The sequence below is a fragment of the Cydia splendana genome, unplaced genomic scaffold, assembly GCF_910591565.1.
Source record: "Cydia splendana unplaced genomic scaffold, ilCydSple1.2 scaffold_49_ctg1, whole genome shotgun sequence".
Lineage (NCBI taxonomy): Eukaryota > Metazoa > Arthropoda > Insecta > Lepidoptera > Tortricidae > Cydia > Cydia splendana.
Genome location: NW_026946892.1, coordinates 1,243,943 through 1,316,031, shown reverse-complemented (window position 1 = coordinate 1,316,031; position 72,089 = coordinate 1,243,943). Strand labels below are relative to the sequence as shown.

Genomic DNA, 72,089 nt, shown 5'->3' with positions numbered 1-72,089 from the left:
GGCAACAGTTGTAGACGGAATAAGTATATCATCCATGTATACGATGGAATGTCTAATCTGAGCGTTATTAAGAACCTTGTGTATGAGTCGTTGGAATACTGCAGGTGCATTCGCTAGCCCGAACGGCATACGGTTATACTCGTATTGCCCGTCCGGGGTAACGAATGCAGTCTTCTCCTTAGATTCCTCAGCTATCGGTATTTGATGGTACCCGGATGCCAAGTCAAGGGTTGTAAAAATAGCCTGCCCTGATAATTGATCGAGGAGATCGTCTATCCTTGGCAAGGGATAATGATCCCTTTTTGTTTTGTTATTAAGTGCTCGATAGTCGACGCACAACCGTTTGTCTCCCGATTTTTTTTTGCACTAAAACGATGGGACTGGCGTATGGTGAACTTGATTCGCGAACTATATTGTTTTCTATCATTTCGCGCACCATTCCCCTAACTAATTCTCGCTCATGAAAAGATAGCCTATATGGCCTATACACAACTGGCTCGAAATCCTTTAACTGTATAACCATTTCAGTCTCCGTAGTATAACCCAAGTCGTGCATGCCCCAGGAGAAACAAGTCTTATATTTAACTAGTAAATCTTCTAAGCTCTTCTGGTCCTCTAAAGAAAGGTCCTTATCAGAATTTATAATAAATTTTGGGTTACACACATCTTCTGCTGCAAGATCAACTCTTACCTCTGACGCAAGATGTTTGGCCCGAGTTATTAGTGAACCTTTCTGTAGAGTCACAGGGTTTTCGCCTAATCCGTGTACTAGGACATGACATGTACCCTTAGTTAAATCATATTCCCCTGGCAGTAAGTAATACTCGGTAGTAGGGCCGCCTCGAACTGTACCAGGTATATAGATTGTGCCACTATATAGTCCCGGGGACTTTACACAAATCGATGTAAATGTACCTACTGGTATAATCGAATCACAAGAAGCAATTAGAGGAACCTTCATAACATCATCTTTCTCAACATTTTCAATTAAGACTTCGGTCGCAGTTTTTATAATACGCAAAGTAGGACGCTCGCTAAATGAATGCCCAACTAAAACTGGACTATTTATAAGGTGGTCATCTACTATGTAGAGCTCAACATTCGCCTCTACTACTTCTTGCACCCCCATTGTAACATACACGACACCTATTGGCAAATACGGCACGTTGCCTAACCCACGTAAGTATGGACTATTTACCAGTAGCGGCGCGTGAGAATTTTTGCTAGGTAACCCGTAGCAAAAAAATAACACCTACCTAACCTAACATTAGGTACTTCTTCTGCGCTAGATGTGACCTTGGACGCGATCCGTTGCAGTTAGTGTAGCCCCTAGTAGTATATAATATAACCTTTGCCGTACTTGTCATCACTAATTAATCTCAAAAGATAGCGAGGTAAACGTGTTGACTCATTTAGCAAACAATTTACAACACAACAATTAAAATGGGCTACGTAAAAATACCTATTCTTAAAAAACACGAACTGACCTTAAATACACCTGCACTGCGAACAATACACAACACTTACTTACACACAAAATACTAGCAAAACTAAATTTCACTGGTTAAGTAAGTTTTAAATATCAATTTATGCATAAAAGTAACTAAATCACATATAATTTTCCAATAACAAGTGTTTGTAAAACACCGGGAATGGCGTATGAATGTTGCCATGATATTCTTTTTCATCCACGAATTAAAAAAGCTAGATCTAGAAATTGGACTTCATTTGAAGAAACCTCCGTTAATAAATAACTCAATTTGAAACTATATAAGATTCTTGGGCTCAGTAATAAAAGTTATCTATATTTTCAAGGTTTCCACAAAATATGATATTAATAGCAGCGAAATACGATAACATTTTCCACATTAACATTCAATAATTATTTTATATAGCAACATTAAAGAATTGTGGAAAACATTACACACTCAAATTTTAACCTTATTGCCTTGAATTATGGTTTATATTTTCAAATGAAGCAATTTCCACAAAATTGTGGAAAATTACACACTCCAATATAAACCTTATTGACTTGAATTAAGGTTCCTATTTCAAATGAGGCAAGAAAAAATAGTGGAAACACTACACAGTACACACTCCAATATAAACCTTATTACCTTATATTTAAGGTTTTTATTCAAATAAATAACTCGACGCAGGACCGAGTTATTTTTGATCAGATACGCGGACTCTCCATAGCGGAGTTTATGCGTGTGTGCGTGAATTTTCGTAACTGTGGTGGTGGCTCATCAATGAATAGTGAAGTTTAGACTCGAGAAGCTACACTTCGCGCGCCCGCTATGATTGGTTGAAAAATCTATTACAAAGCTTTAGTACTACCAAGTACTACGTAGTGTTTTCGTTATGGATAATAAGTTTGGTATATGTAGCAAGAAATGTTAGGCAAGCCGGTGGGAATCGGGTTGTATGGAGTCGCCGCCACTGCTATTTACTGGAACCCATTTCAAGTTTAATTTCTCAGCATCGGATTTCCGAATTAATGTTGCCTACTTGCCTCGCTCCCAAGATCTAGTTGCCCCAATATAAAATTATTATTTACTTTTATTGGCAACTTATACTTTTCACTCGTGTTAACAGTTTTACAAATATCACCGTAATCTTTATTAACACTTTCAGGTAACCCTAGCCCAAGATCAGGCTCAGAGTCCATCAAAACCTTCATGACAGCTTTTTCTTTTGTCTCCGAAGGTGGAGCCCTTTTCTTTTTACGACAATCTATTTCGGTATGTCCCATCAAGTTACAGTAAGTGCATTTTATCAACGGTTTAGGACATCTAAAGCTAGGATGTCCTTTTTGATTACAGTTAAAACAAGTTAGTTGGGATGAACTGTGAACAGGTTTTGATGAACTCGACTGATCATTAGTCTTTGTATTTGCTGACGTGTTTTGTGTTGAACTGCGTGTTTCCTTTCTATCATTGTTATAACGCAAAGTTTTGAAGAATTCTAAGACGTATTCGGGTTTTTCGAATTTCGCTGCTTGTGCACCTACCCTAACATTCCTGTCATCTACCCCGTGAACTATGCAGTCGACAGCGTTCTTTCCGAAAATTTTGCAGCGGTTTAGTAAATTTACTTTAGCATAATAATACATTTCTAACGACTCTCCGAAACGAGCCCGTTTCTTCAACATCTCATTTAAAAGCTCTGCATAATTTTCGTTTGACGGAAAGGATTCCTTCAACAGTACCTTCCATTCAACCCAGGTGCGTTTGAGAGACGGTAGACCCTGGTACCAAACCTTTGCCTGTCCTACTAATTTAGGTAACGCATAGTGTACTACCTGCCTATCGGTCCAACCATAGATCTCAGCGCATTCATCTACTTTGTCTAGCCATACACTAATTGTTTGTTCTTTAGATAAGGGATCAAATTCGGGAATAACGTTATTGATGGTAGCAAAGCTTTCACGTTCACTGGGCCTATTTTCATCATTTTAACTAGCTCATCAAGAAAAGAAGATGCCGAATCATACCTTGATCGCTCTTGGGGTGGGTCAAGCCTTGTTGTTGGTGGTTCACGTCGCTCGCTCTCACGTCGCTCGCTGTCACGTCGCTCGCGGTCACGTCGCTCGCTGTCATGTCGTCGTCGTTTCGCGCTCTCGTTCTCAAGCTGGCTCAATAAGGCTGCAACTCTTCTTTTCTGTGACTCCAGCTCCTCTTCTTGTTCCCGTAATCTCCTTAGCGGGCTGCGACTACGAGTACGTGGACGTCTCTGATGATCACTGCGTACCTCCTGATCCAAACGGCTGGGCCTCACAGGATTTCGCTCTGGAGTTTTCAGGCGCCGTTGTCTATGAGGCCTCAAGATGATGCTTTTAGCACGGCTTCTACTCTGGCGCTCATGATTGGTTTCGTCATCGGACTCCATTGCTTATTTGTGAGCGTAGCCTTCTCACTTCTGAAGATGAAACCTTCAATGAGGAGAACTCCAGGAACAATGATAATTAATACACTTGGGTTTTAAAATCACTTCTTTTTTTATTCACTTCAATTCTCAATATTACACTTTTATAATTAAACCGAACGGGTCTAAGGTTAGACACGAAGTGTCCGTTCCGAGCTGGATAACGGCCTTTTATAACCTCTGGTAGCACCCCAACTGGTTCTATCCGAGTTGTATCTACCCTCAATATACCGACCGGTAGTGAACCAGTAATTGTATTGGAAAAAAAGGGTAGGCGGGTTGTTACACTCGGAACAGAAAACAACGGTAACCATGGAGAGCGACCTTGCGGCCATCACCGTTTCGTCGAGAATAGCACCATTCTGGAGGGATATGCCCAAGCTTTGGTTTACGCAGTTGGAGGCAATATTAGCACCGCAGAAACTAGGACAGGAGGCAAAGTTTGACCTGGTAGTTAGCAAGTTGGGCAAGGAAGAGCTGAGTACCGTGGGCGATTTATTGGACAACGCCACGGGGAGGAGTTACGAGACCCTCAAGACCCGGCTCATTTCGGCTTTCCAGGAGAGCGCGGACCGCCAGTTTAACAGGTTGGTCAAAGAAATGGAGCTTGGGGAGCAGAAGCCTTCGCAGTTATACAGGAGAATGGCCGAGGCGGCCAGGAATGCCGATGTTTCGGACGACACGGTGAAGAGGCTGTGGTTACAGAGATTGCCAATAGCGACGAGGGCGATCCTTACGGCAGTCGGGGAGGAAACAAAATTAGAAGATCTGGTGTCCATGGCGGACAAGATAGTAGAGTCCATGGGCTCAGGGGCGGTCGCGACTGTAGCAGCCCCGGCAGCCCAAACAACCGCGTCGTTGAACGCAGTAACAAGCGATTTAATTGGGGAATTTAGAAAGATGGCCTTGGAGCTGAACCAGCTCAGAGGAGAGGTGAGTGAGCTCCGGTCGAGACCGCGGGAACGAGACTTCAGGCAAAGTAGGAGCCGATCACGTTCAAGGTCGACCGTCCTGAGAAGAAAACCGGACTGGCTGTGTAGATATCATTTTAAGTTCAGAGAGAACGCGCGCGGATGCATCCAGCCGTGCGCCTGGGGGAGGCAGCAGCAGTCGGCAGGCGTGGCGCCGCCGACAGCGTACGCTTGGCAGCCACCGCAGGGAAACTAGATGCGGTGCACCCTGAGGCGGCTGGTGGGTGCGTGGAGCCGAGGACGGAAAGCCACCGCTTGTGCGTTGTAGACTTCAATAGTGGCATGAGTTTTTTAGTGGACACTGGTGCAGACGTGTCCATAGTACCGGTTAACCGAATTAGTGCCACAGAGCGTCGCGAGTGTAACAATTATAAACTGTACGCGGCTAACAACACGGAAATAAAAACTTACGGAGCGGTATCATTAGAGCTCAATTTAGGACTGCGTAGAGCTTTTCGGTGGACATTTATAGTGTGCGACGTGACTCGACCAATTCTCGGTGCGGATTTCTTAAAGACTCATAAGTTAATGGTAGATTTAGATTGCAAAATTTTAGTGGATAAAGTGACAAATTTAAGATGTATTGGATCCATCGTACATTGCGAGCACGCGTCCATAAAATGTATTCGGGATGATAACCCATACCGTGACATCCTAATACGTTTCGCGGACATAATAAAACCTGTATCGTTTAAAGAGCCTGCTAAACACAGTGTAAAGCACTATATAGAGACTTCAGGACCTCCGGTATATGCGCGTGCTAGGCCGTTGCCGCGAGATAGGTACGAGCAGGCAAAGCAGGAATTTCGTAATATGCAAGATTTAGGTATTTGCAGGCCGAGTAAGAGTCCCTGGGCCAGCCCGCTACACGTAGTTCCGAAGAAGGACGGACAGATCAGACCGTGCGGAGACTACAGGAGGCTGAATGCTGTCACGAAGCCGGACAGATACCCGATACCCAGGTTGCAAGACTTCACATACGGATTGTCAGGTAAGTCACTATTTTCCACCCTAGATATTAATCGCGCTTATCATACCATCGAAGTCGCGCCGGAAGACATCGAAAAAACAGCGATCATCACACCTTTTGGGTTGTTTGAGTTCCCTAGATTATGTTTCGGTTTGCGTAATGCAGCGCAGACATTTCAGCGTTTCATGAACGCTGAGCTACAAGACATAGAGACCATTACTGATGAGCAAGGCGCGAGTTCATCCTTATTTTGTTATATAGATGACGTAATAGTAGCCTCGGAGAACGAGAGCGTACACAGGGAACATCTTAGCAAATTATTTGAAAGATTTGACAGAGTAGGTTTGACAATTAATTTGAGCAAGTGCCGATTTGGAATGTCGCAAGTAGATTTTCTAGGTTATACGGTGTCAGCAGACGGACTGCGACCACGCGACGATAAAGTTAAGGCTATTATAGACTATCCGAGACCCGAGACCGTTGAACAACTCAGACGTTTCTTAGGGATGGTTAATTTTTATAGAGCACATTTAGGCAAAGCAGCGGATGTGCAGAGTCATTTAAATAAGTTTTTGCATAATTCAAAGAAAAAGGATCAGTCTAAAATTGAGTGGGACACTGCAACAGAGACCGCGTTTGAGCAGTGTAAGGAGAGCCTAAAAAGCGCCGTTGGGTGGATTTCAGCACAAAAAATTTCACCATACAAAAAAATATTTTTTTTAAATGTTTAATTTAACACGATTCTAGCTGGGTAAAGTAATGGGGGGCTGTATATTGAGGATATGTATGGTATTTATACAATCATTTGTGGCTTATAATTGAAGTTATCGCTTTCGGAAAATAAAAACGCAAGACGGTGATGACAACCATGGTATGGTAATGACTCTTTTATAGACGGTAATGACATTGCATGTACGGTAATGACGATTTGGGAACTAATTTACATATGTATTAAAAACGTATTAAAAAAACAAAAACTTTTTTTAATTGTAAAACTTTAGAACTTTAATAAACATTACAAATAACATGTTTTTGAACATAAGACTTGCTACATAAATTATTTTTAGAAAATTATAAAAAATACATTTTATTCATATAAATAAATATATAACAAGTATTTTTATTGTATAATTTTAATTAATTTATGTTCCGAAATAGGCAATTTATGTATTCATTTATTTTTTTGGGTTCTTTCAATGTTAAATCATATTAACAATATTGTACTCTTATTATCAGTTTAAACCCGCATCTTCTTTTATCTACTGCATAACTTGGTATTTATGTCATATTATAAAATTACTGGCTTACCAATGAGCTTAATTTTTATGATATATTACTTTTTTTTGATAGTTTGATTCATTGCACAAGTTTGTATTTTTGTTGTTTTATTAATTAACTTTAGAAATAGCTAAAATGATTTAAATCCATATATATGTTGTTTAATAGCTAAACATTAATATATAATCAGTGTTTTATAAGTTGCAAGACCCCTACTTGTAATGCATGTCATAAGTTACAAAATGTTAGGTATTGGGTCCGGTGACTACCCAATGGTATAATTATTAATTGCTGTAATTATATACATCAATTAATATAATATTATCAAAAAACATAAAGCCATCACGATAGTGAGCCAGTACCGTAGCATATGGTCGCTTAAAACTTAATATATGTTGCTTGTTTAAATACTTTGTTTTAACACGACTAACATGCAATTACAGACTCTAAGTTGCACGATTTACATTATTAGATTATAAAAAAAAAAACATTTGTATGTTCTAAGTTCTAAATGACCTAAATTTTGCCTACTTTAGTCAAAATGTTAATTAAAAACTAAGCATCCTCTAGTGTGAAAGAAATAGTTATATCTTCTTCTACATTTATTCTACATTTAAAAGGTAGACATTATATAGTGTTAGAAGACATAGAGAACGTTTTTCAAACATACAGCTTAATTTCATAATGAATTATAGCAAAATAACTAGAAAAGTTTCTGAGAACCGTCATCACCATACACATGAAATCATCACCGGTCGTCATTTTTTCCCGGTGATGATGGGTATGGTGTTGACGATTTGAGAGTTTCTTGTTTTTATTTCTAGAATACGAATAATAGTAGTTAATGTCTAAGCTACATAATAAACTTCATGTAGTTTGCCATTCATTTCAGTAATTATTTCTAATATATCATTTGTAACTTTTTTAAACCAAAGCATAACGGTGATGATGCTCTGTTGTGACAAACTACGTTTTACAAATTTGTTCGTAATATTTCTCACGATTCAGTGATGTGACTTTATAGTGAAATCATTTTTGGCATTCTATACTAAAGTGAAAAATAGGGCAAGGACCTTTAGCGGTATTTCGTTGTTCATACACCGAGATAAGCTCACATTGACATTACCATGACGGTGTTGACGAATATTCGTGACAAAATTTTAAATATTTTTAAATGTACTTTCTCGGTGAAGGAATTATTGCATATTTTTTCATGTGTTAAACAACAACATAGAAAAGATATAAGTAAAAGAAAAATCGCAATCGTACGATAGGTATGCTATAATTTTCACTGCAAACAAAAAGGTTCAGATTTTTCCGGTCGACGGTGATGATTTTAGACACATAAAACATTTTATATAAAAAAACTATTAAGTTATTGGAGATGGTAATTGAAGGAACCTGAAGATAATAGTTCTTAAAAACATATAAAAAAGTTGCAACTCGCACAACCTACTAGTTTTTTTTATAAAGACCGAACCATAAGTTTTCGCTGGATTTTGAAATCCACCCCGTTACATTGTCATTTCCGGTTTCAGACGTCCCTCTAGCGCTTATGACAGATGCATCAGGAACCTCCGCAGGGAGCGTTTTACAACAGAGAGTAGGTAATATTTGGAGACCTCTAGGTTATTTCTCAAAAGCGTTTTCAGAAGCACAAAAGAAGTATAGTACATATGACAGAGAGTTGACCGCAATTTACATGTCTATAGCATATTTCAGAAATATGGTAGAGGGCAGGAGATTGATAGTGTATACGGACCATAAGCCTCTTACAGTAGCGTTAACAAAAGTAGGTTCAGCAAAAGAGACGCCACGTCGAGCGAGACAGCTAATGTACATCAGCGAATTTACGAGCGAGATAGAACACATTAGCGGTTCGCAGAATATAGTTGCTGACGCGCTTTCACGTGTAGAAACAATAGCTTGCCCTGTAGTCATCGATTTCGAAGAAGTTGCGCAAGCACAGGAAACCGATAAGCAGTTCGCGGACTTGTTTACAGCAAACCGGGCGAAATATAAATTGTTAGGTATGCCAAACTCGGATACGAAGGTATATTGCGAAATATCAGGTGAGAATGCTCGACCGTATTTACCGGAAAAATTCAGGAAGATAGCGTTCGAGGCCATTCATCACATTAGTCATCCAGGTATTAGGACCACGCGCAAGATGGTAGCCCAGAGATATTTTTGGCCAGGCATGAATAAAGATGTAGGCACATGGGCAAGAGCGTGCGTGCAGTGTCAGAGAGCAAAGGTAAATAGGCATACAGTTTCGAAATTGGGACAATTTCAAGACGCAGAAAGGTTTAGGCATTTGCATGTGGACATTGTGGGGCCTTTGCCCACAACAGCTCAAAACCTCAGGTATATAGTTACAATGATAGATCGTCGTACCAGATGGCCCGAGGCCATACCAATCGTTGACATGACGGCGGAGACAGTCGCAAGAGTAGTTTATGAAAATTGGATATGTAGATTCGGTTGTCCAAGTTTAATCACATCTGATCAGGGTAGACAGTTTGAAAGTGACTTGTTTAGGAACTTAATGAACTTTTAGGGGTTCACAAGGTACGTACAACACCCTATCACCCTCAGAGCAACGGGATTTTGGAGAGATGGCACCGCGTAGTCAAAAGTGCTTTAACAGCCAGGCTAGCTGACAACGCATCCTGGGCTGACGAGCTACCTACGGTTTTGCTAGGACTCCGAACAGCGTGCAGATCAGACAACGAGGTAAGTGCAGCTGAAATGCTTTACGGTCATGTGTTAAGATTGCCAGGTGATTTTTATACTCAGTCTGAAAAAAATATTAATGACCCTTTTTCATACGTAGAGAGACTTAGATCCGTAGTAGATAACCTTCGTCCCGTGTCACGAGAGAATAGCGATTCGAGAAAAATATTTGTACACAAAGAATTAGAGTCATGTTCACATGTTTTTGTAAGGAACGATTTAGTAAAGAAGCCGCTTACTCCCAATTATGATGGACCATATTTAGTTTTGAATAGGAGGTCAAAAACTTTTAAAATTCAGTTGCCCAATAGACAAGTAGAAATATCAGTTGACAGGTTGAAACCAGCATTTTTGTTAGACGAGTCACCTGAAAGCAGTAATAATTCTAGTAGGAATGCGGATTTGAACACAAATGAGCCTATACAGCCATTAGTGTCTCAAACGCCAACGCCTTTGACTCGTACCACGCGGAGCGGACGAGTTATAAATAGGCCAGTTAGATTTTTGCTTGATGAATAAAGTTATATCATGTGTAATATGTCACAGTTAAAGTATAAGGAGTATGGCAACTTGTTTCATCATATTGAATGTAGTGCAGGGTTACATTGCGGATAAGGACACTCGTGCGGAGAGGTTGCCCACGAGTGACGCATTTTAAGGTTTTGAGATTTCTTGGAAAACGTGAAATTCGGGTCCACTACTTTGTTTTTAATTTAGCATCTCCTGGATGGAGCCTGGACCCCGGGGGTAGAAAGTTTATTTCGGGGAGGTAAACTTTCTACTTGCCGAAAGTAGTATATGGTTAGCCACTTCACAGGGTGGATGGCTACATTCAAATGTCATTTATACCGGATTTTTGTCAGTTTCAAGTCGGGCTCTGAAACACGAGTCCCGCACCGTAGTTAAGAGTTTATATACTGTGTCATAAAGCTGTTGCGACAGTGTTTTGATTTCTATACACGTATCGAGGCGGTACGTGACAATGTGATAGGATTTAAATATACTGATTTAAGTTTTTTGTAACATATTTAAGTAGATGTTTTAGATAAACGTTTGTTCAATATACAATCAGTACAGCACGTTGTTAGACGTCAGAGTTAGATTTCCTGTCAGTAAAGTTATTGTGGAAAATTGTAAAAATGGGATTAACCCAAGGAAAGCAGGACGACAGTAACACACATAATGCTATTGCGATAGCGAAAGTGGAAAATTTATCTAATCAAGTGGAATCGAAGCTAAATTATGTCGGAATTGGACTAATCGTGTTGGGAATAATTTTGTTGTTGGCGTTATGTTATTTTTTGAGAGTGAAATGTAAACAATGTGCTAGATCAGGGGTGCAGAAAACTGTCGGAAATTTACCACCCACAGCTATAAAGGTGCATACCGTTCAGACTAATCCACCACAACAAGTGTATCAATAAGTGTTGTAGTTAAGTAAGTGTAATACCTAACATGTTGTTATCATTGTTCAAGTTCTCGGAGGTTGACCACCATGTTCATTATAAATAAAACAACAATGTATTATTTCAGTGTGTAATCAGAATGTAATGCAATAGGTACAGATATTATTTCACAGCTCTTGTTTACAATGTGAGCGATAAATTCAATGTAAGCATTCTTTGAACCTTAGCATGATAAGGTATGTGTCACACTCGAAGCGAGTAAGTTTGTTTTGTTAGCTTCGATATTTTTATATGTATTTGGTATTGTTGTATTTTGACAATTCTTTTCCTTTTTTCTTCAAAAAAGGGGGGGAATGATGTAGGGACATGGCGGTGACGCAATTTAGAGTCAGCATTTTCGGTGTACAGTTCGAAGGAGCATTTAGCCCAGTCAGTCGCTCAGCGCAAGGCATACAGTGCGCACATACCTACTTAATTAACTAGTGCGATATCGCGGCGCCGCCTGGTCCTTGTCCCGACCTTGTGTAAAATCTATTTAGTAACCTTCTGAGATAATTAATTGGAGTTAGAATAAATCGGTGTTGTAAAGTAACCTTAGTTTACCTCATCTCCCCATAGGGTATCCCAATACCTAAACAATTAATAATAATAATGGTCAAATAGGCAGGTAAATCTTAGTAGGTACCTAATAAATTAATAATATATAAATCTATATATATAGATTATTGTTTGCTTAACCTATTCACAAGTAAAACTAATCATACTTGACGTGGTACCTCTACAACGAATGTAACATTCCTACTTTATTTGACCTTGGATTATCTACAAGTATTTTAAATTGCATTATATATATATTAACATCATACAAGACAAGTAAAACTGAGTCAATCAGTTATTGCCAATAAGTAACTAATGTCCAAGACGCTTGGCAAGCTTACAATGTTATTGTACCTAAATCATGAAATAGGTATTAATTAGTAAAATATTATATTGTATGCTAATGGAAATACCTGGAAATGTGTAAGCATCAAAAGGAAAATGTAGTAATTAAGGCGTTTAAAGTAAATCTCTGAGTTATAAGCAATTGAATAAAAAACTCAAAACTGCAAATAGGAGAAGGAGAGGGACTGACACCTAAGAAGAAATTGTAAAAGTAAAATAATAGTTTTACAGATTTAAAGGCTTGCTAGTGTTGGAAAATATTTATTATTTAACTGTTGTAAAATGAATACATCCACATCTCGCCGAGTTTCTTACGCCGGTTCTTCTCGGGTCTGAGGTTAACCTTTCCGAACCGGTGGTAGTATACCTAGATTGGAAAAATAAATTAACCTAGCGAGTATAAGATAATACGATAAACTGAACTATTGTTGCAAGATAAATATATAAAGTAAAATAAATAAATCGTTATAAAAAGGGAGAGATGTGACGATTACACAATAAACAGTACGACGCAACTACCCGCTAGCTTCACTCCGTGGAGAAGTGTCATGGCGTGCGGGTGGCTGGCGGAGTGCACGAGCAATAACAGTTGTTTCATTTGATCACCCAGTACACAACGGAGCCTGGACGTCACAGTGGTCATTGTGAGTGTAGCATTGCGAGATGATTGGATGGTGGTCCGGTCGTGCATTCAAGATGATGGTGGTCATTGTGAGTGTAGCATTGCGATATGACCGGATGGTGGGCCGGTCATGAGTTCATGATAATGGTGGTCATTGTGAGCATTATAAACTTAACGTACACACAGTAAATTTGTACCATTGCTGTTGCGATCATTAGATCTAGATTGATTGAAAGACTGTCTTTGGTGACCCTGTTTTTTTTTATCTACCGTGACCGCATAATTGGTCAGGTTAGCCGAGCAATAAGAATCACATGTGATAATACGTGTGATTTTATTCGATGATGAATGAGACCCAAATTGTTGGTCAGGAGTGACCGAGCGATGAGATACTGTGCTGTGTATTTTGTTTCAGAAGCAAATCATACACCCACACACGAGGACGTGTGTACCGCAGGACGGCCGTATCGGAGCGTGACTCCAGATGGACGTATTGCAGCGTTATAGTTCATAGTTTTAGACGCCTGTATAAAGTCGATTAGCAATGTTTGGCTACGTATTACTTGGTTGTAACGAAATTAATAAAGTTGCGTAAAGAGTACTCGTAACGCCCTCTATTGGCGTATTGTTGAACTAAGATGACAGAACGTCATTGGAACGTCAAGTACTGTAACTTGGGTGAAGTTAGGTACGAGTTGGCATTTTTGTCGTTATGTTGGTAGACCGGTCGAGCAGGTTTGCCTACTTGACTTAAAGGCGGGAGCGGGGAGGCTCCTCGAGCAGAATTGATCGAGCCGCGCTAGAGATCGGACGTTAGCCAACCTCGTGCCTAATTCGCCACGTTCCTGAAGGCTTATACCTGAAGGATTATTCTGAAAGCTTATAGATTCTAACGTTCTTTAACCATTGAGCTAAGTGTTTTATTCCAAGTGTTATTTTGATTTCTTACGTGTGATTAGAAGCTTACCTTTGTAAAATAAAGAGAAGAAGTGTTGTTTTGAAAAGATGTGTCCCGCCGAGTTTGTTGCCGGTCCCATATTGGGATACCCTTCTCCAATTGAGAAGGAATTAAATCTTCTCGGGTCAGAGGTGTACGGTTGGAGCCGGCCTAGCTTGATTTGAATAAAGACTTGAACGATTTTATGCGATCCTTTTATTTGAGTGCAATCCAAATACATCCCAATAGCGACTATATATTTTAGTAGGCACTAGTATGGTAAACAAGTCCGAAAGTTTATTTCATGCACTGGTAGCATACTGAGTTGGCTGTGAAGTAATACATTGAGATACTACGCCCACCCGCCATCCTGTACAACCCCCATGCTGCCTCCGTCATATTGATTTATTATATAATTTGAAACTGAGAGGAGAGCGTGCCGAGCTCTCTAACATCCTTGCTCCTCGAAGTTTCATAGATGTAAGAGACGCGCGCGAAGCCACCTCGCAATATATACCTACCCCTATCCCCACCACTCATACATTTTCGGCAACGCGGCGCAAAAGGTCGTATGTACACCAGTCGGTGGTGGGACGCGGCACGGGTCACACGTCTCGGTGCACGCCGTGCATGACTGATAGTGGGTCGTTCGCGTCTTTCCAAGCAAATTTTTAAAGGCGGGTTACATTTTTAGGGTTCCGTACCTATAGGGTAAAAACGGGACGCTATCACTAAGACTCCGCTGTCCGTCTGTCTGTCACCCGCGGTGCAAAACCTAGAAGTCTACTGTACGATCTACATACCGCACATTGCCATCTCAGCGAAATTACTTACAATTGCGTAAAGCAATAAAATACGAGTCAGTACACGTTCAACATTAGAATCTATTACGCGTGTCCTCATTAGCACTATCATTCATAAATCATAATATCGCGCTTTTATAGTTAGTATTTTCGTATCAATATAGTATTTTATGCAACCGTTGTTTAAGAGAGATCAAAAAAGGCGAGTGGCGTGAGTAACAATTTGAGGCGAAGCCGAAAATTGTTAATTAAGACGCCACGAGTATTTTTTGACTCAGTTAAATAACGTTGCATACAATACTTTTTCTACTACCAAGCACTTACTTCGAAATAAAATTGTAAATTTAACAAATATTTTTAATTCAAGAAGTAGCAAAAATGGAGGGTTCGGGCGGGAATAGAATGAATGAACGAATGAAATTAAAAAAAAAATGTCTATGGTTCACTTATTTGTCAGAGATGACATTTAAAATACGGTTGGCAACACTGTATTTCATTCAATATTTTTTAAGTGGTCATTACACGAAGTATCGTAAAATCGCCAAAAAGATACTGCGTGTATGCACAAATTATTTTTTGGGGAATAGACTAAAGTCTTGTCTTGACAACTATAAGGTAGGGTTTTAAAGGTGTGTGCACGATCCTTTAAATGACAAATAAAAGGACGGGAGTAGAAAAAAGTGTTTATTTTCGGCAATATTGTGAGTTATCATTATGTCAAGCCACCAACAGAATATAATTGATGTATGTGACACTAGCAGCCCATACATCAATTTGGTCCTTCGACTCGTTTAGTGTTTTTCGAGTGTCTAAAGTGTAGTATCGAATCGGTTTGACTGGCCTCCCACAAGCGGGTCCCACCAGTCAGATTGAGAAGGCGTCTACACTACACCGGATATACGGCGGGAACACTGTTTGACCAGCATAGCGGAACTAGCAGCTGCATCACAGAACAATAACAGCAGAGCTTTACAGCCCTTCATCAGAACAGCATAAAATCAACAGCATAGCATAGTAGGGTGGAGCGTCGTTGTATGGGAAAAAATAAAAATTTGATTATCAATGTGGAACCGGTACAAAAAGTTGCAGTTTGTCATGTAGATTAGTGATTATATCAAGTTTCAAAATAAACACTATAGCCTAAGCAAATTAGAAAAATCTGCAGAAATAATTCGTGTAGTTTTGAAAATTGGTACAGGTATAACTTGTGATGTCCAGATAAACATACTAAAAGTCCTCGAGGGTAGGGGATGTGCTGAGGGTGTAGGGGGGGGTTGAAGGTACCTTTTTTCACATTTTTGCTCATATCTCGAATATATGTACGAATAGCATTATAATTACTTCGGACAAAAGTTTTATCATAAAATTTAATACAAATTTGGTTATGTTTATTTTTACTTTACGATCAATACTTTAGGAGCTACAGGCTGTTAAAGTTAAATAAGAGATAAAAAATAGACGATTTAAGAAGACGTCGTTTTTTTGTAATTGTTCATCATAAATAAAAAAAATAATTTAGAGTAAGCAAGCTAAGCGACCTGCTGATAAAATATAAAAAAACAGGCCATGAGCATTGTAATATCCTGGAGGCACTAGGTGAGCGGATAGGTATAGGTCAATAATAGGCAGCTTACTATTCGAGAGTTTATTCCGGACTGACTCAGGATTTGACACACGTCAATAGTTATATCTATCACTACCTACATACGTCACACTTCTCCACACTTAATTAATACTAAGTAGTAGCATCATAAACGTCTTTCATATAACCTAAATCCTACTAAAATTACAATAAAGGAAACGAGGTATTAAATCCAGTAGTAGCATGCTGCAGATTACATAACCATAGGTATACGCGTACACAGTGTTAACGGGAGAACCCGTTTGTCTAACAATAACAATCGCTATGAGTTTTAACTATAGATCTTCTGTTCAATAAGTACGATTCATAATGGATTAATTATTCGTAAACGTAATCTTGCCAATACATGCTAGTAATGTTGAGTTCTATGACATCTTATCCTAAACCATACATCCTACAAGGATATCACATACTGTAACAAAGCTTCTATTTACTTAAATTACACTACTTAGTTCAATTCCGTTATATAATGCTATTAAGTAGATGCTTCACACTTAAGCGATAGGAATTATTGATCTATTATTTATTGATATGAATCTATTAGTATTTTACTCTAAATATTAAACTTAATTAACCAACACAAATTCCTACTGTTTATACTTTATATGATGGTTTTTTCAATCTACATTGTCTAAGGGGCCGGGACCGAGCCGGTGCAAGGGGGGTCGTCGGCTGATCAACATGCTCATCACCACTCCCCGTATCCTTACCGGGCGTGGAATAGCATTCTATATCCTCTTCCTCCCCTTCCGCCATACTTCGCGCCGGCGAAGCATCGAACATCGGCGTCGAAGGTCCCGCCGACTCGCTCCTGAGCCCACTGGTACTCGCTCGCGGCGTTGTTGGCTCAGCCCTGGGTTTCGGTGGCAAGCTTGGGGATGCATTCGTGGCCATTGTTTCCCTACTTTCCTCATTACTTTTTGGACAGACTATAGAACTCCTCGCCCTCCGTTTTAATTGGTCGATATGGCGGTGAATAATGTTACCCTGACCATCTGTAACGTTATAATCCGTGTCACCTAGAACCCCGGACACCTTACCCGGTTGCCATTTTTCTCCCTTCAGATATTTACGATACCAAACGTCCTCTCCTATTTCGATCCTCCGTTCCGACCCTCCAGCCAAGCGAGTTTGCCGCTGTTGGTTTTTAGTTACCTTCAAACTTACATCCGGTTTTAACAAATCTAAGCGCGTTCGCAATTGCCTACCTGTCATGAGCATCGCGGGGCTCTCGCCTGTGGAACTGTGCGCCGTATTGCGATAGTAAATTAAATATGTGTTGATAGCGTTTAGAATGTCGTTTTTTTCTATTACCGCTTTTTTTATAACTTGTTTTATTACTTTAACCGAATTTTCTACCGCTCCGTTAGAGGCAGGGTGATAAGGAGCCGTAAAAATCTGTTCTACCCCGTCTAAGGCTAAAAAGTGCGAAAATTCTTTGCTCGAAAACGGCGGCCCGTTATCGCTTATCAATTGTTTAGGTATTCCCCATCTAGCCCATAATTCGGTTAATTTTTGAATGGTTGAAACGGCAGCCGTGCTAGGAACCTGGAATACTTCGACCCATTTTGACATAGCGTCCACTACTATTAAATAAGTTTTCCCGTGAAAAGGGCCCAAGAAATCTACATGCACCCGAGTCCATGCTCGCGTTGGCCACGGCCAGCAGCGCGGCGGGTGTCGCGGCGGGGCGCTCGCCACCGCGGCGCACGGCTCGCACTCACGACCCGCCGCCTCCACCGCCTCGTCGAGGCCCGGCCACCACACATAGCTACGGGCCAACGCCTTGGTCTTAACTATACCCATGTGAGGTTCATGCAGAATTCTTAAAACCTTGTCGCGGCACTTCTCCGGTATTACTACCCGGTGCCCCCACATGACACAACCCAACTCGTCATATAATTCTGACTTTCTGTTAAAGTATGGCTTCAATGTATCAAAGTCACAACTATCCGGCCAACCATCGCGAATAAAAGTTAACACTCTAGCCAAAACTGGATCACGCGTAGTATAGTACCTTATCTTATAATAATCTAACAACAACGCGTCTTGCGCGAAATGCAGATATGTTTGCTCGGGAATAGCATCACCAGAATTATTCCGTGTCTCATTGGCATTAGGTAATCTAGACAACCCGTCCGCACAGTTATCCTTCGTATTCACATATTCAATTTCGTAATCATAAGCTGATAATATTATTGCCCACCGCTGCATCCTGCTAGCTGTCATTGTCGGTATACCCGTATTCGGCCCAAATATTGATACTAGTGGTTTGTGATCTGTGCGCAATGTGAAATGACGTCCGTAAAGATACTGGTGGAATTTCTTTACACAAAAAATAATACCTAAGGCTTCGCGGTGTATCTGCGAATAATTCGCCTCTGCGCTGTTTAAGGTACGAGATGCGTACGCGACCGGGCGTTCGCCATCCGGTCCAATTTGGGTCAAAACCGCCCCCACCCCCCGTGGCGACGCGTCACAAGTCGCTATCAATCGTTTACTCGGATCATAATGCCTTAATACTTGAGCGCCCGACAATAATTGTTTTACCTGCACGAAAGATTCCCCGCACTCCTTGCTCCAGTGCCACTCCGCCTCCTTTTTTAATAGTTTATAAAGTGGTGACAATATTAAACTGAGATTTTTAAGAAACCTTCCGAAAAAATTTACCGTCCCTAAGAACGACCTTAACTCCGATACGTTACGAGGTTGAGACATTTGCAGAATCGCCTTTATCTTTGTTGTATCCGGTTTGATGCCCTCCCTAGTAACTACATACCCTAAGTATGTGACTTCCTTAGCCAAAAAAACACATTTATTTTTCCTTAACTTCAATCCGTTAGTAAGTAAACGCTGAAAAACCGCTTCTAAAGCGTGTAGATGTTCCGATTTAGTTTTGCCACCGATAATTACATCGTCTAAAAATATTTGTACATTAGGTATATTACCCAATAAATTTATCATAATACGCTGAAATATTCCTACACTAGATGATAAGCCGTACACCAGTCTGTTATACTGAAACAGCCCTCGGTGGGTGTTAATAACCGTATAACATTTAGACTCGTCCAGTTCAATTTGGTTGTACGCTTGTGAAAGATCAATTTTACTAAAGTACATATTGCCATTTAAATTTACAAGAACATCTTCTATTTTAGGGAGAGGATACCGATCAACCAACAAATACGGGTTTAAGGTAGTTTTATAGTCTGCACAAATTCTAAGGGAGCCGTCCGGCTTATTAATAGGTACCAGTGGTGACGCCCAGTCCGAGCAGTCGACGGGTTCGATGACGCCGGCGCTCAGCATGGCGTCCAGTTCGGCGTCCACGCGCTCGCGCAGCGCGTACGGCATCGGGCGTGCGCGATGGAACACCGGTGCTGCGCCCTCCCGCACCCTCAAGGTCGCCTTGCCGCCCTTGTACCGGCCCAGTCCATCGCTGAACAACGCCTCATATCTGTCGAGCAATTTCACAATATCTTGTTTACCTTGTCCGTTAGCCTCATTTATTACGTAATTACACGTTAACTTAGGTATATTTATGTTTAGTTCGACCAACCACTGCCTGCCCAACAAAGAAGTCGAGCCACCCTCAATAATGTACAACTCCAATTGTTTACTGCACTCATTGTAGGTCACTAAGGGTCGAATGATACCTAAAGGCCTAATAGATGGGCCAGTGAGATAATTGAACACAGTTTTATCCCTTTCTATATTTACATGGGAAAAATATCGGTCATATGTGGCCTTACTGATGCAAGACATTGCCGCACCTGTATCTACTTCCATATTAATAACTGTATTGTCTATACATATTGGTAAACTCACCGCCGGGTAGTTATTTAAACATAGGTGATGTAATTCTTCCTCGATGTCTCCGCCGTAATCCTCACTCGGTTCGTGATCGGCCACCCCAAAATGCATGGCACTCCGCGCCGGCGTCGCCGCCGCTGCCCCTCCGCGCCGGGCCGGCGCCCGCGCTCCTCCACGGCCCGCGGTTCCCGGTGCCGAGCCCCAGTCCGGGCACACCCGCCGCAAATGGCCTGTACGCTGACACTTGCTGCACACATAGTCCCGGAACTTGCAATTCGCGTAATTATGACTGCGCGCGCCACAGGCGTCGCAGTGCCTCTCCTGCCGGCCATTAAAATATGCATTTCGCCGCTGTTGCGTAACTACCGGCGCCCGCAATTGTCCTCCATTGAATGTAGATGTACCCGATCGCGCCCGACTCGCAAACATAACGGCCTGCGCATCTCCCGTCCCACTCGAACTCGTTACCTTTCCCTGCTCCACTAACGCCGCGTCCCTCTCTGCTGCCTCCAATGATGTTGCAAGTTTGACTGCATTTGCGAAGGTTATGTTGTCGTCCTCCGCAAAAAGCCGTTGCCTAATTAAGTCGCTGATTAAGCCACAAATGAATTGATCCCTTAGATTTCCATTTAACTCTGAGCCAAATTTACAATGCTTGGACAGCTTTTTCAACTCCGCCACATACGTAGATACATTTTCACCGACATTTTGCCGCCTTTGTCGAAACCGGTATCTTTCCGCTAAAGACGACGGTGTTGGCTGCAAATGATGTGACATTAATTCCTTTATTTTAATTAAAGTTAGATCCGATGGTTTTGTAGGACTGGCCAAGTTCTCCAGCAGCTCATATGCCTCATCTCCCATCGCTGCAATTAATACCGGCACTTTCATTTCGTCTTGCACTTTGTTCACCTTGTAGTACATTTCCACGCGATCCATGTACGATGACCATGCGCCATTGCTGACGTTAAATTCATGTAACTTGCCGATAGACATTTAATTTATTTATTTAAATTACTGCACACGCGAAATTATCACTACCTGTCGCCACTGTAATATCCTGGAGGCACTAGGTGAGCGGATAGGTATAGGTCAATAATAGGCAGCTTACTATTCGAGAGTTTATTCCGGACTGACTCAGGATTTGACACACGTCAATAGTTATATCTATCACTACCTACATACGTCACAAGCATGTCGGGCCATGCTCAGTGTAGGGTTCCGTAGTTACCCGTCTGTCAAAATAGACTATTTGCCAAAACTCAAAAACAGGTATACCGATTAGGTTTGCTATTTTTCCTTGAAAGTCTTTACTAAGCTATGTTTTCACGATTTTTTTCATATTTTTTGGACCTATGGTTCAAAAGTTAGGGGAACTAAAGGGTAAAACACAACTTTTTTTTTTCAGATCGATTATTTCCGAAAATATTAAGTTGATCATAAAATGGTTCTTGAAGACCCTTATTCATTTTAAAAGACCTATCCAACGACACCCCACACTATAGGGTGGAAGGGAAAAAAAAATTCATCCCCACTTTAATGTAGGACAGCCACCATAAAACAATATTTTTTCTACTTTTTATGATTAAATTTGACACGAATATATAAATCAGTTACGCTGACAAAGTCGTAAAATATAAACTAGAAAAAATATTTTTTTAGGGTGGCTTTCATCCCCACTTTAATGTAGGGGTACATTAAAGTGGGGATGAATTTTTTTTTCGCGTCAACCCTATAGTGTGGGGTGTCGTTGGATAGGTCTTTTAAAATAAATAGGGCTCTTTAAGGACCATGTTTTGATCAACCTTATATTTTCGGAAATAATCGATCTGAAAGAAAAAAAGTTGTGTTTTCCACTTTAGTTCCCCTAACATTTGAACCATGGCTCAAAAAAATATGAAGAAAATCGTGAAAGTAAAGCTTAGTAAAGACTTTCATGGAAAAATATAGCGAACCTTTTTTTTTTTTTTTCGATGTGGGAATGCCGTTACGCATCGTCCCCCTGGTCCCGAGGTGGGCCCATTGTGGGGGGTATGTGGGACTCTCACCTCCCAGCTCTCTTCAATTATTGGCCGGTTTTTTTATATTTTATCAGCAGGTCACTTAGCTTGCTTATTCTAAACTAAAATTTGTATTTATGATGAACAATTACGAAAAAAGGACGTTTTCTTAAACCGTCTATTTTTTATCTCTTATTGAACTTTAACAGCCTGCACCTCCTAAAGTATTGATCGCAGAGTAAAAATAAACATAACCAAATTTGTAGGAAATTTAATGATAAACCTTTCGTCCGAAGTAATTATAATGCTATTCGTACAGATATTCGAGATATGAGCAAAAATATGAAAAAAGGTACCTTCAACCCCCCCCTACACCCTCAGCACACCCCCTACCCTCGAGGACTTTTAGTATGTTTATCTGGACACCACAAGGTGTGCCTGTACCAATTTTCAAAACTACACGAATTATTTCCGCAGATTGCCCAAATTCGGCTTAATTTGACATGGCTACTACTTTTAGCCCTCTATCCAGCCGCTAAAAAAATTAATAAAGGTAAATTTTCATCAATTATTCAAATATACTATTTCACTAATATATGTACATTTCATTGAAATTATATAATACTTAATAAGCGTATAATAAGTTATTACCAAAATTTTTGTGCCTTTTTCAATATTTATGAAATAATAAAATTTCAAACTTTCATATTAAACAGCAATTTCATGCAAAACAAGGAAAATGGTACAGTGTAAATAATTATACGAGTTATTTTTTTTAGGCGTTCTTTTGCCAAAGTACCGATGTTATTGATTACGAAAAGTTTCACTTTACTGCAAATAATGTGTTACTTATATGTTTAAATAAGCTACAAATTTTGCCCTTCGGCGTCGCTTACGCCCTTGTTGGGTCATGTTCACACGTATGTTAGGCATATATTTACTTTTACTAGTAGTATTTTTATTATCTTATCACGTTCAAAAATAGTTTTCACGGTTCTGTAATAAGTTGAAAACTCCAATTTGTGCACAATATCCGGGTTAAAGGGCCTTTTTCATAAAATCCCTATTTACGTGGTTTTACCGTGTCATAAAAATATACGTTGTAAACAAAAATAAGTATAGGAATCGACTATATCTGTAACAAAAAGATGTTATTTAATGAATAAAACTTGTTATAAAAAATAAGCATAAATTAAATTTATTAAAAATATACATATATTGCTATATATAATCGAATAGTAGAGGGCTAAACGTATACACCAATATTTTTTTTATTTTTTTCCCTTAAATAATAAAAAAATAGACATCCTTTTAGAGGGGTTCCATTGCTATATTCAAGAATTTTGGATTTCGCTCCACCCTAATAGCATAGAAAGCAGTAAGCATATTTTAGCAAAATGGGGTCTATACAGGAATTGTTGGATACCCAATCACGGCTTATGGATGCTATGGAAAAAAATCCTTGAAAACTTAAAAAAAAAGACGGACCGGATCGCAAGACGCCCGAGAGGATCCCAAGAAGGTTACAAATTCTTGACCAGTATTGGGCCGAAGTTCAAGCAAATCATAAGAAACTTTATGAAGACGAAGACATTGAGCATCCTTACTTCCCGGAAAATCAATATGGGGTCACGGATCACGGAGCAATTTTATCAAATCACTACCCATATAACCATTCCAGTCGCAGAATCACAAAGTGGTAACTAAATGTCAGATGTGTCGTAACAGAGTCCACACAATGTGTCTAGAATTGTTTCGAAACAAAGTGTCGTCGCCGTGTCTACACTTTTCCGTAACAAGGTGTCGACACATCTGTGTGCACTTTGCGTGCGGTTTGCGACTAAATCTGACAGCAAATTTGTGACAGCAAATGTCAATATAAAATACCTCTTGAAAACCAAGGTTTGTCAAACTACTATTAGTGTCTCGTGTGCTCGTAATTCTAGTAAGTCATCATGGGCAATGCAAATGATAATAATCGACCGAAACCATATAAACACCCAACACCCGTCAACCTTTTACAGAAAAGTTTTTAAAGATATTCAATAAGCTACTTAGGTCAGCCAACGAATGCTCCAAAAGTTGTAGAGGGAAATGCTCGGAACACAATTTTTGACTCCGTAACTCGGTTTGACAAGTTAGGAGGTGAACATATCAAAAGTCCCCGGCCGTAGCCCTTGAGCGGGGGGGAGAGAGGGGGCTTTGAAGGTCCCATTTTCCCGGTTTTCGATTATATCTCGGAAACTATGCATCTCAGCGACATGGCCACTTATACAAAATGAAAGTTAATTTAATTTGTTACAAGTTTATTCCGTCAATTTTTTCGATATGTTGAATAGTTTTTGAGATATCCGCTCTTGAAAGTTTATTTAGGGCTCTCAATTTTATCTTGATATATCTATATCAGTGAAGGTGCTAGGCCGTGTTTGGTATCGTTTTCGTATAAATCTGCGGTGCTGAATCCATTTAAGATATCACATTGACACCATTCCACAAAATAAAAGTAAATCTTTTTAGGGTTCCGTACCTCAAAAGGAAAAAACGGAACCCTTATAGGATCACTCGTGCGTCTGTATGTATGTCCGTCTGAATACACAAAATAGTTCTTTACCTATAGATGACAGGAAAACCTATTAGAAATGCGCAGTCAAGCGCGAGTCGGACTTAATGTACGGAACCCTTAATACGCGAGTCCGACTCGCACTTGGCCGGTTTTTTTGAAACTCTTCTTGACGCTTAACCGCTGAACCGATTTCGTTGAAATTTGGTATAGAAATAGTTTGCGTCCCGGAACAGGACATAGGATAGATCTTATAACCAAAATCATCTTTTGAAGGTGTGAAAAGTGGCGTGGAAATTTGTACGGGAAATCAATAACCGCTGAACCGATTTATATGAAATTTGGGATGGTCTACATCTTTGATTTAGTTAAAAATGATGAAAAAACATGACTTCAAACCTAAACTTAAACAGTATTCAAGAAGTCAATTCTGAATTCCCCCCTACACCTCATTTCACACCTTTAAAGGGTGATTTTTGAGATAACTTATTATATCCTGTCTCGGGACTCAAAATATATGTGTACCAAATTAAAATTAAAACTGTTCAGCAGTTTAAGCGTGAAGAGGAGTTTAAAAGAAAGTATTTTAATAAGTTTATATGTTTTTACTTCGGAATGGTGTCAATGTGATACCTTAACTAAATTTGGTACTGCGAATTTATACGAAAACGATACCAAAACATGCATGGCCTCGTAGCTTTACTGTTGTAGAAGTCAAAATAAAATTGAGAGCCCTAAATTCTTATTACTTGGCCAAACTTGTGTAGAAGGAAAAGGTAAAATAAAAGTCTTCGGCAGGAATATAAGACACAAATATATTTTTTTTTTTGCGTTACTATTTCATTCATCAAATATAAACATACCTTGATTATACTATTCTAGTGAGATCCTCATAGATAAACAAAAACATTTACTTAAAAAATTACAAGGTCGAAATGTCACGGAACTTGTGAGAGTAATATGTGAAAAATATAAACTTTTATGACAAAAAAAATCTGGACACAATTTAAGAATCACCCAATTGCGTCGAGGAATCATCTGTATTTTTGCTTGTTTCATTACCTCCTCGCTTCTTTTTTGTCCTTTGTATTCTGTAGCAATTTGTTAGATCTGAAAATAAAGATAACTTGCGTCGTCACGGATGTCGATTTATAGGTTTTAGGGAGTGCAGAATTCGAAAACGATGATCATTTTATAATCCAAGATGGCGGCTACGTATTTTGTCATAAAAGTGGAATCCAAAATAGTCATTGACGGCGCAACGCCTGCGTACCTTTGTAAACAGGTGCGCCAGGTCGAACATCACGCCACCATCGCCTCATCCCCACCGCCCCTCCAGTGGACTTGTTTGTACGAGGTTATAAAATGCGGTACGCAGGTAAAAAAGGGACAGTAATGCTGTGGCTTCGGCCTGACGCACTTGTACTAAGCTAAGTTTGTTTTGTGAAATAAAATTAAGTGTAAGTGAAAGTGATCAATAAAATCGATTAATTTGTGAAAGTGATTTCTGGTTTCCTTATCACAATGGCAACCCCTCCTACGACTCCCACTACATCAGAAGTGACGGATCCAGCTCCACAAACGCCTGAGAATAATACGGATGGTAGTTTAGCTCCACAAACGCCTGTGAATAATACGGATGGTAGTTTACTCACCATGTTTTCAGCCGGAATTGAAATGATTCTACAAAAAATATCTGATAAAATGACTGCTACCCCAAATGGGGATACACGGATCAAGTTGTTACCTTTCGATCCAGACACAACAGATGCTGATATAGAAAACTGGTGTTCACTAAGTGAGATAATCATCGAAAAAAGGAAACTAGAAGGAGTGGACCTGATTTTGGCTCTTACGCACTCACTGAAGGGCCGAGCTGCTACGTGCCTTACTAAAATTAAACCGGATAAGCTCTCCTGGACATCCATCAAAGAAATGTTGATATCGGCATTCGCGAAACCAATGATGATGCAAGACTACTTCGACCAAGTGATAAAATTTCGACTAAAAGACAAAGAGAGTCCAGCTGAAGCAGGTGCGCGTCTCTGGCAACTGATGGAGAAAATACCGGATGCTGACCTACCTGAGAAGGTTCTTACTGGATTTGCCATCTCTATTTTATCACAATGTGATGACAAAATTCGCCGGGAGCTCAATTCAGTAGTGATAAATAAAAAAAATCAATTGTTTCGCACTCTACGCGGATTTACTCTGAAGCGGAAATTTGAAGAGCCATCCAGTTTCGATAATGACTCGAAGAGACAGCGCCTATCTACTCCATTTCGCGGGGCATGTCACTTTTGTGGAAGAATAGGTCACCGCGGTAGTGAATGCAGAGATAAGCAGCGCCTCGTGCCTAAAAATCAACCGGTATCGAATAAAACGGAACCTAAATCTACTACAACGTGTTACATCTGCAATGACCCTGGACACGTGGCCACCGCTTGTCCTATGCGTTGGAAGAAGAAAGAAGACGTCGCATCCAGCACCAGCGGCGCCGGCAGCAGACAAGTGAACCTGTGTTCGAGGACGGCGCGAGGTGTGTTACAGATAAGTGGTTTTCAGTTACCTTTTATGTTTGACTCAGGTGCAGAATGTAGCCTTGCGCGAAAAAGTATTAGCCATCTTCTTAAAGGTCAAACGTTTCATGAACCATACGTTTTTAACGGTGTAGGTCCCAATAATTTTATATGTTCGTTACAAATCAAATGCCCGACTGTTGTAGGAGATACTAAATTAGATGTTACTTATTATGTTCTGCCAGACGAATACTTAAGCGAAGATTTGTTGTTAGGTCGTGACATTCTGAAGGGGGGAGTTTCGGTTGAAATTACAGAGGATAGTTTAAAAGTTTCCAAATCGAAAAAAATAAACGCTTGTTCTAAATCCGAATCTTTTGATGCGTTGTCAATTGATACAGACCTTACAGGTGAAGAAAAGGACCAATTAATAAATATACTAACAAAGTATTCCTCAAATTTCATCCAAAAGTTTCCCTCCTCTCGTGTTACGACAGGTGAACTTAAAATTGATTTACTAGACCCCAACAAAACCGTGCATAGACGACCATATAGACTATCCCCGACTGAATCTGAGATTGTAAATAACAAAGTGCAAGAATTGTTAGATGCAGGCATTATTCGCGAGAGTTCTTCACCATACGCTAGCCCAATCTTATTGGTAAAAAAAAAGGACGGTTCAGAACGCTTAGTTGTTGATTATAGGGAACTCAATAGTAATACTCGTTCAGATAGCTACCCTTTACCAATAATTAGTGACCAAATAGACAAGTTGAATGGAGCTCATTATTTTTCGACCATAGATATGGCATCTGGTTTTCATCAGATCAAAGTGCATCAGGATTCTATAGACAAAATTTCATTTGTGACACCCTCGGGGCAGTATTCGTGGTTAGCTATGCCATTTGGGCTCAAAAATGCGCCTCAAGTTTTTCAAAGAGCTATTAATACGGCCCTAAAGCCTCTTAATGATGAAAACATTTTGGTTTATATGGATGATGTCCTTGCTGCTTCGAAAACTGTCCAAGAGGGATTAGCTCGCCTTGATAAATTGCTTGATACTTTATCTAAAGCTGGGTTTTCTTTTAACTTCAAGAAATGTTCATTTATGAAAAAAAAAATAGACTATCTGGGTTTTGTTGTATCAGCAGGAGAAGTCAGGCCAAATCCTCGTAAAATTGAAGCTCTCAAAAATGTTCGCTCCCCGAAAACCGCTACGCAAGTCAGACAGTTTATTGGATTAGCTACGTACTTTCGTCGTTTCATTCCCAACTTCTCAAAAATCATGAAACCTCTATACCCTCTCACGGCCATCAACAAAGGGAAAATAGCGTGGACCGAAGAATATGATAAAATTCACAAAGAAATTGTAAACCATTTAATAAACGAACCCGTTTTAAAAATTTTTGATCCCTTGTTGCCCATTGAGCTTCATACTGACGCTAGTAGTGACGGCTATGGTGCTATTCTCATTCAAAAGGATAATAATGTTCCCCATGTGGTAGCTTATTACAGTCAAAAAACTACTGATGCAGAAAGTCGCTACCACTCTTACGAGTTAGAAACATTGGCGGTCGTCAAATCGGTTGAGCATTTTAGGCATTACCTACATGGTCGTAAGTTCACAGTCTTCACAGATTGCAATGCACTAAAATCCTCGCATACAAAAAAAGATTTAACTCCAAGAGTTCACAGGTGGTGGGCTGTATTGCAATCGTATGATTTTGATATTGTTTATAAGGAGGGAAAAACTATGGCCCACGCAGATTTTCTTTCTCGAAACCCTGTTGAAAACTATGACATAAAATCGTGTCTTACAAAATCAAATCGAGTGAAAACTGTGAACTTATCTGAATTGGAAACTGGCTGGTTGTCTGTAGAGCAATTGCGAGACTCTGAAATATCTGATATTATGTCTAAATTACGAGCAAACGAACTTCCCACTGATGTGACACATACATATGATATCAGGCAGGGTATCCTGTTCCGAAAAATCGAGCGAGGAAAAATTACAAAATGGCTACCGATTCTGCCACGTTCATTGATTTGGTCTGTCATTAATCTGGTCCATAATGAAATAAAGCATCTTGGCTTCGAAAAAACCCTTGATAAGTTATATGATCTCTATTGGTTTCAGAACATGTCTAAATTCGTGAAGAAATTTGTTGAGTCTTGTGTAGTTTGTAAAGCCTCCAAGGGTTCCTCAGGAGCCCAACAAGTTCGTTTGCACCCAATCCCAAAATTAGCTATACCTTGGCACACAATCCATATTGACTTAACTGGTAAGCTTAGCGGGAAAAGCGAGCGTAAGGAGTATTGCTCTGTCATTATAGATGCTTTTACCAAGTATGTTCTTCTCGAACACACTGCAACTTTGAACTCTTCAGACGCTATCAATGCTATCAAAAATTCTGTACATTTATTTGGCGCTCCGAAGCGAATAATTGCCGATAGGGGTAGATCTTATGACAACCTCAATTTTAAAAACTTTTGCAAGGATAACAATATTGAACTTCATCTCATAGCAACCGGTGCTAGCCGAGCTAACGGACAAGTCGAAAGGGTTATGCGAACTCTTAAGAGTCTGCTTACTATAGTAGAATGTGATTCCGAAGTCCGATGGCAGGACCAACTGGGAGAAATCCAATTAGCTTTAAATAGCACCCGTTGCAGAGTCACAGGTTACACGCCCTTAGAATTAATGTTTGGAATCCAAGCTAATTCTTTAGAACTTTCAAAAATATCGGTAAACTTGAATGATAGCTCCAGGATTGATTTAGATTCAGCTAGGTTGAATGCATCGACAAATATACAGAAACAGTCGCAGACTGATACCATTCGCTTTAATAGAGGAAAAGCTCAAGTACGACCCTTTTCGGTAGGAGATTTTGTTTTTGTAAAGTGTGAAGAAAGGCATCAAACTAAATTGGACCGCAAATATAAGGGACCTTTTAAAGTCACTGCTGTTTTAGATAATGATAGGTACGAGTTGATGCATATTAATGGAACGAATAGGGTTTTCAAGTATTCCCACGAAAAATTACGGGAAGTACCTCGTGGGCTGGCGGGTTTAATAGAAGCCGCAGAAAATCTCGGTCATGATGACGTGACGGCGGCCAATGATTGTAACGATATAGAAGTTCATGAAATTTGCCCAATGCAAGATAATTTAGCAGTTAATAGTAGTAGTGACACAATGTCTGCCCATCCCAGCACATTAACAATCGATACTGATGATATTTTACAAAGTCGTAGTTATTCCCGCTCATCCTCAGAGGAGTCTGTACAGTATGAGCCATCTCGAGTAATCACAGATGCTATGGTACATAGGGAAATGTAAAAAAGAAAGAAAAAAAAAGTGTTATGTAAAAAAAAAAAGGAAAAAAAAATGCTTGTAAAAAAAGAGAGGAATTAGTTAAAGGGACTAACTTAGTCCAGGCTAGCAATTTCCGGTCCAGTTAAAAAAAAAAAAAAAAAAAAAAAACTGAAGGGATACTGAAGGATCAATGTTGATCGGACCAGTGGTAGCAACCCTGAAGAGTCAATCGACTGGGCCAGGCTTGCACTGGAGGGCCGAGAAGGCTGGACCAGTTACACATCTCTGCGTGGAAACTCTTATCAGAGAGGTCTTGATTATATCCCAATGAAATGACATTAATAGAGTTACTGTGTCAGGATGGGCGAACATTAACTTACATAAGTTATTCTTTCCCAGATGATTAAAGATGAACGTACGAAGACGTACGCCTGTCAGCATGGCCGTGACGGCGCAACGCCTGCGTACCTTTGTAAACAGGTGCGCCAGGTCGAACATCACGCCACCATCGCCTCATCCCCACCGCCCCTCCAGTGGACTTGTTTGTACGAGGTTATAAAATGCGGTACGCAGGTAAAAAAGGGACAGTAATGCTGTGGCTTCGGCCTGACGCACTTGTACTAAGCTAAGTTTGTTTTGTGAAATAAAATTAAGTGTAAGTGAAAGTGATCAATAAAATCGATTAATTTGTGAAAGTGATTTCTGGTTTCCTTATCACAATGGCAACCCCTCCTACGACTCCCACTACATCATCATTTTCGAAATCTGCGCCCCCTAAAACCTATAAAACGACATCCATGACGACTTTTATGACATAGTGCATGGCCGCCATCTTGGAATCCAAAATAGTCATCATTTTCGAAATCTGCGCCCCCTAAAACCTATAAAACGATATCCATGACGACTTTTATGACATAGTGCATTGCCGCCATTTTTAAATTGAAAATGTTATCATTTTCGAAATCTGCGCCCCCCAAAACCTATCAAACGACACCCATGGCGACTTTTATGACATAGTGCATGGCCGCCATTTTGGATTCCAAAATGGTCATCATTTTCGAAAGCGGGGCACCCTAAAACCTATAAAACGACATACATGACGACTTTTATGACATAGTGCATGGCCGCCATCTTGGAATCCAAAATGGTCATCATTTTCGAAATCTGCGCCCCCTAAAACCTATAAAACGACACCCATGACCATTTTTATGACATAGTGCATGGCCGCCATTTTGGAATCCAAAATGGTTATCATTTTCTAAATCTGCGCCCCCCAAAACCTATAAAACGACACCCATGACGACTTTTATGACATAGTGCATGGCCGCCATTTTGGATTTCAAAATGGTCATCATTTTCTAAATCGGGGCCCCCTAAAACCTATAAAACGACATCCATGACGACTTTTATGACATAGTGCATGGCCGCCATCTTGGAATCCAAAATGGTTATCATTTTCGAAATCTGCGCCCCCTAAAACCTATAAAACGACACCCATGACGACTTTTATGGCATAGTGCATGGCCGCCATTTTGGATTCCAAAATGGTCATCATTTTCAAAATTGGGGCCCCCTAAAACGTATAAAACGACATCCATGACGACTTTTATGACACAGTGCATGGCCGCCATTTCGGATTCCAAAATGGTCATTATTTTCGAAATCGGCACTCCCTAAAACCTATATATCGACACCCATCTCGACTTTTATGACAAAGTGTTTTGCTACCATCTGCATGCAAGACATTTCTATTATTTTTACGTACAAAAATGGCCCCCTGTCAACTTTCAATCGAGATTTAATCGATAATTTATTCGATTAATATTCAGATTAATTCAATTTCAATCTATGTTAGGTCGACTTAACTAATCGCGATTAAAATTTGAGAATTAACTTTTTTTATTCCATTAATTAGTCGAATAAACAGTTAATCCATTAATGCCCATCTCTGACCACGGCATTTTTACACTTTGAGAATATATGAAAACAAATCAACACAAGGAGCCATTTTGCAAATCCAGTAACATACCAGTAACTTTGTTATTACTTTTGACAGCGCGTGTCATGTGTCAACACAGAGTCGACACAAAGTCGAAACATTGCAACTACTTTGTGACTGCAATATTTCTCAGCCTTAAACCATATTTATACACCATAATTAACAAGTTTCGTAGTATGTAAAGCGTTATTTCTGTTATTTAAGTATAGTATACGCATCGAAGTACTAAAAATGCTTCAAATAATATAGTTATGAACACAGGCACTGAGAAGTAAACAATTTCATTTCCGGCTAAACTAAAACAATGTGGTGGCGCGTTGATTATATTACACTTAGTTTATCAAATCACTCGAGCAGTTTAATTCCCCATAATAATTTAAGTCATATTGTAATATAAATGCAAACAATATATAATTACGTCTTGTAATCCGTTTTAGAGATGGCGTATTAATGTCACTTATTTTTATTTAAGTATTTTTCCATCTGACAGTTTCCATTTGACAGGAACAAAATGAACGAATGAACGAATGATTTTGGCATAAAGTAGTCGCAAACCCGAAACAATGTGTGCACACGGCGACCACACTTTATGTCACTTTGTGTCATGTGTCGACCCTTCCCCATTTCTGGTAACTGTGTCGACACGGCGACGACTCTGCGACTGGAATTGTGACCGAAACAGACGGTGTCGACACAAGATGTGTCAACACCGCGTCGTAACGGCGACTGGAAATGGTTGTATGGGTAGGCAGTACGTTAGCACCTTCTTGAAGGCGGAACGTAAGTCAGCAGATATATTATCAGAAGCAACAACATCAAAAAGGGGAATATCGCCCAAACCAAGTCGTCGTGATAGAGCGGATCCCCTCCGGCCGCCGCCGGTAAAGCAACCACAGGTACCAATTATGAATCCGGCGGGAACTGCTCGCACTAATGACGTCGCCCCCATCAATCCAGAAGCAACAGATACAGCATCGCGTGGATCTCTCAGCAAAACAGATGAGATGTTACGTAAGCAAGCCAGCAACTTTAGAGCATTCGTCAGAACTGTGTCTAACACAACCTTAGAGCATCTCAATGAAAAATGGGAATTTGAATCCGCTCTCAAGACTCTTCAAGCACGGTGGACCGCCATAGATACCCTTCACTGGGAAATTGACAGCATTTTAGAATCAAGAAATCTAACATATGAGATGAACTACCACACTTACGAGATGCAGTTTAACAAAATTAAGAAAGAAATAAACACCAAAATGTGGTCGGTCTCACACAGAGAAAAGTCAACACCTAAGATGGAAATTCCTGCCTTCAGTGGCAGCTATCAACATTGGATCTCGTTCAAGGACTTATTTACTGAAGCAATCCATGCTAATCCATCGATTCCGAACGCCCAGAAAATGTAATTTCTGAAAAGTAAAGTAAAAGGGGAAGCAGAAAAACTAATTCAGCATTTACTTATCAGTTCAGACAACTATCAAACATATTGGGATATTTTAAATCATAGATATAACAATAAGAAGATTTTTTTTTATCTCATCTCAACGTTTTGCTAAGCCTCCCCAACACACAACAACTTTCAGCAGCATCAATCAAGAAAATCCACGACACTACTAATGAATGTCTACACGCCATCAAAAACCTAGGAGTAGACATATCAACGTGGGACCCTATCATAGTCCACCTCCTTTCGCAAAAATTGGACGTGGAGACGCACAATGATTACGTAGAGTCAATGAAAACGCCGCGTGAATTACCTACGCTGAGCGACTTTTTAGATTTCTTAGAAAACAAATTCACATATTGGATTCATCTCGTCGCAGATCTGACCAGCCTAAATCATATCAGCAGCATCCATATCAATATAACTCGTTTAAAAAGACATCAAACAATTTAAATGAATATTATAAATGTCCACATTGTCAGAATGACCACAAGTTATTCGCTTGCAAGGAATTTCTCGGATTACAAGCAAACAACAAACGGGAAGTCATTACGAAACACAATTTATGTAAACATTCTTTATTAGATCATAAAGACAAAGAGTGTCATTCGTACAAAAGATGCCGCGTTTGTAATGGAAATCATAACACATTACTTCACGATGCCTACGGAAACCCGAGTCCAAGTACATCGGGTCACAAAGCAAGTACCGCTGAAAGCAAAAAACCTTACATAGGCAACAGCAACCACGTGTCTCAAGAAGAATTTCCAGAAACACTCTTAGGAACAACACTAGTCAAGGTCATGACAAAGGAAAATACCATGGTGGTTTTAAGAGCCCTAATTGATCCGGGAGCTCAGCCAAACCTTATTTCTGAGAGAGCAGCACACATTTTGGGATTACCACGTGAACAATACAAAGGAGTCATCTTTAGCGTCTGCCAACAAGAAAACAATTGCAGAGGCGTCTTGAACATAACATGCGCTTCACTACATAATGACTACACCTTTAATACAGATGTTTACATTATGCAAGTCGCAAATAATTTGCCCAACGAATCATTCAAGAAACCAACATGGGATTTCTTAGAAGAAATTAATCTAGCTGACCCAGTCTTTAACGTCAGTCGTCAGATAGACATAATATTCGGAGCAGTCGTTTATGCAGATATCATGCAAGAAGGTATCATCAGACGCGAAAAAAGCCATCCATTAGCACAAGCCACGCTATTAGGTTGGATTTTTAGCGATAATATACAGCCACGAAGATGCCACGTTGTTTGCAACAACATTGATGACACACACAAATTTTGGTCGGTAGGAGATATATCAGAAACATCAAATATGTCTCAAGAGGATCTCTATTGCCTTCATCATTATCAAAACACAACGAAACGCAACGATGAAGGTCGTTACATCGTGAGCATACCTTTTAAGCCAGATGATGAAGAAAAGTTAGGAGCCTCAAAACTAATGGCTGTGGCCCAATTTCGACAACTCGAAAACAAATTTATCAGACACCCGAAATTAGCAGAAGCATACAAAGAATTTATCAATGAATATTTATCATTAAATCATATGGCTGAGTGTACTAGCAACGTGATACCCAGTTGCTACCTACCTCACCACTGTGTCGAGCGGGAATCTACAACATCAGCATTAAGAGTTGTTTACAATGCGTCAGCAAAAATGTCTACTGGCTACACATTGAATGAATTAATGTATCGAGGCCCGAATTTACAACAAGATCTACTACATAAGCCTTATTTTGAAATGGAGACAATATCAGTACGCATATACAGCAGACATAGCAAAAATGTTCAGACAAGTGTTAATGAACCCTGAGCATCAGCAATTTCAAAAAATAATTTGGCGGTCATCTCCAAATGAGCCGTTGCGAGAATTCAAATTATTAACAATCACTTATGGCACAAAATGTGCCCCATTTCTAGCAATGATGACCTTGCGACAGTTAGCAACAGACGAAGGTCAAAAATACCCGAATAGCAGAGCAGCAACAGCTTCCAATAAGGCCGAACTTTTAGAAGATGTCAGTAAAGCACAAAATAATGAAGAAGAGTTCAACTTCAAGCATTTACAATCAACAACATGACTCGGTCTCAAATGGAACCCAATTGAAGATCACTTTACATTTCAAATAAAAAAAGATTGGTATCTTTTCAGAGCCGTCAAAAAGGCTAACCAAAAGAGCATTGCTCTCAGAAATTTCGAAAATATTTGATCCAGTAGGCTGGTACGCACCTTTAACAACCAAATTCAATCTCTTGTTCAAGCAAATTTGGCTGAGCAATATACAATGGGATGATGAGCTACCCGGCAACATCAGAGAGGAATGGGATAAAACTCGACTTGATCTCCAATATATCAACGATTTCAAGATCCCAAGATGGTACCAGACCTGCGAGTCCGACCATATAGAACTACACGGGTTCTGCGATGCGTCAATGAAAGCATTTGCCTGCGTCGTATATTGTAAAATGAACAACAAAGTAACACTTGTCACAGCTAAATCAAGATTAACCCCTGAGAACAAGAACCCCACCCTGCCGCGATTGGAATTATCAGGAGGGCTATTATTGTCCAAACTCATGAACAAAATACAACAAGCATTGGCAGCTCATCATATCAAGGTTTTTGGGTGGACAGACTCAACCGCGGTCCTTGGATGGCTTCAAGGAGATTGCGGAAGATGGAAGCCATTTGTAGCCAACCGAGTCGATCAGATAAAACAAATTATTCCGTCCAGCAACTGGCGATATGAAAATCCGCTGAAAACCCAGCTGATTGTGCTAGCCGAGGGATTTCCGGAGAGCAATTACAACAACATTTATTATGGTGGAAAGGACCTATTTTCCTCTCGACTTTCAACGAAGAACAAAATATGGATCACCCGGCTTACATCACAGATCAAGAAGTCCGCACAACGAAGCAAATCAACGTCACAATGCGTCACAGCGATGACGACGTAATAAAATACATATTAAGAAAATTCAGCAAGATGACGCGAGCAGTGTGCATACTCGCTTGGATATTACAAGTGTTAACGCGCAAAACAGATCAAGCGCCCTAATCTGACTACAACGGAGTTAGATCGAGCAAGACAAAAACTCATTAAATACGTGCAAGAATGCGAATTTAATGAAGAGATCAACAATTTAAAAACACAGAAACATATACACAAAAGTAGCAAGATTTTAGATCTCAACCCATTTCTAGACGAACATGGACTATTAAGAGTTGGCGGTAGAATTAAGCACGCACATATAAGTTGCAAAGACAAAAAACATCGCTACATAATTCTGTATCGAGGCTGCTTAACCGAGCTTATCATAAATCACGCACATCGGACTACTTTGCACGGAGGCGCACGACTAACCTTGTCAGAAACCCGAAACCACTTCTGGATAATAGGCGGAAACAGAGTAGTAAAAAAGCAGTTACTGCCCTGCGTAATATGCAAAAAGATTAAAGCAAAACGGCTGCATCAACTTATGGGAGATTTACCAGAAGCCAGAATCAACCCCTCGCGACCCTTTGATCACACCGGCGTCGACTTTAACGGTATGTCGACATAAAGCACAACAAAGGTCGTGGAGTGAAAACTACGAAAGGGTATGTAGCTGTTTTCGTCTGCATGGCTACCAAGGCCGTGCATTTCGAATGGGTGTCAGATTTGAGCACATCTGCTTTTATAGCAGCGTCAAAGAGGATGTCTGCCCGTCGTGGAAAGCCTAGCCACAGTGATAATGGCACAAATCTGACAGGAGCAAACAACGTACTCCAACAAGAATTAGGGGAAATACAGCAAATCTTCAACAACGACTTACTCGCTGAAGTAAGTGAGATGTCTATACAATGGCATTTCAACCCTCCCACCTGCCCCAGCGCTGGAGGAGAGTGGGAAGCCCAAGTGAAAGAGCTTAAGTATCATTAACGTCGTGTGATGCGCGAGCAGAAACTCACATATGAAGAGTTTTATACGGTTTTAGCTAATATAGAAGGATGCATGAACACTTGAACAGCAGACCACTCTGCGCAATATCCGAAGATCCAGATGAATTTTTTGTACTGTTCACCATGAAAACTTACAATCGGAAAGTGATAATTTTGTAATTTTTGATGAAATGATTGCTAAGCGAAAAATAATTATAATGTTATCCTGTCTAGCTATGATGAGATACTTAGGAAGATCAGCACTATGAATAATGGATGGAACATTTGCAGTAGCTGAAATTTTCCAACAGCTGTATGTCTTCCATGGTAATATATTTTTTCTTGAGGAGGGCATTTCTTTCAATGCCCTGCAACAGCAGAAAGTTTTTTACCGCAAACGTCATTAATCATCATAGTTTTCACGTCCTTTTAGTTTAGGAACATTCACTATGGAACTTGATGTCGACATTTTGCTAATCACACACGAAATACTTTAACAAACTACTCAGAAACATGGATTGCCCATAACCTAAAACGAAACGAGTAGAATAGCAGTTGCAATAAGACTAATTTATTTTTTAAATGTCACAGACAATGACACATGAACAGTTAGTTAACATATCAAGTATAACAGATGGCGCTAGTAGTTACACTTAGATTATTTTAGATACATATATTTTAACAGCTTCGGTCATTCTGACGTCAAGTGATAAATTGAAAATAGAATTTACCAAAGGAAAGGTTTGTAACTGAAGGTTTTAATTATTTTCAATCCATTTTAATTCACAAGCACTTTAAAAAAAATTGACTTAAGGTAAGGAAGGTACAAACCTTTAAATTATTGTTTGTTATTTATTTTTTATTTTTTTTTGTACGTTTTTATTTTTGTTAAAGGGAAAATGAGTTTACCGACGCTTCGGAAAGGCTATGGTGGAAAAGAAGCGCTAAGAAAAACCTGCAGATTGCCTTCTTTTATAATGCATTTAGTTAAAGTTTCATGAAAGTGCAGTTAATTATGTTTTGATATCTGTGTTGATATTATTATGATTGATTAAATTTGCTAATTTGTTTAAATCTTGGGTTTTTTACTTCTATTTTTTTTATTTTTTTATTTTATTTATTTAGAAACAAACAGTCTCGTATTGCTACATTGGATACAATTGCATTTAGTAATATTGTAGACTTACAGTTTCCTTAATTGGATTATATAAACCTAAACATTAAAATATGAAAGTACATAAGAATTATGAATTATCTATATAAATCAAACATACTTAAACGGTGTATTAATGAACAGTGCCAGAAAACTTAAGTTATGTACATGTAATAACAATTATAATGCCTGTTAAATACATTGTAAAGATAATCGTTTGAAATTAGATAGTGTTTCATGAAAAATATCTACATTTTGAAACTTTTCATCATAAAGCCTGCACGCTCTCCTAATGAAACCGTGTTTTGCATATGAAGTACGACTACGGGGGATATGAAAGAGGGTTTTTTTTCTACAAGCTCGCTCACAACGCCGGGGTACTCTAAAAGAAAGAGAGTGTATTAACGAAGGGGCATCGATGATGTTATTAATAATTTTGTACAGGATCAAGACATCAATACGTTCGCGACGAGAACTTAATAAAGTAGTATTTTGTCTTCTCATGGAGGTTGTATAGTCTATGTATTTATGTCCAGTGCGATACTCAATTGCCTTCTTCTACTTCTATTTAGTAACAGCACACTTTCTATTTACTAAAGGTAAAATTAGAAAAAAAAAATATTAGTTCCTAATTTGATTTACTTTAAATTTAAACTAGTCTTTCTTTGGCATCTGAAGTGGTTTGATGTTCATAATTTGTTTATGGAATTAAAATTTATGGACTTTGTTGATTAAATATAACTCATTAATACATGAGAACCAACCATGAAGTTTAACGCTTCTAAACAAAGATTAGGTAAGCATCATAAGCTTTACATGAGATGAGACTTCTTCTTCTTCTTTCCCTGTTCCCTTTATTTGGGGTCGGGCCTCCTCACTCTTCTGCGCCAAGCTACTCTGTTTTGGGTTGTCTCTTTTGACATCTGGGATCGTTTGAGGTCTTTTTCTACGTTTGATCACCAGGTCACCGGGCGGCGGCCTGGGCCTCTCTTAAGTTCCGGAATTTTTTAAGCGACCTTGACGACATGATCATCACTACGTGCTCACGTGGCCGTACCACCTAAGACGATTTTCAGTGAGTTTTTCGGTGATTGGTGCGACTTTAAAGCTCCCCCGTATATACTCGTTCCGAACTTTATCTATTCGGGTCACACCCCCCGCCCATCTCAACATTTTCATCTCGGCTACATGGCACTTCTGCTCGTGTGACTTTTTGACTGCCCAGCACTCGGAGCCGTACATTAGTGCAGGACGGACTGCCGTCTTATAAACTTTACCCTTAGTTTTTATGGGCATGCGTGGATCACAAAGTACTCCCGTCAACGATCTCCATTTTTGCCAAGCGACGTTCACTCTGTGATTGGCGTCTAAGTCTATATTGGCATCTGTTGACAATACGGAGCCCAAGTATTTAAATCTTTGCACTTCCGTTATAGGCGTCGACCCGATGTAAATAGGTTCAGATGTTGTTTGCCCGCTAAATGGGCACTTTAAATACTCGGTTTTACTTCGGCTAACTCTAAGACCGTATGTTTCCAATGAATGCGTCCACGTGTTCAGCATTTCCTGTAGGTGTTGTGCGGTATCGGCTAGTAGCACTATATCGTCGGCGTACAATATAGCCCAGGGCAGAGGTGACTGAATATCCTTTGTCAAATAGTCCATCACTAGATTGAATAAAAGCGGGCTTAGTGCGGAACCCTGATGCACCCGTACTTTAACTTCGAACGATTGGCTTAACCCAGCCAGGCTTCTGACCTTCGTGGTAACATTGTGGTACATGTCTTGCACTAGATTGACGTAGTGTTCGGGTATATTCTGGGCTCGAAGGGCCTGCCAAACTAGTTTGCGAGGCACACGGTCGAAAGCCTTTTCCAAGTCTATAAAAGCAAGGTACAGTGCTTTCTTATTTAGTCTATAAATAAATAAATATTAGGGGACATCTTACACAGATCAACCTAGCCCCAAACTAAGCAAAGCTTGTACTATGGGTGCTAGGCGACGATATACATACTTATATAGATAAATACATACTTATATACATAGAAAACACCCATGACTCAGGAACAAATATTAGTGTTCATCACACAAATAAATGCCCTTACTGGGATTCGAACCCAGGACCATCGGCTTCGCAGGCAGGGTCACTATCCACTAGGCCAGACCGGTCGTCAATACTCTAATATAATAGTCGTCGGTGGTGGTCTATACTTTTCCATCAGGATACTAACGCCCTGTATTGCATCAGTGGTTGATCTGGATGCTCTGAAGCCAAACTGATTTTCTGATATATTGGATAGAGCAGAGAGTCTCGTATTTAAAATGCGTTCCCAAACTTTCAGTGTGTGTGATGTTAATTTTATTCCCCTGTAGTTTTCACATTGTGCCACATCCCCCTTATTTTTATAGAAGGGAACTAGATAAGACTGGCGCCACGACTCGGGTATGCGTTTCGTCGCTAGGACAATATTGAACAGCTTAGTGAGCCAGGTAATGCCGACCAATTACTTGAGATGAGAATACTAAAAACCCATCATAAAAAGCGCTAGTAATATTTTTAAATCAATTGACTAGACGAATATAATGATCAATTAAAAAATAAGAAAATAAAGCTCAGTTGATTGAGCAACCCAGTTGTTGAACTAAATCTTTATGACCCATCCAAACAAGTGGCCGCTAAAACGAAGTCTGTGCTTTGGAAAGCCAGTTGGTTTGACGGCCCAGTTGTTGAACTAAGCCTTTCAGACCCGTTACAGCAAGTGGCAGGCAAACTATGGTTCCCATTGATCGAACCGCCCAGTTGTTGGACTAATCCCTCTGAACCATCCACACAAGTGGCAAGTCTTTTTTTTCTTTAACCGCCCAGTTGTTGGACTAACCCTCTGAACCATCCGAACAAGTGACAAGTTACTTTTTTAACGGCCCAGTTGTTGGACTAATTCTTCTGAACCATCCGAACAAGTGGCAACTTTTATCATTTTAACGGTCCAGTTGTTGGACTAATCCTTCTGGACCATCCGAACAAGTGGCGACTGTTTATTAGGGTTCCGTCCGTACTTCAAAAGGTACGCAACCCTAATAGGATCACTGCGTCTGTCTGTCGATCCGTCTGTCACAGCCTATTTTCTCGGAAACTACTGGACCAATTAAGTTAAAATTTGGTACATATATATAAATTAGTGACCCAAAGACGGACATGTAACGTAAACAAATGAATTTTAAACATGGGGTCACTTTTGGGGTGTAAATGAGAAAGTTAAAAAATAAAGTTTTTCAAAGCATAAAATAGCAATTAAAAATAGCAATTAGTTCTTTTAAACATTTAGTACTGAAGTATAGTAGGCACTAGTATGGTTAACGAGTCCTAATGTGGATTTCATGCACTGGTAGCAATGGTAGCATACTGGTTTAGCTATGAAGTAATACATTATCGTAATACCCCCACGCGCCCACCGCCTTTGAGACCATCGGTATTCGACATCAGCAAGTGGGATTGTCAAGGTATCATGTATTGCTTACACAGCCACCTGGGAGCGTGGTGTATTTCTGGTGACCTACATTCCATAATCTGGACACGTGGTAATGGTAAGCTCACGTGTCTAACCTTGATTGAAAGGTGAGTGTAATTCATTGTTATTTGGTGAGAATTATTGTAAAATTGTGAATAAAATTGTGATTGAGGCAGTCGAGCATAGCGGTCGTTATGTGACGTCATCTCTGGGATCGTTACGTTTCTTTGTAATTAATTTTTGTAATCCATTTAAATCGAAGCGATCTTGTGTTATTTTGATTTGAAATCCATACTGTTAATTAAAACCGAGTATCGGCTATCACGACGTGATATTATTTCATCGCTCACTTGTGCTTCTACCCTCAAAAATATTTTTTTTTTTAAATACAATGCACCGTTAGAATTGCCAATGCATAAGACTATGTTATCTTTACCTTGTAACGTTTAGTAATTAGTAAAATTGCTACAAATTATTGCCCGTAATGCCGTGATAGATCACAAATCGTGCATACTATGAAAACATGAGCTACGCATATGAAAATTAATGTTACAGTGTGCTGCAACCTGAGCAGGGACAACTTACAGACGCCATCACACCTGTAACACAGAAGCAGCTGTGTAGTATCGTCTGTTCTGGAGATTTGGAAATAAAAGGACAGGTTTCGTTCCAATTGTTTATTAGTGAATTTTATTTTCAGTGTAATGGCGAAGCATAACAGTCTAACGTAACTAATTAGCTGTCACTTTTCGTATTGGCCCATTTTACCGTGTTACTTATTTTTGGAACACATGTTTGTTTGTTCATAGAATGAAATAAAACGCACTCATTGAAGTTTAAATTTTATTCTGAGATTTTTGAAGTCCCGTATACATTGGAAACATGTTTTTTTGTGTCTGCTACATTGCATTTAATAAACCTTTGAGTTTATCCTGCTTACATGATAAACCTGATACCGTGCAAATGATGATTTCAGTAACACCCAGCTATGTTAAACTACATCGTGCATCTCGCGATCTGCCGCAGCAACGGCAACTGCAAGGTGGAAAGCATCAGCCTTCGTGCTTGGGTCGGACTTCACCACCACCGTTTGACTTGGTCGCGTGCATCATGCTTTATTAATCTGGTGAGCAGTTCCCATTTTGTTGGGATTATTTTGAGATGTTTTACTTCTGTATAGAAGTGTTAAGCGAGTTCCTGTTGTTAAAAGCTAAAGTAGAAAGCGACCTTAAGTGATTTTGATCAGTAATGTTCAGTTTCAGTCGATCAGTTGACGCTGATAGCACCAATGGTTCTGAGTAACATGATTTAAAGAGCCGTTTTTATTTTCTTTTTGGAATTCACTCTTAACATTGTATTTGCTTTCGACGGACTGAAAGCTTGTACTTTCGAAGGACTGAAAGTACGCCCGATGGACTGGGCAATACTGTCATGCTTTCGATGGACTGAAGGCAAGCCCGATGGACTGGACACTACTGTTTTGCTTTCGATGGACTGAAGGCAAGCCCGATGGACTGGGCACTACTGTTTTGCTTTCGATGGACTGAAGGCACGCCCGATGGACTGGGCACTACTGTTTTGCTTTCGATGGACTGAAGGCACGCCCGATGGACTGGGCACTACTGTTTTGCTTTTGATGGACTGAAGGCACGCCCGATGGACTGGGCACTAATGTTTTGCTTTAGATGGACTGGGTATTGTTTAGTGACCGCATCAGAAGTGCCGGAGCATGTAAGAGGTGCACGTGGTCTGCTTTTTATGTGCAGAATGCTCTTTGCAAGGAGTAGCACTTACGCGGCTGAGATGGTTACTTCTGACGAGGGTCTGGTATCTGCCGAAGGACTGGCAATGCACCGAAGGACTGGTGTTGTTTTGTTAAAAATGAATTCCCGTTGATGTACTGTGTTCATATGAGTAAAATTGGCATTATTAAGTCAGAGTGCTATTTATTTTAAGATGTCCTACAATGATTATTATCACATTTGACCAAAATATTTTTTTTAATGCCAGATAATTTCCCCGTAAATTGATATTGATGACAATAGTAGTGATACTGTCGAGCAATGAATTAGAGCTGTTGTGATTTGTGTTTTTGATGTTTGAGATTGTTCTGTTTTCACATAAATTGGATGGAGGCGATGATTAATGGAGTGTATCCGCTAGATAGCGGCGATGATTACTGATTATTTTTATTAAGTCGTTGCTCGATGGACTATTTTTGACTAGAGAATTGAGGATTGTTAAAGTAATTTTGAACAATCATTTTTTCTGGTTGGATTGATAACAAAGTTTGATTTTAATAGTAATTTGAGAGAGACCCAAATTGTGGGTCAGAAATGACCGAGCGATGAGATACTGTGCTGAGTATTTTGTTACAGAATCAAATGCATACACCCACACACGAGGACATGTGTAGCGCAGGACGGCCGTGTCGGACCCTGACACCAGAAAGACGTATTGCAGCGTTATAGTTCATTATTTTAGACGCCTGTATAAAATCGATTAGCAATGTTGCGCTACGTATTATTTGGTTGTAACGAAATAAATAAAGTTGCGTAGAGAGTAACGCCGTCTATTGGCGCATTGTTGAAATAAAGTTGCGTAAAGAGTAACGCCATCTATTGGCGTGTTGTTGGACTAAGATGACAGGTAGAAGGCTTTGGAACGTCAAGAGGTTTCTCTTGGGGGGAGCGTAGGCACGAGTTGGCATTTTTGTTGTTATGTTGGTAGACTGGTCGAGCAGGTTTGCCAACTTGACTGAGGCGGGAGCGGAGAGGCTCCGCCGCTGGTGTGTCTTCTTGATCGGACCGCGCTAGAGATCGGACGTACTCGTTAGCCAACCTCGTGCCTAACTCGCTACGTTCCTGAAGGTTTATACCTGAAGGATTATTCTGATAGCTTTAGGGCTTGCAATTCGAATATTCGAATTTGTCGAATATTCGGCCTGTTTTGATATTCGAATATTCGGCCGCTCAGGTTTCGAATATTCGAATATTTTTTATTACTATAAAAAATCTATTTAATCCGCTGCAGTTACAGTTTCTGTGTGTTTTCCGGGTATTTACAGTGAATGAGTAATGGTAGGTACCCAAATACGAAGGAAATAATATTTTTACTGTATTCCTCTCGATAGACTTCGTGAATACAGTGAAACCTAACTCAATTTGAAAGAAAACGAAATCAAAAAGTATGTTATTTTTACGGTGCATAAGTTTTAAGTTAAAGGGTCAGTCTGTTTATTAAGACTAAACCTTGCCCGCACTTATCGCAATTCTCAAATTTGATCATACCAAACCTGCCCAGTGCCCAACTAGGTAATCTAACTATGCACCTTTAGCTGACAAATAATCCAGTAGTCAACTAACTTTTTCCCTTAAATATTCCAATATTATATAATTAAGCCGACCATTAATTAAGGCCTCTGAGTGACTACAAGTTAATTTAAATCAGAAAATAATTACCTACTAAAAAAAATATCTTACATACCTAGGTTTGGTTTAGATGATTAAAGTTATATTATTACACTCAACGGCGCATTTATAATAAAAGTTTTATCTAGAAATATTGAATACGTCTTATTTTGGCGTTTTACTTGTTTTTATAAATGTGGGCATCTCATAGTAGGATGATAAAATCTAGTCAATTAAGTGGATTTCTGCAAAATATCATTAGTTTTAGCAATATGTGAAATAAGCTTTTGAATAAAACGATAATAAACCGATTTCTCGTTCTTTTTCTTATTTTTTATAATATTCGAATAATTATTCGAATATTCGAATATGTCGTCAGAAAAAGTCGAATATTCGAATACCTGAAAGTTTCGAATATTTGCAAGCCCTAGATAGCTTATAGAATCCCGCGTTCTTTAACCATTTAGCTAAGCGTTTTATTTCAAGTGTTATTTTGATTTCTTATGTTTCATTGGAAGCTTACTTTTGTGAAATAAAGAGGGGATGTGTGGTGTGTTGTTTTGAAAAGATGTGTCCCGCTGAGTTTGTTGCCGGTCCCATGTGGGGCTAGATCTTCTCAGGTCAGAGGTGTACGGTTGGAGCCGGCCTAGTTTGAATTGAATAAGGATTTGAACGGTTTCATGTGATCTTTTTATTTTCAATTTTTAATCAGATAGCTTCCTAATAGCGATTAGTTCTTTTCTTTTAATTTGGTACTCAAATATGGTAGGCGCTGGTATGGTTGACGGGTCCGGATGTTTATTTCATGCACTGGTAGCAATGGTGGCATACTGGTTTGGCTGTGAAGTGGTGCATCTGGGTGCTGCCCCCATGCGCCCACCGCCTTTAGGACCATCGGTCTTCGACACATATATATTTTTTTTATAATTTTAAAATGAATAGATTAGAAGTTATTTAAGAAAAAATCCAAAAAATTACCATTCCCCCGTTTATCTCGGAAAGTACCTACAGAGTCTAAAATTTTGAAAAAAATACACAAAATAGTTCTTTACCTATAGATGACAGAAAAACCTATTAGAAATGTGCCGTCAAGCGTGAGTCGGACTTAACTTACGGAACCCTTGGAACGTGAGTCCGACTCGCACTTGGCCGGTTTTTCTTTTAACGGCCCAGTTGTCGGACTAAAATGCAGACAAGTGGCAACGGCTTATACCTGTTGTTGGACTAACCATCTGAACAGACTAGATAATATATCCTTCTGACGAATCTAAAGTTTTTCACGAAGAATCTTATAAAATTTGAAAAATTGTAAAATATTAAAAGTTTAAAAAGAGGAATTTACTACATCACTATGTTCTGATATGCAATTGTGATGTCAATCTTGTGTGGAATTTTAATGTTGTCATTAAGGACTGAATATTACTACTTAGGGCATGCTAAAGGGCCTTTACAAAAATAAAACATTGTGAGGTTGGACTGGTCATAAACTGAGTTCTTCATAAAATACTCTACATATTTTTTTGGAATGACATTATAACAAAATATTGACTGTTTTAAAGAAATTACAATATTGTGGTTTTGTTTATATGCAAGAAAATAATTTCTTAATAATGATACGTATTTACCAGTGTTGGGTGCAGTTAACTACTATTCGTAATTTAACTACTTATTACGACTAAAAGTAGTTAACTACAAGTAGTCATAACTACATGTAACCTAACTACAATAATCAGGTTACATAAAGTAGTCGTTAATCTGATTACTGTAACCGAGTAGTTATAACTACTGACTACTTTAATACATCCATGTAAAAATCATTTTGATCTTTCTTGTCCTTGACATAAAGACACTTTCTTTGTGAAACTGTATTATGACTGTAAAATAATAAAAAAAAAAATTATTTATAACAGTCGTCGATGGTGCTCTATACTTTTCCATCAGGATTCTAACGCCCTGTATTGCATCAGTGGTTGATCTGGATGCTCTTAAGCAAAACTGATTTTCTGATATATTGGATAGAGCAGAGAGTCTCGTATTTAAAATGCGTTCCCAAACTTCTAGTGTGTGTGATGTTAATTTTATTCCCCCGAAGTTTTCACATTGTGCCACATCCCCCTTATTTTTATAGAAGGGAACTAGATAAGACTTAGTCCTGTAGCGCTGGCTATATTTTGAGCCCTAACTTAAAGTAATATTAAAGTCAATTATTTTTTCGCTTACGAATAGTGTTTTAAGATGTTAATCTTACATTTTGTTTTGTGTCACAGATATTATTTGCTTTTTAAGTAAGTAATTTAACAATTTGTGGTAATTATTTTAATTTTGAATTATTTTGAAGAAAATAATATTCTAGAGAAAACATGTAAGGGGTCATCCATTAATTACGTCACACGAATTTCTAGGTTTTTTTACCCCTCCCCCCCTCCTTGTCACACTTGGTCACATTTGGCAAACCCCTCCCCCCTGGTGTGACGTCACATTTCATCAACGAAATCGGCAAATATTTATTTAATATTTTATCAAAATATTTTTGACAAAAGAAATATTAGTAATTTTATAACCCAAAACTGATTAAGAAATAAAATTAAACGAATAAAAACGATTATCGTTTGAAAACCTTGTTATTTAAATGATAATTAGCGTATAAAATAATTTAAATACATTTTCGGTTACTGATGAAGTTAAAGTGACGTCACAAAGTTTATGACCCCCCTTCCCCCTTGTCACAACATGTCACATTTTCTTGATCCCCTCCCTCCCCTAAACGTGTGATGTAATTAATGGATGACCCCTAACTGTATCGCATTTAGGATAGTTTTTTTAATGTGAAAACATAGTTTGTGTCAATTACGTCCATTGCAATAGGATACTATGCCATACTATTCAAAATGACTCAAAAAAAAGTAAAGTAAAAAAAAAATGCTGACATCGCATTTAATCGTGTCAAAATGTACATTACATGTTTTTGTGTCTTATTAAGGCATAGCTTCATAAGATTTTTGATAATTTTGTTCTAATAGGCTATTACCATAACAAAAGAATATTAAAGTTACTAGAGTTCACATCTTATTAATTTAAAAGGCGGGATAAATAAGAAATATGAATTTGTGTCAGTTTCATCCATTGCATAAACAAATAATACAAAAATAATGTTTGCGTTCATACGACGCTAGGGCGGCGGGTAAGGGCCTCTCTCTAAAAACCACACGTTGCGTACGCAGCGCATGTTTACTTCGCCTGTGCGCCAAATGAATATTACTTCTTGAACTTAATTTATATTAATGTTATTAATATTTTTATTTCTATATCTAATATCTAATCAAGTCTAACTTCAATATGTCTTAATTATATGGACTAATAAATTTTAATATAAACATGTATAAATTTTTTTTTCCTTATAAATAACATAAACCAGTCTTTCCATACTTAACGTAAATTATGCACATTATTTTTATTGATTATTATTATGTATTTTTTTTGTTCTTAGCATTTTTTTATAATAGGTATTATTAATTTCACGTATTGAGGTTATTTAATGCCTGTTTATTCTGATGTTTTGAATACATTTACCTTAAATAATAATTACCAACACTTTTGATAGTTCAAGCTTCTTGGATAATAATTTACCTTTGGGTTCAATTGGCGTAAAGGACGTTTTGGCGAAAATGAGTTATATCCACTACCGTAGGCTCAAACGGCTTAACTGACAAAACGCAATTTTTCAGGAGAGCCAACAAACAGTTTTGTTTTGAGAAACGAAATCAGACCTTTTTTGTTTGCTTGAATTAACTGATGCTTGTATGCGGCTTATTCCTAACTTTTTGAGGTCTTTTAAACTGATTTCTTGAACTTATAATACAATGCTTATTTACGAAAATAGCATGTTTGTTTATCTTATTAGAAAAAGGGCGTAATGTACTAAAAATTAAACTGTTTTAGTACCATTTGGCGTAAATCCAACAATTTTGTTGCAATATTGACAACTTGCATTTAGGGAACACTATACTTCTAAGTACTATAATTTACATTTTTTTCCGAAAAATTATAGAGATGTATTCACTGTTAAGTTTTCCCCATTTTTGTTATTTTGGATACTTAAACGTCGAAAAGGTCGTTTTCTTAGCCACAAAAACAATGTTTTTTTTTTCATTTGTTTATATTATTTCATGGGCGAGGGGCCTCTCGCGCATGAGAGGAGGCCTGTGCTCAGCAGTGGGACGTATATAGGCCGAAATGATGATGATGATGATGATATTATTTCAACATAATCACTGCTGTTCCACCATTTATGTATATTGATATACTTACAACAATTTGTAACAAATTAATTTTACTATAGAAAGTATTACGCGTTATTTCTGTTTGTAATGTTAATTGGATTATAAATTTTACTTTTACATACTAACATATTATTAGGTACAATAGTAGTTTTGAAATTTCGTATGTCTATTCAGTAAAACTTAATGAATATGATCGCATATTTATGACATGACATTACATTAGAGTAGAAAAAGGCATACGGCCAGGCTTACGTACTTCTATGGATTTAAAAGCAAAGTTATACCTAGACAGTAACTTTCATAAGGTTAATCCTGTAAATTAGGGTTTAAACAAAAAAGTATTAATATTATAATCAATATTACCAATAACCCAGTCACAAACAAAACTAATAGTATTAGCCATAATTATCATTTGAATATAGTCATGTTTAATCATTTTCCTAAAACTGATGAAAAAGTACCCACTAGTTCAGTTTAAATTATCAAAATTTAGTAACCCTATAAATAAAGCAATGAGCACATGAGCAGGTAATGCAAGTACCTACTTAATGAAAAAATTGACAAGGTCATACCACTTAAACACAAAAAAGGAACAATTATAAACCTGAAATTATACATAGTATGGAGCCGTATCTCTTACATTGAATTATCTAACACTCGTATAAATATCCATTAGTTGTGGGCGTAACGTACATTTAGCACTCAAAAAGCTACTGCAAAGAGGCGTAACGTACAAAAAATTACCACATATTTAATAAAATTTCCGATGCAAAAGGGCGTATCGCACACATAGTTAGAAGTTACGCAGTTGAATTCGCAGATCCGGCCAAATGCGTTGGAAAATTGTGTTCAAGCATTGATTTTTCATAGGGCTTAACGGATATTTTTTTCAAGTTATCGAGATTTTAAATATATTATTCGATAGAGAAAAAAATACTGAGTATAACTGCATTTTCGCAATTTTGTCCCTTACGCCCTTTGAGCCTACGGTAGTCGTTATATACAGTTTTGTTCAGAATTCCAAGCGCTTTCGTTCTGTATTTTGAAAATTTCGATATCTCTTAAAAAGTTGCCTTTACGACCCAATTTTTGCACTATGAGCTTGCAACAACAGCTTATCACAAGGGGCGTAAATGACCAGGTATAAATTAGAAATTCATAGATATTATCGTAAAGGTTACCGCTAAATATAAATATTGTTTTAAATGACTTACATGTCTTTTGTCGTCCGACTACGGCAACGCAAAAGGAGGGTTATGATTTTGACTGGTATGTATGTGGGTATGTATGTATGTTCATCTGTTCGCTCATAACTTCTTAAGTACTCATTATAATTTGATAAACGATATGTCATTCGAATCGTCTTAATCGTCCGCTGGTTATAGGCTATATGACGTCACAAAAAATGAACACTGCGCTCTCTAGAGGTCATAAAGTCACCAAAAAAATAAAAATAAGTAATGATGACGTGTTGTATATCGTTTGAAAGAGCTCAATTAGCACATTTCAAATATATAAATATTGTTAGCTTTTGCTTTCAAAGCATTTACGCTAAAAGTTTTTTCGGCAGTTATCTTTGTTCATGGGCGTAAAGGTCTAGAATGCCTGATAAATAAATAGTTTTATGGGTCCTTTATTACTAAAATGTAATGTTTGCTCTTCAAATTAAAAACCTCAGCTCGGTGTTTTTCAACAACTATCATCGTTTTACTCGCAGTGGAATTTCTTATAGTATTATACATATAATTTCTTATATTCTATAATATCGTTGTTTATCGACTAAGTGCCAGTTGCACCAACCACATTTGACAGACTGATCAACATCAGCCGGCGCGCCCCGGCGCTTTATTATGAAACTTTCCATACATACAAATTTAGCGAACTCTTTAACGATACGAACAGTTTGGTGCAACCGACCCTAAGCCAATCTGTGTAGCGAATGTCCTATAAAATCATTCATTCATTCAATTGTTTCATAATCGTTCTAACAGAAAAGATTTTTAAACGTTTGAATTTATAAATTATTGCAGCTAAAGGTAACGGGGTCTAAATAACACAGAAATTACTACTTAAATAGGAATTTTCAAACCGTATTTTAAAATAAGACCACTTGAAATAGTGAACCAATTATTACCTATTATAACATACTGTATAGAATTATAGTCTTTTGTTAATTAAGTAAAAAGTAAAAAAATACGCTCATTCTAATCATCGCGAGGCGATCTATTACTTCCCTTGTTATGATTAAAAGCTGTTATGTTTTAAAATAATAATAATAATAAATATTAGGGGACATCTTACACAAATCAACCTAGCCCCAAACTAAGCAAAGCTTGTACTATGGCTGCTAGGCGACGATATACATACTTATATAGATAAATACATACTTATATACATAGAAAACACCCATGACTCGGGAACAAATATTTGTGTTCATCACACAAATAAATGCCCTTACCAGGATTCGAACCCAGGACCATCGGCTTCACAGGCAGGATCACTACCCACTAGGCCAGACCGGTCGTCCAATATATGTTATGATTGTTATAAGGCAGTGGAACATTTACTTTACCTTCATTCCCGAATATTAGGTACTTTTTGAGCATGTAATTATTTTGTATTATTTGTGTTTTCTTCTTTATTTAATTTAGGTCTTAAGTTAGGGTTTTACAATGTGAGTATAAAAGTACAATATAAAAACACTTACAAATCATTACAAAAAATATATAAACACATTATCAAAACCTAACCTAGGGTGCCGCCGGCAGCGGGGCAGGGCCCAAGCTGCCGGTAGTCAGGGCCGCAGAGTGAGGAACTGACGTACTATACGCGCCGTGTCCAAAATTACTGCCTTCTGCATCTGACCCTTGATCCAACCACCCAGCGAGAGTCTCTCTAGGTGTTGGTCGAGACTCTTCGCTATGAGGCCATTCACCAACACGACTATAGGAACAATCATCGTAGAATCAACATCCCACACGGCGGTTATCTCATGAGCTAAGTCGAGGTACTTACTGGACATGTCCTTCTCGGCCTTCACGAGATTCTCATCATGGGGGATGGTGACGTCGACGAGCACGGCCCGGCGCTGCGATCGATCTATCAGCACGATTTCAGGCTTATTGGCTACAATAGTTCTGTCAGTGATGATAGATCGATCCCAATAGAGCGTGGTACGGCCATTTTCGAGAACTGGCGCAGCTGAGAACTTCGCGGTCCACAAGGCCGTATGGCCAAGGCAAGCTGCTGGTGAATAATTCTGCCTACGAGATTATGTCTGTGCAAGTACTCGCCGTTAGCAAGATGAAAACAACCGGAAATAATATGCCTGTGTTTTCTTTATTATTGACGATCGGTCTGGCCTAGTGGGTAGTGACCCTGCCTATGAAGCCGATGGTCCCGGGTTCGAATCCCGGTAAGGGCATTTATTTGTGTGATGACACAGATATTTGTTCCTGAGTCATGGCTGTTTTTCTATGTATTTAAGTATTTATATATTATATATTATATATATCGTTGTCCGAGTACCCACAACACAAGCCTTCTTGAGCTTACCGTGGGACTTAGTCAATTTGTGTAAAAAATGTCCCATAATATTTATTTATTTATTTACTATATTATCAAAAAAAATGAATTATAGCTCTAATCGGGATATACCTGGTATAATCAACTACCGTTTGATACATTTTTAAGCTTCGTAACAGTAAATTATGCTGAGAAGAGTTAACATGTGTACCGTGACTGGTAACTAATACACCCCGAATGTGGTATAAAATAGTCTGATAACGTAACTTACGACCCCCTAATAAACAAGATTCACTAAATTATCAATAATTTCATGGGCGTAAAGAGGCGAAAACAGGTTAAAGAGACTAACATTGTGAGTACTTTTCCAATACACATCAAAAACATTGCTCGATAAACAACAAAAATATATTATAAACATTTAAAAAAAAAACAGTTTTTCGTGTCTCCTGAAAAGTAGCATTTTGTCCTTTACGCCAATTGAACCAAAAGGTATCGTATAATCGTAATAATATATATTACTAAAATTAATAAAATCAGTCTTTGTATTGTGTATCAACAAGGTACATATTATTGTTGCACATGTAAGTGCAAATATTTTCATTGCATTCAATTCATGCTATGTTGTGGGGGGCGTGGCTAACGATAATCGCAAGCCAACATTTTTTCTCATGATTATACCAACCCGGTGGAGGCCGTATCACCAAAATAATTAAAACAATTATTCTGCTCCTCAAACGAACATATATTTTTTTCAATAACTTTTTTTAATTTATGAAGTCTTGTACCTATTCAATGTACACCATCATCATTGTAATTGACGTTGCTTGCCACGCTTTATACATCACAAAATTAGCAATACATTGCATCTTAAAATAATCTTAAAAAGTGTACTAAATATCGAATATAAGTTATTTTTAAAAGTCGCTGATGTGACATTCTCATTCAAAAGGTAGGGACCACTTTGTCGTTTACCATAAAGACGAAATTTTATTGTATCTTTATACAAATAGCCTGTCAGAGAGTTCTTATGGCAAGTATAAAGTGCTACATTTTTATTGCGAACGTCACGAATGTTGGTCAGTATGAGGAGCCTACATTTTATTTTTAAATATACTTACAACATACTTACTCCCACACTATGAAAAGATTTAATGTAATTATGCCTCCGAATGAAATAAATACACTGTAATGGCTCCTCTACACGATGGGCCAACGCCGCGTTAGAGGGAGCAAGTGATATTGCTATCTCATTCTACCGCATGGTTGCGTCCCTTGGAGTGGCCGGCGTTGGCCCATCGTGTAAAGGGGCCATAATGTTCATCTAACAAGCACCTTACCCGCGTAGGTAGCCTTCCCCGCGTACGCCGTTCATGCAAAGTTTTATTTAGCCAAATAGTAAAAAACCGTTGTTGAAAATTGTTATGTAGGTATATCGGAGGGTAGACTTAGATATGTCATGTGTCATGCGTCAGTCGCGAATATATGTCCTACAAGCCTCAAGCGTTGTTTTATTTCTCAGACAAATTAATGGCGACGAATGGATTAAAAGTTACAAATAACTAATGTAATACGCGTAAATAACTTAGTGACAGTGTAGTTATCAAGGAAAGTGTAAGACAATGTCGATTGGAAAGATTAAAGAATTCGACGTGGTTAACGGTAACTGGCTATCGTATTGTGACCGGGTGAAAATGTACCTTACGGCGAATGACATAAAGACCGAACTTCATCTACCAACGTTAATTTCACTAGTGGGTGATCGAACGTACGAACTTATGGTGAACCTTACTAGTCCTAGGAGCGTTTCTAATTATAGTTTTGATGAAGTGGTGAAAATCGTGGGGAATCATTTACAGCCTACACCGTCCATAATGGCGGAACGGTATCGGTTCCGGCAGCGGCGCCAGCAGGCGGGCGAGAACGTGGCACAATACGTGGCGGAGCTCAAGCGATTGTCCAGATACTGTGATTTTGGGGCGGTACTCGAGGACAACATGCGCGACCAGCTTGTGTGTGGAATCACAAGTGAGGTTATCCGGCAAAGGCTCTTCGCGGAGCAGAAACTCACTTACGCAACGGCGGTGACACTCGCAACCGCTTTAGAAACCGCGGAGAAAGATGCTGCATTGGTTGAGAGCAGCGGAAACCGTGGCCAGGTACAATCGCAAGAAGGGCTGAATGCCGTATATGCGGGCAATTCGCGGGGCGCGGAGCGGTGCACAGCATGCGGCGGCTACGATCATGTTGTTAAGGGCTGCAGGTTTACGTCGTACCAGTGCAGTGGGTGCAAGGCCATTGGGCATCTAAGAAGGGTTTGTCCTCGTCTGCAGCCGGTGCGGGAAGCAGGGCCTGCGAGGAGTTTCGGTAGCCGCAGCCACGGCCGTTCTAGGTCGCGGGGGCAGGGGCGCAAAGGACTAGCGACTCATTTTGTCACAGAATCGTTGGCTGATGCTGAGAAGGAAGAGGACGTGTCTTCCGAGGAGGAGCCGATGTACCAGATGTCCTTAAAGAATTATCCTGCGGTGAGCGTTCTTATCAATATAGATAGCAAAGTAGTACCTATGGAAGTGGACACGGGAAGTGCGTGTTCGTGTATAAGCGGGGACACTTATAAAAAACTTTTTAGTCATTTACCTTTGCAATCATGTGCAATTTCACTTAGATTGTATGATAAAAGTGTCATTAAACCCTTAGGTATGTTGCGTGTAAATGTTGCATATAATGACATAAATAAAATGCTAGAATTATATGTAATAAACAATGGCACAATACCAATAATCGGTCGTCAATGGCTTGCCGAATTGTCAATTAAAACGCCTGCAATCAGAAAGTGTAGCGTAAATGTAAGGCAGTCTGTACCTGAGGTCAAACTAACGGAAATTGATTTAGATGTATGCACGCTTGTTGACAGATATTGTAAGTTGTTCGACGGAGCGCTGGGCCGGTACACGGGCGGCCGGGCGTCGCTGCGCGTGCGCGAGGGCGCCGTGCCCGTGTACTGCCGTGCGCGTCCGCTGCCCTATTCACTACGCGGCCAGGTGGATGCTGAACTGGACGCTATGCTGCAATCTGGTATCATTGAACCCGTTGAATTTTCAGAATGGGCCACGCCATTAGTGCCCGTTGCTAAACCTAACGGTAAAATAAGGGTGTGTGCCGATTTTAAGATTACTCTTAACCCTGTTTTATTGGTGGATAGGTATCCGTTGCCAAAGGTTGACGACTTGTTTGCGGGGCTTAGTGGGGGTGAACATTTTACAAAAATTGATCTTTCGTCCGCTTACAACCAAATCGAGCTTGACGAAAGTTCAAAATTGTTTACAGTGGTTAATACTCACCGTGGTCTTTTCCGCTACAATCGTTTGGTTTTTGGTCTATCGTCTAGTCCGGGGATTTTTCAAAGGATTATGATTAATTTAATGAGGGATATACCCAATGTGTCGGTATTTTGTGACGACTTGTTAATAACGGGAAAGGACAGAAAATCTCATTTGGAGTCCCTAGCTGCAGTGTTTAAAACTTTAGATGCTAACGGATTAAAACTAAACAAAGACAAGTGTGTTTTTTTTGCTGATTCGGTGTCGTACTTAGGGCATATTATTGACAAAGGTGGAATTAGGACAGACCCGGAAAAGATAAGGGCAATACAAGAAATACCAGAACCAAACAATGTAACGGAATTACGATCCTTTATAGGGCTAGTTAATTTCTATGGAAGGTTTGTGCGGAATTTAAGCACTGTTTTATCGCCTTTGCACAATTTATTAAAAAAAGAAACGCCATGGGAATGGTCGGCTAGATGTAAAACGGCGTTTAAATATGTTAAAGACTTGCTAACGGGGGCGGAGGTATTGAGGCATTACGACCAGGATGATCAGCTGATTCTAACGTGTGATGCGTCTTCAGTAGGTATTGGCTGTGTGTTATCACAACCCCAGCGCGGCGGCGGCGCCGGCGAGGGGCGCGCGGGCGGGGAGCGCCCGGTCGCATACGCATCCCGTGCGCTGTCCCCGGCCGAACGCCAATATAGCCAAATACAGCGAGAAGCGCTTGCTATCATTTTTGCAGTTAAAAAATTCCACCAATACTTATATGGTAGGCGCTTCTTGCTGCGTACTGATCACAAACCCTTAGTGTCTATTTTTGGCCCAAAGGTGGGCGTTCCGTCTATGGCTGCAAGTAGGTTGCAAAGATGGGCCATAATTTTATCAGCGTATAATTACGATATCGAATACGTGCGTACGAATGACAACGGAGCGGACGGGCTGTCGCGGTTACCGTTACCTTTTAACAAGAGACAAGATCCCGAACAGACCTACCTGCACTTTGCTCGCGACGCGTTTTTATTAGATTATAACATTCTCAAATTCGAAACCAGTAAAGATCCAATATTGAGCAGAGTAGTAAGTTTTGTTCGAGATGGTTGGCCGATTGAAAATGAAATGCGTCAACTGCAACCGTATTTCAATAGGCGCGCGGAGATTTATCTTGAATTAGGGTGTCTAATGTGGGGGCATCGTGTGATTGTTCCCGAAAAATGCAGAGGTCGCGTGTTGATGGAGCTACACGAGACCCATATGGGTATGGTTAAAATGAAAAGCTTAGCGCGTAGTTATGTATGGTGGGCTGGCATCGACGAGGCCATAGAGAATCTGTGCCGCGCGTGCGCGACGTGCGCCGCGCACGCCGCTGCGCCGCCGGCGCACGCCCCGCGCCCGTGGCCGTTTTGTGTTAGACCGTGGTCTCGGTTGCATGCAGATTTTTTGGGGCCGTTTGCGGGTGTGAAGTTTTTCGTCATTGTTGACTCCACTTCGAAATGGATAGAAATATTTAAAATGAAAACCACGACCGCGTCCGATGTAATTGGCAAATGTCGCCGTCTTTTCTCACAATTTGGATTACCTACCCAATTTGTTTCTGACAACGGACCACCTTTTACGAGTGAATCGTTTAAGTCGTTTTTAAGGTCGAATCACATTGAACAATGCTTAACAGCGCCTTATCACCCATCGTCTAATGGTGCGGCAGAGGTTGCAGTGCGTATTTGTAAAAATGTAATTAAAAAGGCTTTGAGTGACGGAGTTGATGTTGAAACGGCTCTCGATAGGTTTCTGTTGTTGTATAGAACAACGGAACACGCCACTACCGGCGAGAGCCCCGCTATTGTTTTGCAAAATAGGTCGTTACGGACGCGTCTTGATGCTATTAAACCCGATAGGTCAAAAAGGGTGGATCAAAAACAGCAATCACAAGTAGCAGCAGCGGGGGGTAGTTATCGAGGGTTTAGTTCGGGGGAAGAGGTCTACATTAAAGACTTTAGTCGTAATGGTGTAGGAGACTGGACGCCGGGTCAAATTGTTCAGCGTGTTGGATCAACTAACTACAGAGTTAGAGATAGTATTGGTAATGAGGGTCACCGGCACATTGACCAATTAAAACGGCGGTCTGGAGTATTCTTGGCAACGGGAGGTGGTGTTACAACGGGTACAATAGACACGGGTAATCAAATCGATATTGATAACAAAGTAACAACCCCAAGCAAGGTGGATAGTAAGAGACCAGAGCAAGTTACAGCATCCACCAGCTCAGCAATAAATAAGCCTTCGGTTCAAAACGAATCGCCGGTTCGGGTTCAACCCTCAGCTCCCGTCGGTGAAGGCCTTGAGGCTAGAAATGCGCCTCGGCAAGAACCAAGCCCTGAGCCACCTTTATTATGTAAGAATAGACCCAAACGTGACAGGCCTACAGTAAGACGTTATGGGTTTGAATTTGATTAGTATATAAATATTGTATGAACCTATGTAATTAATTAAACTCACCTTAGTTATCCGACATTAGTTACTTATATACTGCTGTACCTAGTGAACTTGTAATGTTATAAATTAACTTTAAACATGTGGGTTAACTTAATATACAAACTACTTAAATAGTTGTAATTTATGTGTTAGCGCTGACTTAGTAGTAAGATGTATTAGCATATTAAAGTTGTTGTGTATTACCTATGTAAGTGTGACCTAAATTAAGTGGTGAGGTGTTATGTAGGTATATCGGAGGGTAGACTTAGATATGTCATGTGTCATGCGTCAGTCGCGAATATATGTCCTACAAGCCTCAAGCGTTGTTTTATTTCTCAGACAAATTAACCCAAATTATGAATGTTGTCTTGATGTGGCATTATAATAATGTAGACGTAAACTTAATAACATGAATTTTTTTTTGTGGCAGATACATGATGTTTATAAGAAAAAAAATATTAAAAATAAAAGCGGTGGATGAATTTGACACACATTTGATGGAATAGCATATTATAATATCCTTTGAAGTACAACACTTCACTTACCGACTATAATTTTATTTTAGGCATTTTCGGGTCACTATTAGGTATTTATTAAATGTCATTATACCCGTGGATAATAATGACACAAAATGCGTGTGTACGTCGGAAGCCACTTTGCTTTTACAGGGAAACAAAGAATTACATCTCGAATATTTTTTTTACCAAATGCTGTTTAAAAAAAGAAATACCTAAATTTCTACCTAAGCAAATACCTAGGATGACACAAATTATTATTATTAGGTTTGGTATGTGGTCTGGAAACTATATGTAAAAAATAAGCAACATTAATAATCTTATAACTTCAAAAGTTATTGCTACCGGACTAACTGGCGCCACGACTCGGGTATGCGTTTCGTCGCTAGGACAATATTGAACAGCTTAGTGAGCCAGGTAATAGCCGAGCAATTACTTGAGATGAGACTACTAAAAAAAACAGTGGTTTAAACTCTCCACCGGGATCCTTTTAATTTACCGAAATTTTTTTGCCCAATTTTCGTTTCCCAACCAAATTTTACCAACTGCACGTTTGTCAACTCAATCTTTCCCATATAAACATTTAACAAACTTAAAATCCGACAAATGATCATTTCCCTAACTGTTATTTTGCAACTTTTATAAGACCAACTGTTTTTTTCCAAAATGTTTTACTTAGACTATAAATGTTCGCTCAAACTTATTTTTGTCAAATAAATCACTGGACAAAATTATTTTGTCCAAAAATATCTTGACTTAAAAAATGTTTGTTCAAATAAATGTATGGCAAAACCACTACTGGACAAATTATGTCTATCCAAAACATTAGGTTATTAAAAATATGTTACGGCTAGGTTAGGTAAAGCTGCTCCCGGGCCCCGCCCGGCCGGCGGGGGCGGGAGGCCCGGGAAGCTTCGTCGACCGGCTGCCGGGTTTCACTTGCTTTAAAAAAAGGGATTGTTATCGGAGCCCCCCGCATTGTAAAAACACTACAGTATTACCTATATTTTTACCTAGATAGGTTCGTGAGTTACCTTCTGTTCCTCAGAGCAGAAAATAGAAGCCCCGCGAAGCGGGGCTTCGTCGACCGGCTGCCGAGTCTCACTTGCTTTAAAAAAAGGGATTGTAATATGCGACAATTGTTTTTTATTAATTAAGTCATACTTTTGAATATGTTGCGTTAGTCTAAACCACGCGAAAGCTACCAAAAGGGGGGCTCGGGGGGCGAAGCCCCCCGCATTGAAAAAACACTACAGTATTACGTATATTTTCACCTAGATAGGTTCGTTAGTTACCTTGTGTTCCTCAGAGCAGAAAATAGAAGCCCTGCTATTAACGGTCCTTGGTTAAATAAGACAGCATCCTTTTAAAAACAGTGATTTGTATTTTCATTATACTGATACATTAATTTTTCTTTAAAATGTCAACCGTATCGACTCATGAGTTCAGCTCCGATCGTCTAATGGCCGCCTCCGCACCCTACCGCCATTTTCTGGTAAAAACTCAACTACTACCCTTTTAATTTTACAATTTGATTTTATGAGTTTTGGGAGGATGCTAACAGTCGGCCATTCTGCAGTCGGAATGTCCTCATTCCGATATGTCTCGGCCATTCTAAATAATTAGGGTATGGCCCCCATACCCAAATTAATCGAATTCATATCACATTTATAACAAAACAATGAAAGGAAAAAAATATTATGGTAGGTATATAACGTTACTTCTTTGTTTGATTCATGTTTTAGTAATACATTATTTTCAAGATATAGGTAGGTATACGATAAATACACATTAAAACAATAAACTAATATTCACTCAAAATTCGAAGTAGCATAGTAACATAACAATTAACTTTCTTATATACCTACTCTTTCTTTACTTATATATTTTTATTCTTCAAGGTATAGGTTAAGGTACACTAGGTATTTTAGTCACCGTATCACTGTTCTAATTAATCAAATATGTATTTATTTATTTAGAAATTTAAGTCAGGCAACAAGGCCCATATATTACCAATACCTTACAGACTAACATATATGCATTTTATAAACTTAAAAATGGAACACTATTTAGGCGACAAAACGGCGTGGCTCCGATGAATCGTCTGGTCTTGTGTCGGATTCGGCAGTTTGCTCCGGAACCTCCGAAACACGACAATTTTCGGCCAGAAGTCGGCGAACTCGATGGTCCCCTGCAGCAGTCGCGGCACGCGCACCACTAAAAAAATAAAATAATATAAGTAAACGTAATTTCCGACTACCCAGTAACGTTCATGATTTCTTGTGGGTCCTGGGTAACATCCAATTACCCAGCAACGTCCACAGTTCAAACCAACCACACACAAATGGCTTATTAGTAGAGTCTTCTACAGCATGAAAGAGTTTGACGATTATGATAATAGTGTCTGCATGTATTTATTTTGTTATTTAATTATAGGTTAGTCATAATTATATTGTACGTCCGTAATGGATAAACTGTTGGTTCTTAATAACATCTTTGTACACAGTTAAACAATAAATCGTATCTTATCTTATCTTATCCTTGCGCGTCCTGGGTAATTTCCGACTACCCAGCGACGGCCACAGTTCCTTGCTCGTCCTGGGTAATTTCCGATTACCCAGCGACGGCCACAGTTCCTTGCTCGTCCTGGGTAATTTCCGATTACCCAGCGACGGCCACAGTTCCTTGTACGTCCTGGATAATTTCCGACTACCCAGCGACGTTCACAATTCCTTGCATCAGCATCAGCATCAGCAATTGCCGATTACTCAGCGACACCCGCGGTCTCATGTGCGTCCCGAGAACTTTCCGCTTTCCCGGGGACGGCCACTGTCTCTTGTATCTGCAACTGTTAAAATAAGCATGAACATCTGTTACTTATACTTATGCCAGATTTTTGCATCAATCAATTCTTAATAATAATAGTCAACAAGAGCATAACATAAAGACGAGCAAGCCGTAAGTTGGTCCGGCTATGGCTGTCGTAGAAAGAAACCCGAAAACTTCAAAGAGCATATGCTCATCATTAAATAGGCGATAAGTGGCAAATAAAAACATTAAAATACATGCACCGCCAATAGCCTGCGGTCCCGCACCATCGTAACGCAGTCCAATGATCAAACTGCTCCTGAAACTTGGCGGACTTCATTAAATTCAATAAATCTCACTCCAGTGACAAACTGAACAACGGCACGCACACATTGAATTTATAAAGAAAACAGCAATACAATTGTGTAACCGTACACCTGTCAAATGCAAATCTTGAACATCTCACGCTGCAGCCCGACTTACAGCGAAGGACCAGCACCACAAATACGTTTGGACCCGCAACGAACGCTTCTTACGCGTCGCGGACATGTACTTTAGGAAAGGCGATAATTCGGACTATAATTGGACTCGGGACACTCAAACTTTAAATCATCTGAATTTATTTTAAAATTATGTTCAACCATTTTCCACGTCTTATTTTATTTCCTGTATACTTAACATTAAAATCTTTACAAATTTCAAATCACATGTTGTCATAAAACGTCATTTTGTAGAAATGTATGTAGTTATTGTTATTATGACATCATTGTAGGTAGATACTTACAGAGATATGATTACATGAAGAAGTGTTCAGTAGTGTGTTCTTAGATGATTTGGGGATAACTTTAGACTTGCCAGGAACTTGCCAGCGTCCTTACCTTAACAACTTCAAGCAACATAATTATAATTAAGTTTCCAATAAGCAAAATAAAATCCTTGATTTAGTACTCACTAGGCACTACTTCAGACTTTGAAGTCAGTCCAGCTGAGGGTATAAGTACCAAGTAAAATTGATCTCTATTAGCCACACATTAGGTATTACAAATTGGATTCCAAACAAATAAGTCATCTCAATCCTCGTAAAACAATCTTGACCCACTTTCATGCAACTGATTACAACAATATTATAATTTGTGTCTTTAATAAATCGACTAAGAGAAAGTATCTCATCATATGATGGTTCACCAAAGATTGGATTGGGATACTTAAAGAAATACAGGAAATCAATGTTAGAATTCCTTACAAAAGTATAACTCTTTAGAAGAAATATCCACCAGCGTATTTTTTTTTTTTAAAGGTAACTAGGTAGTGACAAATTGATTGTGCACTGTTATGATTCATATAATTATTAACATGCTTGAAAACTAATTGCAAGTTAGTTCCAGATATTTGGTGCTTTGATACGAATATACGTAGTTGCTCAGGGACATATCCGATTTCGATGGCAAATGGAATGCCTATTGCATCTAATCAGCCTCAGATATGTAATTTATTTGCTGCACAGTTTTCATTTCAGAGGATGTAACGTGTGAACTACCTAAGTGACACGAATTCAGAATTTAGGATCTGTATTTATTGACTGTGATTCCATACTTAAAAAACATTGGACAAGGACAATTCAAGGATCTGGATCGAATCTGAAACTTGTAACACATACTTCACAGGTATGTGTCACAAATACGAAGGAAGTCAAAGGTGTACAATGTAAGCCAAACAACATCTGACCCGGGGCAGGCTTTCTCATGCAAGCTTGTCTCCGAGTTGCGATTGGAACCCTAAACAACATATCACCAACACCAACCGGGAAGGCGCGCTTGTCCTCATTATTGTAGTTTCTGCTTTCGCCTTAAACACTCCACAAACATAAGATATCATTCACTGAGCATAGTAACCCCTCCACGTAATCCCGGCGTTCGTAGGTTTGACACTTGTCAAAGTCACCGAGGTAGGGGTGCGCTTTTCTGTCTTAACATTTACGATTAGAACCGGTATTATAATGGAGGCCTCACACGCAGATACCATTGTCGAGAACGCTTCGAAAATGTTTAAGATATAAATTAATGTATTCTCGATAATTATTGATTCATCATTTATGCAACAAAACCTTACATTGGTCTATGACCGCCCGTTCCAGACTGACCATAGACACAGTGATGGAAATCGAGTAAAACGGAACGACCGGCCATAGACGAATGAAGGAGTGAAGTGTCAAAGGAAAAAAAAAACAACTTCGCCCCCGATGCCCGGATCGAGTGGCGGCATAGTGGCAGACGTTCCGCGGTGAAAAAGATAATCGGATAAAATCGTGGGAAAGTGCGGTTCTTATGGACGGGGCGATGCAGCCCACGACGGCGACGGGCGGGGCCTAAGAGAGGCAACCCGGATTTCGTCGGCCAGCAAGAGATCGCAGATCGGAGCGTCGGAGCCACGGCCGACAACGTGCGCCATCTTCTGCCCCCACGGGCCAGAAGGGGCCCATCTACATCAACGCGCTTCTCGCGGGACGCGGCGCGGGTCCAGGTAGCGGCCCGACGCCGCCCCCTCCGCGCCGCGAAGCTTCCACCTTGCCGTCCGTGCCTGAGGGCACGAAACGCATAACGGCCGCCATGACACCCCCGCCGGCGTGCACCACACCAGACGCGTAGGGCCGCAAGACGCGGGCCCTGCGACTGCGCCATCGCCCTCCCTGCGCGAGGCAACGTCGGCGTGGAGCGCCGATCCTCGGGACACTCGTGAGTCGTTCTCATTATCTTTCATGGCCATGATTGCGCGCGTATCCAACGTCCGAACGTTCCTTAGTAATTAGTTATAGGGGGCCCCGTAAATTTAGTAATATAAAAACAACTTCCTAGTTTATACAAAGCGGTATCGAAGGCTGCCATGTGCGCGGGTCCGCAATACAAGTATTAATTGACCATCTTGTTTTCACTTCTGCCAAAAGCATCCTTCCCAGTTATATCCAGCGCAGCATAGGACGGTCCTTGAACCAAAGGTCCGTTGCTCTCCAGAGATTTGTCCGGCTTAATTTAGTAAGTATCTGTAAGTATTTAGTGTAACGTCTCTTCCAAATTTACAATCTTATCCCGCAACTGTTTTAGTTAAAACTCTTATTTTATTTACGTTACATTTGGCGCCCGAGTAATTCCTGGATATATTGGAGTGTGCTTTTGACAGAGGTAGATATAACTTCAATTTCATTGTAATAAGGTGTACACATTGTATTACCTCAATTTTTGAGTGTCGTTTGTTCTGGTTTTGCCCGCTGAGGTGATTGTCAAGGCTGGTACATTTTAAATTAATTGATATTTCAGGTCACGCTATATCAAGTATAGCGTAGACACCTATTTTTTAACATTGGAAACGATAGCATAACCGCTTCGTTTAATAATAAAGTCCTGCTCATTCAGGCAATTTATTCTATCACAGCCACCTTGACAGTTACCTTCAGTCTAAGAGAATATTAACGATTAGTCATGTCTTACCACGGGTCTGAATCCGATACCGAACAAACTTCAACTCGAACATTGAGGGAAGTTAGAGACTCTGCCAATATCAACACCCTACCAAGGAGAGGCCATCTCACAATGGTTTCCGCAGTAGATACTCCCCGCGTTTCACCTAGACAGATGCTTACCAGCACACCCAAGACAGAGGCATACAGTCCACAGCCCGCCGGGTCTAGGGAGCGCACAGTACACGTATTAAAAGAGGAGAGTCTCAGATCTTGGAATCTTAAATTCAACGGAGACACGGATGTAGTAGATTTTTTCCTCAGAATTGACGACTTCATGAGGAGCAGAGAGCTCTCAGAAGCGAAGGTAGTTAGATGTTTTTCGGATTTGTTGGGAGGCAAGGCCTTAGACTTCTATAGACAAATCCGCGATAACGTCACAACCTTGAATGAACTCAGCCAGAGGTTCAAAACATTTTTTACACCTTTAAATAGTGATTATCTACTAGAAAAAACAATTAGGGAACACAAACAAACACCCGGACAACCTTTACACCTTTTCGTCTTAGAAATAAAGACAATGAACGCTAGGTTAGTAGTTCCCTTGAGAGAGCATCGCCTCATCGACATAGTTAAACATAATTTATTACCGGCCTATGCCAACCTTCTGGCAGTGTGTGACGCGACGGATTTGGACCATTTAGTTGAATTGGGCAGGCGGTTCGAGGCCTTCTCAGGTACTCAAGCCCCCTCAAACTCACATAGTACAGACAAACAGTCCAGACCATCTAAACAGATAAACGTATTCAACTCTAGAACGTCACAACACCGTCAGGAGCAAGTTACTTGCCGAAAATGCAAACGCAAAGGTCACTCTTATAGAGAATGTCGAACCATTCCGGGGATAGTCTGTTTTCAGTGCGGGGAGCGCAATGTATTATCATCTACATGCCCGAAATGTAACCCGCCCGCCCAAAAGCCCCGGCCTAACACGAACACAAAAAACTAAGACGCTCCGGAGCAGCTGCGACCCATTTAATTACCACATACCTTGGTACAGTTACTCCGGAGGTATCCTTCGATGGCAAAGAAAACAGAATATTTCTTGGCGTTTGCATTCGCGGTGTCACTTATTCTGCACTCTTGGACACAGGTGCTAACGCCTCAGTGTTAGGAAATAATTTCCATAAACATTTTATTACCCGCGGATTTAACTTAGAACCGTCGCAAATGAGCGCTAAGTGTGCGAACAAAGCTACAGTTAAGGTACTTGGCGACATGCCATTACCAGTTAACCTACTTAACCACACTTACAATGTCAGATTCATGGTATCACCAGCAATAGGGAATAATATTATTATAGGTATGGAATTAGTACATGAGATAGGAATTGACAATTTGATTGCATTAATAAAGTCGCATGCATTGAATCTTAGCTTTGAAGACACCCTAAGTGTAAACGAGATACGGGCGGTTGTACCCAATCACGAGCTGTCACCCATCGAGTCACTCGAATTGCAAAAAATAATCTATAAATTTAAAACAATATCAACAGCTGAGAAAGGGTTAGGTAAAACAGACTTAGTGGTACACAAAATAATTACTAAAGGACCACCCATAAAACAAAGATACTACCCATTATCACCAGTCAAGTTACAAGCGTTAAATGAGGAGGTAGACAGAATGCTCGCCTTGGGTGTAATCGCTCCTTCCAACTCGCCATGGTCAAACCCGGTGGTTATGACACCAAAAAAGGATGGCACTCTTAGGTTTTGTCTGGATGCTAGGAAACTTAATGACGTAACAATAAAAGACTCTTACCCGATGCCTTACATTCAGTCCATTTTAGATAATTTGAAGGGTGCCCGATATTTAACCTCAATTGACTTGTCAGCTGCCTATTGGCAAATCCCACTTTGTGACTCTGATGATACGGATGGCACAGGGAACTCACAACAAAAAACATCATTCATAGTCCAACAACGTGGAGCCTTCATGTTTAAGCGTCTTCCATTCGGAATTTCCAATGCTGGTTGTGAACTGCAGCGCTTAGTGGATTCCCTGTTCCAACATAAATATGGTGAAAAGATCTTCGCATATTGCGATGACCTATTAGTAGCCACTAGCACTTTCAAGGAGCACCTAGATATACTAAACGACGTTTGCGACTCTTTGAACAGGGCAGGCCTCACAGTCAATTTCGATAAATGCGAGTTTTGCAAAGACGAACTGAGGTACTTAGGATACATAGTAGGTTCTCAGGGGCTACAAACAGACCCTATAAAGTTAGACTGTATTAAAAATTTTCCAAGACCCACTACTGCTAAACAGCTACGAGCATTTATAGGCTTATGTTCATACTACCGTAGGTTCGTAGAAAATTTTTCATCCATAATTGCACCAATGACTGCACTACTGGGGAGTAGAAAAGGCAAGCAGCCGGTTGCTTGGGATCAGGAGGCCGAAAATTCATTTATAACATTAAAAACAGCTCTCACAGAAGCACCGGTACTCGCTTGTCCAGACTTTACTAAACAATTTGAAATTCATTGTGATGCGTCCTCAGTAGGGATTGGGTCCGTCTTGGTCCAAAGTGTGGATGGAAACGAACACCCAATAGCTTTTCATTCCCGCCTCCTCACGAAAACCGAAAGGAATTATAGCGTGACTGAGAGGGAGTTGTTATCAGTAGTAGACTCAATTAATCACTTTAGACCATACATAGATGGCAGTCACTTTGTTGTAGTTACTGATCACATGTGCTTGAAGTGGTTAAAAACACTCAATAACCCTTCTGGTCGTTTAGCACGCTGGGCCATGCAGCTGTCCTGCTTCGATTTCGAGATCAAACACAAGAAGGGCATACTACACGTAGTACCTGACGTTCTCTCCCGAGCCGAAATCCAAGCGGTTCAGTTTGCAGGCGGCAGTACCTCTCGAGATGACTGGTACAACAAATTGTTCAATAATGTACAGTCAAACCCAGCTTACCATAAAAATTACCTCATTAAAGATAACATGTTATTTAGATTTTGTAAACCACAGTACAGCATCCAAAACAGTAACTCATGGAAATTAGTAATACCTAAAGAACTTGTTCAAGCCTGTATAAAAGAAAATCATGAAATAGAATCAGTGCACCCGGGTACTTATAAAACCATTCAGAAAATAAAACAAAATTACTACTGGAAGGGCATGCACGGAGATATAACTACTCACATACAAAATTGTCAAATCTGCAAGGCTTACAAACATCCAACTTCACCGCCACACGGCCTCATGACCAACCAAAAGAAAATTGACAAGCCCATGCACACCCTTTCAGTCGACCTCATTGGTCCATTACCAAAATCTTATTCAGGACACACATACATACTTGCAATAGTGGATGTTTTTACTAAGTACTGCTGGCTCCATCCCTTAAGGACTGCCACCACTAAAACTATAACCTCATTCATAGAGTCAGAGATAATTTTTAAAGAGGGTGTCCCATGTGTAATCATATGCGACAACGCCTCCGTTTTTCAGTCTAGAGAATTTAAAAAATTTTGTAGTGATAAAACCATCCCTAAAATATTTTATAATGCATATTATTCACCACAGTCTAACACGGTAGAGCGTTATAACCAAGTAGTTGTCACATGCCTAGCCTAACTAGAGAAACTGGTCCAGATATTTGCCAAAAATACAGTTATCATTAAATAGTACCACAAATTTAGCAACAGGTCACCCACCATTTTTCTTAGCGCGGGGACATTACATTATTTCTGACGGTGCCCTACACCATATTAGGGGGGACGCACCAGATTCGTTAGACGATTTAGGTATAGCTGATAGGAACACTAGAGCTAACACTCTAGAAGAAATGAAAGATATCTTTGAGAAGGTGGTCACCGCTCTAACCAAGTCATATAAACAAAACGCAGCCAGGTATAACTTACGAAGGCAACAGCTGCACCTGAAAGTTGACGACATCGTATGGCGTCGCAACTTTGTTCAGTCGGACTCAGCAAAATACTTTTCTGCCAAGTTAGCCCCACGGTTCGTAAAGTGTACAGTAACGTCAGTAACAGAGAGACTGTCTGACGTTGTTTATATGTTAAAGGAAGTAAAAACAGGAGTGGTGGGAAAATACCATGCCAAGGATATAATAAAAATGTAGTACTTAATACTATATTCTACTTACACCACAGCGGCACATGGATAACCCATAATTTAAAAATAAAGGCAGTCTTTCATAACATGACTACTTTCAACAGTTACCTTCTCAATTTCCATATAGCACTACCAGCAATATTAAAACCACATACTACAATTCTAGAGGTAGGGCACAGCAAACCACCATCATTGCTCGAAATAGGCCATGCCCGCACTGGTGTGATACCTCACCCTAAGCAGACAGACCATTAGGACCCGTGTCACCATCTACCCCTCAGGTCATGGTGATGCGACCTAATCAGGTGAGCTAGGGACTCCAGACGGCCACGAACTGACGCGCTGTGTCGGTATTGGGGAGACATACATTTTACTTACAAGAGGCAAATTTGTCTAAATTAACCATCCACTTATTTTCATCACCTACTTAGACCCATACAGATTTACTAAATTTATAACTTTAAAATTACAGCCTCAATTTTTCAGAACTTCCATCAAGAATAAAAAACCATAATATAGTATCAACTTCATTTTTAATTCAAACCCGAATTTATTAATATATTTTTTTTTAATTCAAATTATTCATGAAAACATAAATTTCATTAAAAACCAATATTCACATCATAAATTCATTCCAAAATAAAAACTAAAAGTTGATAACAATAAAACAAAACAAATCAACAAAGTCACTCATTCAATAGCCTAAACCTCCCAAATGCTACACAACGCGTCAGACAAATTGTACCAAGGGTTGGCACCCATAGAACCAAATTGAACCACATAACTCCAAATTCACTATTTATTTGCCTTTTTATAACACAGTTACTTCAGCTTAAACAACCAAACCAAATTTAAACAATTCAACTCAGCAATTTTTCCAAAGACAGGTACAAAATAGAGACAACACTGACATAATAACACAACTCATTCAATATTTTTTTCTTGTCCCTATTAACAAAATAACACCTACACCACCCCGCTTATTAACGCTTATTACCCAAACTTACAATTTCCATTACCAATTCCCGCACGCATTAGCTCCTACTCCATACTAACATTATTAACACTCTAAACCCCGCTTACTAACCGCTTCAAACGCAATCAACTAACCAAATGCTTAGCCACCCCGCTTGAATATCCCATTCCTTCCCCAACACACTAACATAACACATCCACACTACACACAAACATTACACATTAGCATCCAATAGTTATATACCTACTTCGTATTAGTTAGAACTTTGTCACATATAAATTTAGTGCAGAACGAAAAGAGAACATAAATCTTATTTCCATTTATTTACCTCATAACAGAAACATAGTGCCACAGAAATTAAACTTAAATATTCACCTTAAATATGTATACCACCATCGCCAACCCTTGTAATAATTTTTTCTTAAATTCTCTCAACGTCAATTACGCCCAAATTTTTTTAAATAATTCTTATAACACATTTTAACAATTTCTTTCCCATAAAAAATAAATAATTTAACAAGTGCCCATGTATCTGCGTAATTACTTACTTCATTGTTAGATGTCCCACAGCCTATACCTATAAATCAAAGAACATAGTGTCGGAGAGTAACAAGTTTCCAAGTGAAACTTATTTTTTTTAAATACTTATTTCACATTAACAAATTTATGTTCAT

The 72,089-nt window shown here is 39.4% G+C and overlaps 1 protein-coding gene across 1 annotated transcript; it reads right to left on the bottom strand.

The window, feature by feature from the left end:
- Positions 1-16,222: 16,222 nt before the first annotated feature.
- Positions 16,223-20,986, bottom strand: LOC134805692 (uncharacterized protein K02A2.6-like). The gene has a single exon (XM_063778947.1). It carries the CDS (start codon positions 20,984-20,986, stop codon positions 16,829-16,831), a length of 4,158 nt encoding a protein of 1,385 aa, XP_063635017.1. The 3' UTR covers positions 16,223-16,828.
- Positions 20,987-72,089: the final 51,103 nt, after the last annotated feature.

Bases quoted from the DNA above. Each gene is read 5' to 3' on its own strand.
- LOC134805692 (XM_063778947.1), bottom strand. From the start codon at position 20,986: ATGGATCGCGTGGAAATGTACTACAAGGTGAACAAAGTGCAAGACGAA.